Raw genomic sequence first — 72,089 nt, 5'->3', positions numbered from 1 at the left:
ATTTTAAGGCTTGAAATTTCAATTTGGGTGAGTTCTGGACGGTTTTGCACTGCTCTGGCACAAGCGCATTGCCTTGAATTTTTTGATAATTTTGCCTAAAACACGAGTTTTTTCTCACCAATGGAAGAAAGAGATTGATGCACAAAGGGGAATAAAAGGAAAATAAAGTGAGTTTGGGGATTTTTGAGTTTATATAGGCAAGTTAGTTTCCTTTTGAAAAGAAATGGGCCCCACAAATCTTTTACAAAACTGATTTTTCACCTTTAAGATTGATTCACCTTGGAGAGATGAAACCTGAGCTGCCTTTTCACTTTTTGAACACTGAAACTTCTTCTCTTGGAGCCTTTGAAACTGAAATCATGATGAACTTGTGAAAACTCATCAAGTTAATGTCAAAGAGCTGCTTGTCATGCTTTATTTAATGCTGGATTTGCACATGATGATGATGGACCTTGAAACCCTAATGACCTAATGAAAACCTGAAACTGAATGGAATGATGATGATGACTGATATAATGAAAACCTTATTTTTATTAAGACTCCTTCATTTGAATGAGGTAGGTGGCCAGCATGTGTGACTTTCCCAAAAGAATAAAATCATTTCTAGACCAACTAACCAGTGACCAAATTTTACTCTGTAAACCTAGTGACATGGTAAAATTTGACTTTGAGACTCCTAATAGACTTGGTAAAAGCATATTTGATCACTGGTAATAGGAAAACAAGACTGACACTAACATTGGCTCCAACTGGGGATGGCAGCTCCTTGGAGGTGTCAAGAACACTGTAGACCAAGTAGCCTTAATCATTGGGCAATGGATTCAACATGCAGAAAACCAAACTTTGACTTAAAATTGACTGAATTTTTCACATGAAAAGACTGCAAAAGTAAAATAAAAACAACAATTGACCAAAGAAGCCTTAGGGCCTTCTCTTCAGGCTTCAAACTCCTAGGATATCCACTTAGATACTGGAACATAAAAAACACGCCAACATATACAATGGTGATGAAATTTCAGAACTTTTTTCAATCATTGTAGTGCTTGAGAAGCCTACCATTCATCGCACATCCTGAATAATCTTCTCCATTCATTTTCTCCAATAGGAAAGCATTCTTCCCTTTGAAAGCATAAATTATGTAGGTTCCCTTCCACAAGTTTTCAATTTTCAACGTTTTCCTTTTTCTTCATTTCTAGCATCCCACCAAAAAACCACATCTCCTAAATTGAAATTGTCTTCCTTGGTTTTGCGATCATAGATATTTTTAATCCTCTCCTGAACTTTAGAGGTGTTTTGAAGAAATTCCTCTCTATTCTATTGTAGTTGAATCATCTAGTTTATCCTTCTTTGCATATCATTGGTTTCACTGTCCAATTCCTGCATAAGTTTCATCACCGGGACAACAAGAGATGAAGGAAAAATTGTGTCAATCCTATACACCAACTAAAAAGGAGACATACCTATTGATTTCTTAGTGATGACTCTGTTCGCCCTTAAAGCATTAATGAGATTTTTATGCTAGTTCTTCTTGTTCACTTCTAAAACCTTCTTGATGATGTTAACCAAAGATTTATTGGAAGATTCGGCCAGACCATTCCCTTGTGGATGATAAGCAATGGAATGTCCTAATACCATATGGTACTTAGCACAGAACTCCACCATCATTTCTGACTTGAAGGAAACAACATTATCAGTAATTATTTTCTGTGGGTAGCCAAATCTAGACAAGATATTAGATTCCATAAATTGAATGATAACAGAATCAATAGCTTGCCTGGTTGGGATTGCCTCAATCCACTTTGTGAAGTAGTTTGTAGCTGTCAAAATCCATTTATGTTGTGCTGATAATGAAGGATGGATCTCGCCAATGAAACTAGGACCCCACTGTTGAAAAGGAGCTGAAATTGAGATGGGCTACAAGGGTAATGGCAAAAGTTTTCTTTTTCCTTGGAAAATCTGACATTCATGACAACTCATCACTGTTTTATATACATCAGAAAAAAGAGTGGGCCAATAGAAGCCAACTCTCAATATCTTATTTGCTGTAGTATTCCAGAAGTGATGACCACCACAGTATCCTTTGTGAAAATATTTCATCACATCCTTAGCTTCATTTTCTACCAAAAAATTCAGTAGTACACCACCAGGATCTTTCCAATATAAAACACCATCAAGAATGCAATATTTTGAAGCTTTCAATTTTAAGGATCTAGCTTTACCTTTAGGAACTTCTGGTGGAGGATTTAAATGCCGCAATACATAAACAATGTCGGAATACCATGGAGAGTAAAGGAACATGTCAGACACCTGTAAGTATGGGTCTTCTTCTTCTTCTTCTTTGGAAAGTGCTGCAATCAAATTAATGTCTAGTGCATGTAGATTAGATTGAGCCATAAGCTTAACCAAACCTTGTCCCTTGATGAGCTTTGTAGGCTTTATCTCCAAATCATACTCTATCATGGTTGCAATCCATTTTCCCCTTCTGTCTTCAGGATCTGTTTGCACAAGAATTTCTTTCACCACTGCTGTAGGAACATAAGCAATGGTGTGAGAATGCAAAATATAAACTTGAAAATCCTTGATAGATTTCTTCAAAGCCAAGGCCTGCTTCTCAATGATGTTGTATTTTAGTGCTGAATCTCTTATGGTGCAGCTGAAGAATGCTATGGGCTACTCATTTTTCTGATCTTTCTTTTGCATTAGGACTGCTGCCAATGTATGCTCAAAGGAAAATGAAAAGATAATAAAATTTGAAGTATAATATGGACTAATAAAAATAGGAGCAGTAGATAATGTAAACTTTACTGCATGAAATGATTTCTTAGCCTCTAAAGACCACTTTACCTCACTGTCCTTCTTCAGCATGTCTGTCATCTCTTTCAGATGTTCAGCTAGATTGGGGATGAATCTTCTCAAAAAATTAATTTTCCCATTAAAATATTAAATCTCTTTCTTGTTCCTTGGGAAATATATTTGCTGAATGGTTTGCACTCTTATAGGATCAATGCAAATGCCATCCTTAGAGATGATGTGTCCCAACACCTTACCTTCTTCCATGGCGAATAGACTCTTCTTTGGGTTGAGTGAGATACTGAATTTTTTGCATTTCTGAAAAACAATTCTCAAATGATGTATATGATCCTCATCAGATTTGGAAAACACTATGGGATCATCTAAATATATAACCAGAAATACATCTTTTTCATTGGTGAAAGCTATGTCCATAGTCTGCTGAAAAGTCACTCCTGCATTCTTTAATCCAAATGGCATCTTGGTGTACATGAATGTACCCCATGGTGTTGTGAAGGTTGTTTTCAACTGATCATCTTTATGCACCAAAATTTGATTGTACTTGAAATATCCATCTAGCAATGACATCCTGGAAGACCCAACTACCCTATGAAGTATATGATCCATCTTTGGCAAGGGATAATTATCTTTTAGGGATACTTTGTTTAAATTTCTGAAATCAATGCAAAGACGAATCTCCCCGGTCTTCTTTCTTACGAGCACTAGATTAGACATCCATTCAGAAAATCAAATAGGAACTATGATACCAGACTTGTAAAGCCTATTTACCACTTTTTCAATTGATGGCAGCAACTTAGGATTGATCCTTCTCATTTTCTCGCGAAATGGATTTTGATCAGGCTTGATCGAAATGGTGTGCTGAATGATACTCTTGTCATAAAATTTCAAATTTGAATAGTCCCAAGAAAATACATAAGAAAATTCTTTTATTAAAGCTATGTACTTACTTTTCATTTCAGGAGATAAGGATTTTGACAGTTTAACCATCTTAGGCTTGTCAGCTGTGCTAATATTTACATCTTCAACACCTTTTTCTATGGGGACCAAGGTGGGATTTTTGGCAACATCGTCACGATCAAACAACTCTTCCAAAGGTATAAGGCCTCTTGGAATGTTGTTGTCCTTCAGCTGCAATATTTCAATCTCGGCTGATTGAATCTATAGATCATTCATATTGGATGTATCAACAATGCATGAATTCTAAAATTCTCCTTCCAATTGCAGAAAATTGTTGATCTGTTTTTCATCCCAAAATACTTGTCAAAATCTCATATTATCAAGGACAACTGGGCGGTTTTTGACATAGATAGAATAATTCTGATTAGAGTGAATAGGAATCTTCACCATACTGGCTGCATTAGCAAGAGAGTCAGCTATAACATTTTGAGTTCTAGGAATAAGAGACAAAGTATATTTTGTAAAAGTTTTGAGGATGTCAAGTACAACATTGTGATAAGCTCTCATTCTTGGATGCTTGGCCTGGTATTCCCCTTTCACTTGTTTGATTACCAACTCGGAGTCACCATAAACATAAATTTTCTTTGTTCCCAACTTCTTCAGAATTTTGAGGCCAAGAATCAATGCCTCATACTTCGCCTCATTATTTGAGCAGTCAAAAGCTAACTTGTAAGAACTCATTCTTACATTGCGAGGAATTTTACATGACTGATGTAATGGACCATGTATCCAAACACCAATCTTAGCTCCTTCTTTTCCCAATGCACCGTCAAAATCCATGGTCCAAAGACCATTTTCTTCATCTTGAAAAAGGATTTCTGAAGGCTGAACTGTCTAATCTTTTGGAGGATCGCTGACTGTCTAAAGACACTCTGTTTTCTGCACTATATCAGCAATCTCTTCAAGAGGGTTTACTGGCTGCAAACACGCTTTATTCATCTCTTTTCCTGAAACAATCATAACTTTTTGCACACAGGTTATAACATCTGGAACTTCTAAAATTTCTACAAGCTGACTTTCATCATCGACTAACTTCATATCACTAAACAAAATTAAGGAATCAAGATCAGTGTGCACAACATGTATAGGGTGATTTATTGGTTTTTCCTTACTACTGACCATGAATTTCATCTTCTTTTCCCGATAGAGTTTTCTGAGCTGCCCAAAGACTGGGATAGTAGCATATGAAAAGCCAAGTTGTAGAGTACCCTTTAGTTTTGCTCCCCAAGACCTTGAAAGCAACATACCAAACCGAGGAGAAATATCAGTGACCACTACATCCATAAGCACATTCTTGGCTGGAATTTGGTCCAAGGAAACTATTAAAGCTTTAACGAGGCCAAGACATTTCACTCTACCCGAATCAAAAGAGTAGAGGTGATGATAAGGTCAGGTGATACTCAGCCCTAGTTTGTCCATGATGACTTTGGGCATAAGATTATGTGAGGCACCAGAATATAGCATGGCGTTATGGAAGATAAAGTCATGAAGTTTGAGATTAAGATAAAAAGGTGGAATTTCACTATATTTAGGACTTCCTTCTAAGGTTGGACCAAAAAAGATTACTGGCTCATCATCAGCCACATTCACAATATCTGACATCTAGTCAACCTTAAGCATTTTTGCAATCTGAAACTTATATTTATCATTCTTCACTAATTCAGTGAGAGGAATTGAAACTTTCAACTTAGAAATTTCATTTTCTAAACTAAAAAATTTAGATTTCTTTTCTACCTCCTTTGTAGCAGTGTCTTTCTTTTCAATCTACCCTTTAGCTTGAGATTCTTTCTTATGACTTTCAGTTTGAAACTCCTTATCTTTTCTCACATTGTTGGTAGATGCCTCATTTGTTTTATCCCGGTCCAATATGACAACTTCTTTTTCTTAATTTTGATTTGGAGGAGCTGCATCTCTACTTAGTGTGTCTTTCTGTAGATTTTGCCTCTTCTGGTTCAATGTAATAGGTACATTTCTATTCCTCAAGTTGTACTGCTTTTGCAAATGACTAAGAGCATTCTGATATCCTCTTTGATATTCTTCAGTTTGTACAGCCCATAGATCATCACTTGCAAGTACAAGTTGTTGATCACTTGGTATGAAATATTCTTTAGAGAACTGATCTTCTTCTGTCAAAAAGGTAGGCAGCTCATCTTCTTCAAAGAAGTGTTTTTCTTCTACAATCTCTTCTTCATATTCTTCCTAGCCTTCTATATAATTTTGCTAAAATGGCGCTCTTACTTGTCCTTGAGGATCTTGATTTCACTGCTCTTTCTGTCTATTTCTAAACTGTTGTTGTTGTTGGCCATGAAAGTTCAGATTCCTCACTGAAGGCTCCGCTTGTCGATCAGTTATGGATATTCTATCCATCATTCTCTCCATGGTTTTGATCTAAGTGTCAAGCTTTACATCTGAAGATGATGAAGTTTCTTCTTTAAAGACAACTTTCTTGTTAGTCCTCTTAGGGTTTGATTTAGATTTCTTGATAAGAAGATTAGCTTCAAAACTTACTACATTTCACTGCATTTCTTCAAGAGTTGCAGGGTCTCTCTCTCGGATATGATATGCCGTGTCTGAGACAAAAGCATTGGGATAATGGAGAAGTGCTAGGCTAGGTGGAGGCTTCATATCACTAGGAATAGAATTGTATACCAAATTGAATCTTGTTGTGAACTCTTGGACTGTCTCATTTGAATTTCTTTTCATTGAGTTATACTCAGCCAATATCTGCAAAGGATTCTTCTTCTCTTGCCAATGAGCTAGGAACAAATTCAATCTCTGTGAGCTATTGACAGAATTAGTAGCTAGGTTGTGAAACCACTTCTTCACATCTCCTGAAAAGATCTGAGCTATGATTCTTATCTTAGCATCACCTTCATCAATTTCTTCCAGATCAATAAAATCTATCAATTTATCAACATGATGTTGGGTTGTGATTTTTAAACTGGCATCAAATAGAGGGAGTCTTTGACCATAGTTGAGCAGGTAGTATGAGAGGCGCAAAGCATGCCATGACTGCTGGAAGCGATGGTGTTACTACAATGGGTTGTGTATGTATAGATGATGACACTGATGGAGGTGGTGGAAGAAAGGATGAAGTGGTTGTGGTACTTGGAGATGTAGTGGATGTATTTGGAGGTGTAGTGGAGGATGAGACAATAGTTTAGTATTCAATCTCATACTGAATGCATCCTTTTTCAGTATTGACTTGGAGATGGTCAGCAAGACTTTGAAGTTTTTCAAAATTAAACCACAACTCGTGGTCAACTCTAGTAGATAGAGATTCTGAAGAATGAGAATGAGATTCAAAATGAAGAGGTTTAGATATTACTTCAGAAATGCAAGACTTAGATTTTGAGCTTGAAAGAGACAACTCTAACTGAGTATCAAAAGGAGGCTGCTCAAAATAAAATAGATTTCTAGGTAGAGAAGTTGTTCTTTTAATTTTTCGAACTGCACTTTTAGTGATAGGTAACTTAAGTTTTCTGAGCAGTTTTTCAAGATCTTCAATAATAAAAGGTGGATTTGGGTCAGGATTTGACCTAGTATATATTTTAGGAGCCAGAATTTTCTCTCACCTTAAGATTAAAGAAATTTGTAAAATCAGCCTATGTTTGGATACTGGAAACTGTCAACTACAGAACCAGTTCTCTTGAAATCTCTAAAATATTTCCCAGGAATGATTTATCAGTCATTTCCCCAGCAACGACGCCAAAAATGTTATCCCCTACAATTTCCTAGGCTGAGGAGGAGATCGAAAGAGGTAACCTCGAACCACTTTCAGCTCAATAGCTAGCCCTACTAAGCCAGAGAGGGATCTCTCAAAGGATTTTTCAATGAATATATGCAAAGAGACAGGTTTTAGGCTAGATATATAAGTTTGTTTTGAGTTCTTGTGAATTTAGGTTTTTAAGGTTTGCTAGACTAGGGTTTAGAACAAGTAATTAGATCTAGGCTTCAAGTATGCAGATACAAACATAAATAGGAGCTAGATATCATTGTGCTATGGTGCAATTGACGTGTTTGTCAAGGTAGTATAGACTAGAGAGTTTTCAAGATACTAATGAGCATGTAAAGACATGGATTCATTATCTTTAGAAGAAGGGAAACACAACTATGAATTTCACATAAACAGAGCTTAATTTCAAGATTCTTGTTTATATAACTGCAAAGAAACTCATAAGAATAACATAAAGCATGTAAAGAGTAATGAATTATCCACTAAAAACGATAGAAAGAAGAAACAAAAACCATAGACTCACTGAGCTAGAGTTCCTGAAATATAGCTGCAACTGGTCTTGTATTAGCTGAAGAAAACATAAGTGTACAAGCCTGCTCCACAAAAGTCCAACCCTTCTATTTGAAAGAGAAATGATACATATATACTCAATTAGACCACTTCCCCACCTTTTGGAGTTGAATTCCTAGGTGGTGGAACTGATTCCAAGATTCTCTCAACCAATAGGTGAGAGTGAGAAGGTTAAACACAAACACTTCTTGTAGACTTTGTTTTGGATTTTTCTTCCTTAATGAGACCTATTAAACATAAAAAAAAAACCTATCATGTCCATTTATTCATGCTTACATCATCTAACCTTGAACCAAGTTCAATTACATCAAGAGTTTTGACTTTGACCAACTCAAACTGAAAACCAGTTTACATAGTGAAATTTTAAATGAAAATCAGAGGAAATTGCATAAGCATAGTGCCGACTTTGAGCCCACTTTGAGGTGCCTTCCTGCAGTGCAAATGAAGATCTGAGAGAAAAGTCAACTATATTTTCAAGTATAGTTTCTAGAACACGTTGAATTTTTGAAAATGACCCATGGGAAGGTCTTCAAAAATCCAATCTCCCAAGGTCGCTCTAGAAGTGCAACGCCTGTCAAAAAGAGGTCTAGAAAGGTGAGTTTTTACCACATTTTCCCCTTTTTCTGAAAATTTGGGCCCTCTCTAGAAAATATGAAGAAATGGGTTTTGAGAGGATGCAAAGGGCTTTCCACAAATTCAAGCCACTTGTAATTTTAGTGCATGAGGAAAAATCACAGTGCCAAGGCGTTGTGCTTATGTGACTGTCCAAATTTCTAAATAGGGCACTAAAATATCCAAAATACAAAAAATGTTCATAATTCCATCAAAATTGGTCATGAGCTGTAAATGAAGTATGTTAAGCCCTCATGGATGCTTCAACAAGCATCTCTAAGTTACCCTTCTCATTTTGGTCCTTTAGGGTTTCTTTGAGCTTGTTTTGCAGTGTTTGACCTTGACAGTGCAAATCATATTCTTGGCCTGGTAGTGATGTGCCATGTGCCTTAGTAGCTAGTTGTCTCTATTGGCCTTGTCCAGAAGCTTCTCCAAGTGGTAATTTACCTTGTCTAAACAATACTCCCTGTCTTCATTGACCTCTAAGGCAATTCTGTCTTCTAACTCTAGTTCCTCATCTAGCAAGATGTGTTTTTTCTCCTCTTTCAATGCCTTCTTAAGCCCTTTGGTTCTTGGCCTCTTTTTCTTACCTTTTCCTTTAGTTCCTTCAAGCTCATTGATCTCCAAGACTGCTTTTCCCTTGCCTTCTTGCTGCAATAGTTTAGCTTGCTCCTTTTCCATGATAAGTTGTTTTGCCTTTAGTTGACTATTTTCTTGTTCTAGGAATGAGATGACAAACCTTTCCCTTGCCATGTTGTCCATGAGTTCTCTGATCTAAGAGTCTTTGTCTTTGATAATTTTCTGCATGCTTGAGGGCTCATTTTCTTCTTCTAAGTCTACTAACTCAAACTCATGCTCAACCAAATCTTTATTCTGCACTGATGACCCCTGTTTTGCTGATGTAGAAGGCTTAGCCCCTTTCTCACCATGAGAAGTGAACACAAGCCTTTTTCCTCTTTTGTACATCTTAGTCACCTCAGGTATAGGTGCTTTAGGAATATCCCCTGATTTTGTTGAGGACCTAACCTCCATTTGCTATGTTGGCATGCTTGACTGCTGAACTAAAACATTGGATTCATGCCATTTCAAAGTTGTCTCCAAGAAAGAATCCCATGTCATGTTCTTCTCTGCAAGTTGATGGAGCACTATAGTCTTGATCATACTATGATGAAAGAGACTAGGATAGTGTCCTTTGTTCTTCACTTGTACCTTCTTTGGCATCTTGGAAAGGTTCCTACATAGATAGTTCAACATGTTGAGAGGTTTCTGAGCTGTAAAGTGCATTAGAAGCCGGATGTGATAGGCATATAGTCTAGAAAAATTTCCTTTACATGTGAAAAATTTCATGACAACTTTCATCAAAGGAGCATACTTCTCCAACAGGTACCTAAAAGGTATGATATGTGTATGGGTTTACCCGTATGGTGTTTTCAAGAAGGACATGTAATGCACAAGATCTAAGTTCATGCCCTTAGGCCAATATTCTCCATGATTTGGTATCCCTGTAGCAAGTGAAATAGAAGACACTGAAAATGTGAACTCAACACCAACAATAATGGCACTTTCTCCTTTCAAATGAGTAGCAACCCAATCTGTCAATTGTTCTTGGAAACCTACTTCACACACCCTTTTGCAAAAATATAAACAATTCACATCTTTAAAGAACTGTTTGGTAAAGGGTGATGTATTGATCTCATTGCATTTGGTTGGTTCATATCTGAGAATTCTACCTCCCTTATGGCGTTTCTTCCTTTCTAGTGTAGAATCTCCTTCCATGATGACAAAAACCCTAGCAACAGGAAAATGAGAAAAAACAGTGAGGGGTGAGTGAAAAATGAAATGATGGGTAGGTGGAGTGGAAAAAATGGCAAGGGAAATTCTAGGAGGTGGATATGAGCTGTGAGAAACTTATGAAAATGAAATGAGGTGAAATGAATGAAAGGAGTGTTTGTGAAAAAGGAAAAATAGAGTTTCTAAGAAAACTATCCAAATTCCATAGTAATGAGCTAGGGTTTCATTTTTAGTGAAGCAATTTGGTGATTTGTAGTTGGTTCAGTGGTTCAAAATGTATTTCAAACATGTGTAGAGGTGTAGGATGAAATTTTTACATGTTTAACTTATGAAAACTAGATTGGCCATCATTAACCCTAGTTCGCTTCATGATAAATGCACTAAAAACCCTAAATGAATAAATCTTAAGCTTGAATCCATCTTGCTAAATAAAAAGGTAAGTGAGGTGTTGTACTTACTTGTAGAGGAGTTTAGGTTAGCAAGAAAACAATTTTCAAGCTTGAAATTTCAATTTGGGTGAGTTTTGGACAGTTTTGAGTTGCCCTGGCACAGGCGCATCGCCTTGAATTTTTTGCTAATTTTGCCTAAAACCCGAGTTTTTCTTGCCAATGGAAGAAAGATATTGATGCACAAAGGGGAATAAAAGGAAAATAAAGTGAGTTCTGGGATTTTTGAGTTTATATAGGCAAGTTAGTTTTCCTTTTGAAAAGAAATGGACACCACAAACCTTTTACAAAACTGATTTTTCACCTTTAAGATTGATTCACCTTGGAAAGATGAAACCTGAGCTGCATTTTCACTTTTTGAACACTGAAACTTCTTCTCTTGGAGCCTTTGAAACTGAAATCATGATGAACTTGTGAAAACTCATCAAGTTAATGTCAAAGAGCTGATTGTCATGCTTTATTTAATGCTGGATTTACACATGATGATGATGATGGACCTTGAAACCCTAATGACCTAATGAAAACCTGAAACTGAATGGAATGATGATGACGACTGATATAATGAAAACCTTCTTTTTATTAAGACACCTTCATCTGAATGAGGTAGGTGACTAGCATGTGTGACTTTCCCAAAAGAATAAAATCATTCCTAAACCAACTAACCAGCGACCAAATTTTACTCTGTAAACCTAGTGACATGGTAAAATTTGACTTTGAGACTCCTAACAGACTTGGTAAAAGCATATTTGATCACTGGTGACAGGAAAAAAAGACTGACACTAACATGATCAACCATGAGCAGTTTGAGTGGCCCTAGACTTGTGTGTGGCGAAGGACTTCCACAACAGATGATGGGCAGTTCTCCTAGCCTGTGTTCATTGTGGGAGATGGACATTTTTCAGTGATAGGTGGCATCCCTTCATGCCCTATGTTGGTCTTCATTGGAGCAACGTAGGAAGACCATGGTGGGTTGAAGTCCCTGAGTAGATGAGGAGAAGCAATGGGTATATTGATAGTTTTTCACAAATGGAGTTGTGAAAAACTCGTTAGGAGCCTCAATGTGTTGTTGCATTGATGGACGAACAATCAACTAGTGAGAATATTGGATAGATGAGGTTTAGTGGCCAGATGGAAATGGAGCATTGATAGAGGAAGGAGCTATAGATTGGGAGCCAAAGGATTGGGTAGGTAAAGGGTACGACCGAGAGGAGCTAAGAGAGCATGCGACAACCAGATTGTGAGAGTATCTTGTTGAGGGTAGATTGGTTGTAAATGTACTGACATTAGGCCCAAGTTTTGTATCTTGTACTAGTGGATGTATGAGGGCCATTATCCCTAGTATGGGAGCCCTAGAATGTTGTATTATATGTTGTTTAATATAACAAAGTTGGGTTGAAAATTGTAAAAATTTGTCCATATTTTGTGCACTAGTATATTTACTGTTGTTTATATTCCACTGTACAAAGTAGTTTTGTTGAGATTCTTGGTTTGGTAGCATCAAATATTATAAGATTTTGACCTAGACACAAGATCATGGAAATTCAATATGGTACCAGAGCATATATGAGCTACTTTTAGGGACAATGAATCATATTGTGCACAACGAAGTAACTCAGAGGGAGTTGTGGGTGTCTATATCATGTAGCAGAGGGTTCAGCTGAAGACATGGAGATGTGGTTTTGAGTGGCTTGTCAGTGAGATTAGCTGGGAGTTTTGGTGGATTGGTGGTGAGCCTACTCAACAACAGTTTGTTGTAGGGCATATTGTTGATCATGGACTTCGGTTGAGTTGTCATGGATGATTGGAACATCTCGAGGGTTTCTTTGGCTTGGACAAGATCAGGTTGATCAAGATGGATTCATGTGATGGACTTCAAATTGGTAAGATAGATTCTTCATCAGATCGTGATGTTGTATATTCGAGATTGGAGGGATTTGCATGAGTGGTACTTGATCCAGGAGGATATGTGATTATAGGACTGAGCCAATGGAGATCGTATAGGCTCAGAGAGAGTCTAACCTCAAAGGGAGTAGGTCTATGGAGGTTTGGGATCGTTCAGATGTGATGAGGCAGAGGCACTATTGAGATTGCTAGATTCATTCTACAGGGTATGCTATAGTGATGGATGCCATATGGGCTAGTGTGGTTGGAGATGATGATGGTTACTTCCTAGTCTTGGAAGTATCTCCCTCACTAAGAGGGAGTGTTGATTTTTGGTATCTTGGGAGGTACACCAAGCCTAGAGGATTGAGGGTTTGGAGGAAGGAGATCTACAATTGGCCTTGTGGGCTTGAAACCCAAACTTTGGGTTTTTCACCCATCATGATTTGGGAAAAAACCATGAGCACATTTAGACATGTGATGAATGAGGATAATAACTCTCAGTGAGATAAATCTAACGCAATGAAGATCATCCGATTCATAGTTGTAGAAATGGAGTTATGAATTTTTGAAGTTAATATATGTGGCTTTGGATTAATTTGGGAGAAAAGAGCAGGTCGACTTGTGTCCAAATTAGATTTGTTGACACCACATGTAGCCCTCATGTTTGTGTATAAATATGAGGTGAGTGAGAATCATTTCTATATATCCAAAATCGCAACAAAGGTATCTAAGAAGGAGTGGATTATCTCGATCAAGGAGAGAGAGACCTCTATTTTTGGGTTGCAAAAAGTATGGTATCTCAACGAGGAGAAGAGGTTGTGTAGGAGCCTTCTTGTGACTATTGAGGAAATATTTTATACTTGTAGGAAGGTTAAGTATGAGGAGGTGTGACACAGGTCTATTATGAGGGCGTTTTTTGGTGGAGAACCCTTGGAAGATGTATCCACAACCCTATAAGTCTACTATGGGTAGGCCGAAACACTTACCAACCTATAACAGAGGTGTGTAGGGTAGATTGAGGGCTAGTCTATGCCCAAAACTACAACAAAGGAGGTGAGGTTTCCTCCAAGGGAATGCCACACAAAATGAAGGGAATACACAACTGTTTAAGGGATGTTTGGGTGGTGTTATAAGGGTTGTTGCAACATGAAAATGCCCTAACCAGGAATAGTAAATGATAGTAGTAAGATAATAGAATTGGAGTGAAGTTTTCCTTGTGTTGGATCCCTGTTTCCGATCAGTTTCGATGGGATTTATATTGCAACCCATGGGATCCATGTGTTGGGGTTGTCTTGGGTGTTAAGAAACCCCAACTAGGAGAAGATATCACAGTGGAGTAATAGGTGTCCTAGGAGTGGACTATTGGTGAAGTTTTCTAGGAATCATGTGGAAGGGTTTCCTAGGTGTTGGATGCCCTAACTAGGAGCAGATGCTACAACAAACTTAGTCACTCGTGGACAGTTGGAGGTGTTATCACTCAGGTTGTCCTTAAGCTCCAGAAAAGGATACGGCCGAGGTAACCACAGACCAACTTTGGACTGCAGGTTCTAGCCAACCTGCAATCAGAGAGGGCTCTCTCTTTTAGGTTTAGCTTTGTTTGGAAAGGATTTTAGGCTAGGTCTTGAGTTCAGAGGGTTTTTTGTTTTGTTTTTGGTGGGAAGGAAGATATCTCGAGTAGAGAGGCAAAACATAGTCTGGTAAGCTTCAAACCATTGGGCATGGAGTCAAGGAGGGGGATTGCTGGTGCGTTTTCTTGGTCACAAGAGAAATAAGGAGCAAGGTAGCTGCTCATGAAACAACACTTAAAGCTTAAAAGGATGGAATGAGGGATAAGGAATGAGAGGCAACAAAGAATCTCTCACTCGGCTTAAAAGGGGGAAGGTGAATGAGCTCTGTCTAGGAGCAATTAAGAATTCCTAGACAACTGTCAAAGATGAATGGATTAGGGGAAACATGAGCCATAGGGAATTCATATTCATTACTAACCCAGATGAAAACATAAAGAAATAGCAGAAAATGAGCATAGAGGGCAGTTAAACCAATTCTAGACTATTCTTTCTTTCTACTATTTTAGACGGTATATCAATGGAAAAACAGAGGTAGGAAAACTTATTGAGTCATGTTGCAGCACAAGAATTCCAAATTCACTTCTTCAAAACCATTAGACACAGAGCAGACAGTCTTTCCTCCAAGCCTTTCAACAGTCTTTGATTATAGAAAACATATCAGGTATACAGTGCGAGTCTCCACTGAAAACTATCAACCAACCAACCCTTTAAACAATACAGAGGGTGGTATATATAGGGAAGATTTATCCAAATTTATCTATTACAGTCGACCTAACAGGTCTGACAGAAAACTGATTACTTTAACCTAATCTTATCCAGAAATAAATGCCAGAAAATATCTTTGAGCTATGCTGGGGGCAGCTGTATCAAAATGAGTTAATGCCTGTCCTGGTGGCTCTATGCTGTTCGTCTGTCATAACTGTGCATTGGTCTTTGCACCATTGCTGTTCGGCGGTATTGAATGTTTTTAACTGTGATTTGAGAGCTAGGATGGGCTTACTCCTCTTGATTTGACTTTCTGGGGGGCTCATCAATGTTCAGGTGCTTTGAGCCCCTAAAAAATCTTGACTGATACTCTTTGGCTCTTCTTCTTCCTTTGATACTCTTTGGCAATAAATTGATGTTGTTCTGACATGCTGTGGGTTAAATCATCATTTAATGGCCGTTGTTCGGCCTCTGGTTCCTTCAAAACTGTTTTCTGCTCCTTCCGGCAAGCTTCGTGAAGAAAAATGAGTCATTCGGCGCCTTTCAGGCTTGCTGGGGGCCGCAGAATGAAAAGATTCCCTGAAGATTCCCCATTCAGGCCCAAAAAATCTAGTGATGAGCGATTTGCGCAAATCGCTCATCAAAAACTGCCTCAGAATTTGATTCCGGGGCTCCGAAGTGCGATTTTTTGCCCTTCGCACCAAAAAGTTCTGATGATGTCAGCATGACGTGACGTTGTACAGTGGGTGACGTCAGCGATGACATGGCGGGATGACGTCAGCATGACATCATCATGTACGGATGGTGATGTGGCATGACACGTGGCAAGGGGCCACGCAGGCAGATGACTCAACATGTGACTGGGCAGAGGGGGGGTGACGTAAGCGGTGACTATGCAGGTGGGTGACGTAAGCGGTGACGTCACTGGGCAGGAGGCGGTAAGTGGTTTTGTGGCGCACCACCTTTGGGGGGGGAGCGGTTTTGTCAGAGGGGGTTCTGCCACAGCCCAGGAGCTGACGCGTGGCGGGAGGTACGGCGGTAATACCGCCCATCTCCCGGACGCTAACCTTCGGGCTGTTCGGAGATGGGACGGCCCGCCAACCGTCGATCTGGGCGCAGGACGATCGGACGGCTGGCAGCGAATGTGAAGCGGCGGGAAGTTAGGGCGGGGAATATTCAAGGAATATTCCGAATTTAATATGCGCGCGGTGGGTTTAAAACTTAGGTTTATGTGGGTTATGGGTGTTATATGGGTTTAATACGCGGGGTTAATGTATTTATGCAAAAACTTTGGGTTAGGGGCGGAAAAGGGGGTTTTTGAGGGTTTAGGGCTAGGGGAGAGGTTATTAATCTGGCCAGGTGTCAGATTAATCCCTTTTAAGACACGGACTGGCTAAAAACAGCTCCGGATGGACCGTTTTTTCCCGGACTTATAAAAATATGGCTATATTGCCAGGGAGGGGATATTCACATAGGGGAATTTTATATACAAATTTTTAGTAGGGGAAGGGGGAAAACTGATAGGGAGTTATATAATACTGTTAGTAGTTAATATGAAGGTGATCAACAAGCGCTAAAGTCAGGGACCTTAGGCTATTTTGGGGAAAAGACCTTGAAAAGAAATAAAAATCCTTGAGTGAAGCAGATCTTCACCAAGGCAAATGATATGGATGATGATGAAACTAAGAGGCTCAAGCAGATCTTGACCTCTTTGGGGAGTTAGTAAGTGACTTTGGGAATTTAGAAGAAGGGGGAGTTAGTGATGTTCACCTTTGAGCTCCTTTGCCTGAAAACTGCCTGCACTGTGATCTATAAAGATAAAGCACTTCGAAACACAAAATTGACCATCAATCATCATTCTGCAACCACAACTACCTACCCAGCCTATTCACCTAACATTTTTTCTTCTTCTTTGGGTGGGTGCACTTAGACTTGCAGACCCAAATTTACAATTTTCTTTTGAATTCTTCCTATCTAGATCTACACTTATTTCTGTCAGGGCCTAGATTAAACAGTTGGGTCCCTTTGATTCTCTACCTATCTACAAAATCTGCCAAGATTAAACTGTTTGGACAGATATATTTTCTATATTCTAAAACCGGAAATTGAAACCTAGGGAGGCCAAGATTTAGCTGTTTGGCCTTCCCTTAACTGAAAAACTCACCAAAAATGGAATACAGCAGTGGCATTTGGACCAGCACACTTTCATGGCTTCTTGTGGAAATATGGAACACTGCAGCTTGCAAAGTATGACATATTTGGCATGTAAAAATGTCAATCATGAAAGATGAATACCTGCTGTAGCAGGAGGCTAACAGGAAGGAAGCACGAGAGTGGACCAAGTGTGGACATGGATTGGGAATTTATGGCCTACTAGAGGACAATGCGATAGTGCCCAAGTTGGAGGCCAATATGCAACACTTTGATGGGAATAATTAGTTTCTAGCGTGGTAGTTTTTGGATCTCAAGGGTTTGATCAACGAGGAGCAGTTTGAGTGGCCCTAGACTTCTGTGTGAAGAAGGAATTCTACAATAGATGATGGGAAGTCCTCCTAACTCGTGTTCATTGTGGGAGATGGACATCTTGTAGTGATAGGTGGCAACCCTCCACGTTGTATGTTGGTATTAATTGGAGTAGCGCAGGAAGACCATAGTGGGTTGAAGTCCCTAAGTAGTTGAGGAGAAGAAGTGGGTAGAATGAGAGTTTTTCACAAATGGAGTTGTGAACAACTCGATAGGAGTCTCAATGTGTTGATGGACGAATGATAAACTAGTAAGCAGATTGGATAGCTAAGGTTTAGTGGCTAGATGAAAATGGAGCATTGATAGAGGCAAGAGCTACAGATCGGGAGCCGAAGGACTGAACAGGTACAAGGTATGACCAAGAGGAGCTGATAGAGCATGCGACAACCAGATGGTCAAAGTAACTTGTTGAGGGTAGATTGATTGTCGATGGAATGACACCAAGACGAAGTTTTGTATCTTGTACTAGTGGATGTATGAGGGCCATTATCCTTGGTACGAGAGCCCTAGACTGTTCTATTATATGTTGGTTAATATAAACTGTTATTTTTATTTTTATTTTTATTGACATTTTATTGTTAATTGAGTGATTGTTTAATTGAGAAAAAGATGTAGCAGCATTGGATTATTTGTTAACAAGATGATTGGAAGGAACACTTGACACATCATTATATATTTTTTTTCCTAACATTGATTTGAGCATTTTCTATATATTGTTACTATATCTGACATTCTTGACACTATTAATTTGCAAAAGCACATGAAAATGTGCATGTGATGTGGACACTGGTAGATGCATAAGGTAGAGGACTTTGGGTGAAGTGTTTGATGAATAGAAACTCAAAGAAATATCTCTGATTTGTGCACTCTAGATGTATATGTTAACATCAAGTATTTCACATATCCATTGGATCAAAAAATATTTTCCCTCTATATGTCCATTTGCATATGGCATTGATAAGTTAATAATATAACCTTGCCAATCTTTGATACATTGTTCTTGCTCAATGGTTTTGACATGAATGTTTTTTCCAAGCATCTTATAGCTCTAATTTCATTGCGAATGAAGTCGTTGTAAAAATTAAGTATGATTATTTTTCTCATAGCAAACATGTCAAACCATGGTGCCAGTGTAGAAATATATTTGAACAATGAGTCACGGTAGTCATTAACAATGTGAGCATTGATCAAGAAATCTTGTTCCAATAGGATTTTCTCAATGGACACCATGTCAACTTTTATGGATGGGTATTGGTATGGACAAATGCATGGAGCAATTGATCCGGGAATTGGAGCTAGAATGTATGTTTTATGATGCAACAAAAGTGGGTCAAAATGGCTAGATACAAGGTTCTAGTTATGAAGGAGAATATTATACTGATAGCCATGGATGTCTTGATTGAAGTGGAGATATGGTTTCCCATTTGTTAATATCCAAACATTGATCGGAACTAACAACCAATTAGAGAACCATTTGATGCAAAAAAAATCTCCCAACAAGCGAATTGTAGAGGAAGAAAAAAAATAAGAAGGTGTAGACAATCCTTGCAAGTACGTTTGGACATCAATAACTTGGTGAAGGTCCTCAAGATACTTAGAAGCTAGTTCAGTATGAAATGATTTCAAAGCAGCATCATGTTAACGAATTAAGCAATAATGGAAGTGATTTACAATTCCTTCTTGTATTTCAGCTGAGGTATAGAGAAACTGAATAAGAACAACATTGAGTCAAATAGGTAATCTCCTGGATAAGAGAATAAATGTTGCAGTCTATATAAATGAAATCTAGATATCTTGTGATCAATTTCTTTCACATTTGACTAGTTCAACACAAAATAAATTTTCATTGCCATGAATTCCAATGAACTAATATGGAAAATTGTCCAATGAAACACTACTTTACAATGCAAAAATCACAAAATATGTTGACTATTCAATCACTAAGTATGATTGAAGAAAATTATGAGATTTTCTATATAGCATGTAGTATCTTGTTTTATTTTTTTTCACAGGAGTGCCAGACTCCGTGACAATGAAGATGAATCAAATAATTGAGAACAAGCACCCGTTTCAATTAACCTATAAAACATCTAGTCTATGGAAAATAATAATTGCACAACAATTCTTCTAACAAACTCCAAACAAAAAAACAGTTTAAACAGTTTAGACACACATCTTATACTAATACCTATCGAAGTTCATCAGTGGTGTATTCTGCCAATATTTATCAAAGTTCAGTTAGAAACATCTTTTTGGCCATACCTATATATAAAAGTTTACTATTTGTTTGATTTACATCTGTGCTTGTTCTATCTAATTTAACTTGATTATAAATTGTCGAATCCAACATACAGGAACAATAGAGATTTTCTTATAACTTTATCACATTTCACATGTAATAATAAAATTAATAAATTGAATTATCTAAGTCACGGATCACATTTACATGAAACATGATCAAAGAATTGTGAAGGAGCACCAATTTAAGTTAATTTATAGAACCTCCAATCTATGGAAAATAATGGTTGCACAACGCTTCTCCTGACAAACTCCAAACTAACAATTAATTTAAACAATTCACTAAAACCAAAGAGTAAATAAACAATAACCCTGTGAAAATGGCAAGAGCCTCATCTCAACATTTATCGCAGTTATTATTTAGCACTACATGCAAGCGAAGGGAAATAGTCAGTGATGGTTCCTTGTGGATTTTTAGATGAGCTAAGAAATTTTTTTGTACATGTGAAATTAAGCAGTGAAATGACAATGGGGAATGACAATGATCCTTTGATGATCGTCCACATTAAAATTGACGAGTTCTTCATTTATTGAGAGATATTTCAAGTCTTTAAAAAAAAACTTATAAATTTCAAGCCTACTCGTGACTGTGAAAGATCCATGTGAACTAGGCCAAAACATTTGAATGGACAATCAATCACAGTGGGCCAAGGACTGGAATAAAAAGTTCCATGATGGGAGCAAGATACCCGTGGGACTGAATAAGAATATATTTTTTAAAATAAATAATACATTTTAAAAAATCAATAATAAAAATATCATTTTATACATATTTTTAAAACCCATGTATAATGATGTAAATGTTACCACAAATACAGATACATTATATTTTGTGCACTAGCTTGTAAATTTAATACCTCTGTAGACATTAAGATTTCACATCTTTTATTTGAAATTTACAAATTTTTCTCATGGCATGATCTCGTCTGATAAAGTCATTGGTTCACTTGAGATGACTCTTGAACACAAATCCCTAATGATTACGGGATATCTCGAAAGTCGTCGGTGAGAAAAAGTGTGAATAATAGGTACACCGACTAGGTAGGTTAAATAAACAACAAGTAAGCAATGTCTCTGTTTTTATTTGTTTGGCTAAATGTATAGTGCCATAAATCTTGAAATAATGTAACTTCACTATTTAACATCCCATAAATATTAAGGCTTTAAAAAGGGGAAATTGTGGGGGAGGACACATACTAGGAGTTCAAAAAATAAAATTTAAAAAATAGACGTGAAATTGAGATAAATACTCACTCATTTAAAACAACATTGTTCAAATTGTAAAAACACAAAAGTTCCAGGCCCTTCGAGATTTAGTTAAAAAATCCCATATCCACTTTCCCCTCACATTATTTATAAATTTGTAGACACTAGTTTCTTCCACATTTAAATTAAATCTCAACATCCATTTCACACACACAAATATGATGTGGAAAGACAAGACTAACATCATTGTCCTACCAATTTTAGATAGTTTTACCAAGTTCACAATTTTTCCCTTGTCCAATCAACAAAACACAAGGATGGGGAAGGATGAAATGCATATATGGTTTTGTATAAAATAACAAAGCATAGAGTATCGCCATATAATTGTTTTATCATGGTAGGAAAAATATGTAACTTTCATTGCAGTTACATATAAAAATAGGAGATTACTATTTAAAAATTCCCTTATATGGTCGTTTAAGCCCAACTTAATGCTATTTGCCACTATTAAAACTTAGAAAATCATGGACTGTATATGCCAGTTAAAATATCAATGTTATTGGTGGTTGAAGTGTAATGAAGACATCACAATCCTCAGTTAAAATTTATAGAATTCTCTTAAAATTTTATGAAGCAGGTGTGATTGAAGTAACCTTCTTGGGAATTTTGGGAGATGGTCAAAACCACTTTTCCAGGGCTCAAATTCCTCAAAATGGGATTTGAAACCATGATTTATGATGTGGAATTTACATTATCTATCAGAGCTATTGTTACAGGGAAAAGTGTCTACACAGAATTGCTTATCCCACTAAGGTGTGATAGCTACCTTAGAAACAAACAAAGTAAAGCTACTTTCGTTTTTCCTTTATGAAGTATAGATGAGAGAAGAACAAAGAAGACCAACCTCTGTCTTGCGCTAATCTCCTAGTTCGATTCCTCTCTCTCTTGATAGACTTTCGCTACTTGTTCCCTTGCACGCCCAGCTTCACAGAGTACCTGTAAGATCACAGTAGCATAGCACTATACAAGAACATGGATCTATAATCATAAACAATCTAGGATCAGATGTAAATTGACCATACAAATGTATAAAAAATAAATGACACAAGAGTATGGAGGAAAACTTGAATAACTTTTATTGATAAACAAGAAAGAGCCAAGAGGAGTTATAACCAGTTGTTCTGACCCAACATCATCCTCTTAGCAAGGAAGCCCCTCTTCACCTCATACAAAGCTTAGATCACCGAACAATCTGATGTTGTCTCAAGAAACCAACAGCAATTCCTTACAATATGAAAAATTCCAGCCCCTGGATCTCTGGGATGAGGGATCCATATATAGATATCTTTAAGGGAGATGAGTCAACTTGTGATTTGATTAGTGTCTTCCCTCTGATAGTTCTTGCTTCCACTTGGAGATTGATGATCTCTTACTATCCTTGGTCGAATTCAGAGAGGCAAGTGTCACAGGAGAAGTTTCTGGAAGTTTCCATGCCTCTCCACCTCGCGGAATGACACTGCCATTTGTCACTTCTCGCCCATCACACCCCATAGAAGGGATTTTTGAAATGCAAGGCACCCACACAGTGTGTTTAGGTGAGATGCAACGTGCTTTGCTTATGGAGCAGCTGAAATGATCCTGTTTTGACTAGTTCTGAGCAGTTTTTCATGGAGAACTTCTGGGAGAAGCTGTAATCAGTTGACCTTGTTCCTTTAGGGGTTAGAACAACACTTTTAGGGACTTAGGAGCCCTTGGTTTATGGACATTTCATGCTTGGGGTTGTAGTGCCCAAAAATGTCTATAACAGTTGCCCCCTAAAGCATGAGGTCGTTAATCTTTTGATGTCGGGTGAAATGCTTTATTATGAGGATCCGAAGTTCTTTCAAGCTGGGAGGAGACCTGTAATAAGATACAATACAATACATTATCTTCATAATATTTTCATGATCTAGCTGAGGTGGGCATTCCCATGCTCAACTTTATAAATTCATTTTCATGTACATAGGATAGACAATCGTCTGAGTGTAGACTGATGATTCTGGTAGAGCCATCATCCCTTTGATTGGATGATTATCTGTGCAACAATGATGTACATTTGATGTCTTTATTTCCCTGAATATATATCGCAGCCCGGATGGATGAGACTAGATCCGGGGTCTTCAATCTCGTTCGATCTTCACTCGAAGTACAAGTCTATCCATGTGAGAGATGTTCTGGAGTCGAACATAGAAAGACATCGCCTGATTACCAGCCAATGATGTAAGCTGTTAACAGGCGCGAGAGGAATCACCGATAATGATAATGACCCTCAAGGTACTGCAGTACAATTCACGTGGTGTGAATAAAGGACTTGGCGTCGAACACCACACAAAATCTTTCGGTCGAAGGCCATTAATGTAAACCTGTCGCCGGAAGTGAGAAACTTGCCATTGAGGCATGCAAGCTTCAAAGTACTGAACGGGGTGTTCCTATATCGACTTCTTGGATAATGAGCTGATGTCGACAAGAAGCGATCTGTCACAGGAGGGCCTTAATGAATCTCACATCAATGACATGGAACAGAGCAAATGATTTTAATGGAGGTGAAAACGATCTGATGACATACGGTTCAGGGTGGCAGTCATGAAAGAATGGAGTGTAAATGTATTGTAGCGGGTGAGACACAGGTGAATTCTCTGAATGACTTCTCTTGAACATATCGACGACACTGACATGATGGATTGGTAGCATTACCCCAAGTGTGGATGGTGTGATGGGACCATGGTGATGTGACCGGTGAATGAAAAAACCCAACCCGACTTGGATGCGGAGTGAAAGTGTTATGTTCAAGAGCGACTTGCTACCAACAAAGTTTCTTCAAGTTTTCTTCCCAATTTTCCCCAGTCATTGCTGACCAGTACCTCTTTATTTTTGTCAAGCTAGAGGAGGATAACATATGCTTGTTCTATAATTTTCCCTTCGGGCAAACCCATCGCTATGTTTTAACGAGCCTAGCGATAGTGAAACTCGTTCTTGTCTGCTATGGACAAGTTTGTCGCTATTAAGTTTTAATGACAAAGATAACTCGGTCCTTTTCAATTTTAGAGAGTCTCAAAAGGAACGTAAATGAAAATCCAAAATTCCTTTTTCGTCATCTAATACCTTAAGTCCGAAAAAGTATAAAACAATACAAAAGGGATGAATTTTCGATACTTTTAACGAGCCACACAAAACAAGCGCTCGATCTTTTTGTGTAATAATCCCTCAGGTCCAAAAAGATTAAAATTTAGAGGAGGGATAGCACTTCCGGTCCCTTTAACGAGCTGGAGAGGCCAATGGCTCGGTAATCTTTTCATATTTTACGAGTCAGTTGAAAAGAGCTTAAAGGAGACTCGTCTTTTGAGGAATGAGTGATAAAATTGGGTAGCAACTGATTCCAGGTAAGGTTTGAAATGTTCCAATCACGGCAGTGTTACAAGGATGGCTAGTGAGATCACTCTTTGCAGTTGTTCCTTAAAAGGGGCAAACAATCAAATGGAGGTGAATGATCGGCCAATACAGAGTGGAGGTGATGATGAGAACATGACCAAGGCTTTTAAAGGCTGAAGTACTACATTCACGATGGTTATTTACCGGGAAGTAGTTCATTTTTTAATGAGCTTAAACGCGGGGAGAAACATTTTCTCATGGCTTATGTTTATTTTTTAATGAGCTTGAACGATGCACTAAAACTGCTCGATGCGGGTTCATTTTTTAACGAGATTGAACCTTGCGGTAACACTGCTCGATTAATCCAGTCATATAATAAGAATGTCCCATTAAAAATGGCAATTTTTAGAGTTTTTCCCCACATCCTTTCTTTATGCAAGTTAGGAAACGACCAATCCTACGAGTTTAAAGGTTTAGAGGACCTACAAATTTAAAAAATAAATAGTCGCTCTTCACTTGCATGCCAAAAGGTTTGCATTCCCCCAGGTATAAAATAAAGATTCAAGGTCACCTTTTATTCAAACCGACAACACATTTGTTTTATCAGGAAAGGTATACCTCTTTCAGGTTAGCAAAGATTGTTCTATTCATAGCGCAAACAAAACACTTCTTCGGCGGTGTCTACCGAAATAGACAAAGGTGAGTGGAGGAGGCTACTCCACTCACGTAACTTTGACAAGAGAATATTGTTCCAGAATAACTCCCTCTTCCAATCACGGACGGGAGTACAGACCAGTCATATATCTCTCGCGGAAACCTACCCTATACCCGAAGTTTTCCTGCCGAAGCAGACCAAGGTGCATGCCCCCTGGGTTTCAGTCATGTCCCTCGAATCACTCGCGCTCATCAGGTGGACAGGCTGGGGATTGATGAGACATTCCTTGTGTGAAAAGACCATATAGGGATGGTATATGACTATTTGCTATGCGTGATCCGGGAAATGAAAGCTGGTCTACGAGCTTGACCACTCTTCCTTCGTGCGGAAAACACATTACTATAAAGAGTGAGGAGACAATGGCTCCCATGCAATAAATATAGTCTCGTCCAAGGAGTAGATTGTAATCTAGGGGTCCTTGAACTACCATTACGTTCATGTGAATGGTTTTCCCTCTCAATGTTATGGGCACATTGGGAAGGATCCCTAACGGTCCACTGGTTCCTTTGTCAAAGCCTGTTAGATTTCTCATCTCAGGCAAAAGCAATGGCGAACCAAGTGCTTTCCAAGCAGTCGAGGAAAGGATACTCACAGAAGCCCCTTCATCTATGATGGTACCAGCCATAACCATTCTATATACTTGAGCAATAATTCGGAATGGTACACTAGCTGGTAAACGGGGTTTGCCTAGTTGATTCCAGTCGAAGGAGACAACTAGGTTGCTCGGAGGTGGGACCGAATAGACGGCCGGGTACGACTCTGATGAACTTCCTTCCTGCGGTAAAGGAATGGGTAAATTGCCCCCATGTTCATCGGAGTCTGTTCTTACGGAAAGAATTTGGACGGTGTCATCCTTATTCTCTTCTTTGACTGTATCATCTGAAGATGGAACCTCTGAAGGCAAGACCGGGTCAACTACCGCCTCGACCTTTTGACTTTTTTCTGGTATGGGTTCAGATGGTTTGTCTTGAATGATAGATGCTTCGGCCGACCACCTAGGTGAGTCAGCTGGCTTTTCAACTAGTGACGGACTCGGCAAGAGTTTTTTATATCCAGGAGGAAGTCGTAACGGTGAAACTATATTATCGTCCAAAACTCTTTTAGCCTCCTCTAAGAAGGGACAACGGTGGACGGCATGGTCGCCTTCGCATAGTTTACAAGGAAATCTATATTTTCCTTTTTGTCCTAGGGCTTCACTTTCACTAGTCGACGGTGTGCTTTCAACATGATCATCAGAGGTTAACGACACCGGGTTGTGCAAATGAGGAGACCAGTCCCTTAAGATCCGAGGGATGCAAGGACAATCTCTATGATAATGGTCTCCTTTGCAAATGACACATGGCGATCTAGGCCTGGTCGGTGCAGTGTGTGGATTTTCGCTAGACGACGCTTGGTTGCCCCCTTTCGCTTTTGGCTCCTTCTTCTTCTTCTCTTTCTTCTTCTTTTCCTTCTTCTTCTCAGGTACTTGGTTTTTGGCTTTACCAACCCCATCAAGCGAAGAAGAAGGAGGAGAGGAAGAATTGGAGGAAGTAGAAGGTTGGTGGGTAACTCTGGATTCGTCTAGTTGCTGACTCGATTGCTCAGGAATTGCGGTGTTCTGAACTACAGAGGTTGAGAAGAGCCATATGGGCAAGCCGATTGTCAATCCTGGAAGCGACAATGTGGCCATATGGGGTGCACCAACATCTCCCCAAGAGGAGAAGGGACTAGGATTTCCTCCAAGGGGAATTCCTTGGTTGGTGGGTTCCATTTTCTCAACCCAAGATCAACGTAGGAAATGGTGATGATTATTCCATTTAAAATAAATTTTAGACGCTTTGACACAACTTGTTTTTTCAATTTTTAAGAGTCGAGAAAAAACAAAAGATGACTCTAGTCGCCTTCGATTTTTAATGAGCCTGAAGTGACAAGTGCTCAGATGGACCTTTTCCGTTAAGGAGTTTGAAAAGGAACGAAAGGGACTGCTCCGGAAATCTAGGTAGAGGGATTACCAAACCAATCGCAAAACTGCATAATACTTTTTACGGTACGACAGTCAATCTTCCTGAATGCTGTATTCAGTGCATTGTGATCAATAGGGCGGCAGACACGGCTTCCTATGGATAAAGGATTAAGCCTATTGTGGTCTCCCAAAATATACTCGACGGTACGTGGGAGCACAAGTCCGTACTGGCACTTATCATCTCAAAGTGGAGGAATCACCCAACCATCAGTGAGAACAACAGTTACCAGGCTTTACGACGCCGGAATACGTCTCTAGCCTAGACTTCTAAATGTTGTGCGTTAGGTTCCAAAGTGTTGTTAGATTCATTGAATTTATTTTATAGTTGATCTTGTTTATGAAGTTTGCCTTTCAGGTTCACCGCGAGATGTAGATGTGTAATTCCTAAAATGCAATCTAAGATGATAAACAGTCTTTTATCTTCTTTGTGCAATGAAAATCCTAGCTACTAAGGAAAGAGAGACAGTATTCTTTCACAAAGAGTAAAGAGAATACTCTAAATGCACTGTCCTAAATCAAACCAATCAAACAGTCTAAATGCAAATGCACATGCATGTATTTGTTTTCAGCTTTCTTAGTATGTGAATGGAAAAAGAAAGCTAATGCACAAATCTGAATTACTTTTCAAGCGACAATTGCCAACAAGTTTCTTTTCGAAATCAAAAATGGAGACAATCACAACACTTTACGATTTGGAAATGAATACTTGCTTTCGACACTAGAAAATTACAAATTCAGACCAAATACAATAGTAACAGGATAATCGACTATCTACAGCAACCAAACTCTTTCCTATGACTGAAAACGACACTTGCGACACTTTCAAATCAAAGGACGACAGTACGATTACATTACTTTTTGCAAAGGAGAACTGAAAATGACTCAACAAATACACAAAACATTTACAGTTCTTTTGTACAAAGGAGGCGGAATAACAGCAAGGAAAAGGGGTTTCAATCAGAGATATATTGATCATAGGCAGCAAAATTCATGAATAGAAATGGAAAGAATGAATCACAGAAACCAAAACTGAACAATGCCTAGTCTGATCAGCGCACCTGTAACACAGGGAATTTGAAATGCAGCGCACCTACTACACTCGGGAAGTGCGCTGAATTTCAGATTCACAGAACAGTACCTGCGCTGGGCCAGAGACGAGACTTTGCTTGGGTTTCGGGTCACAGTTTGCAGTTCAGTTCATGGGTTTTGGTCGAGCAAATGGTAATCAGTAATGCAACAATCAGGGGTAGATCTAAAGAGGATCTAAGAGCTATCACAAGGGCAATCAGAGAGTTTGTAAATCAGTTGTTTAATTTATAAACAAATCCCGGAGATTGACTGAAGCGACATTTATCTACTTTGCATTTGCATAGCAAATGCAGTTCGAAAGCTACCTGGCTCGACTTCAGGCTCCGTCTGTAAGTTTATAAAATAGACAACAAGGAAGATAAACAAACAAACTAATTCCTCCCCAGGGGAGTCGCCATTTTGTTACAGGGAAAGTGTCTACACAGAACTGCTTATCCCACTAAGGTGTGATAGCTACCTTAGAAACAAACAAAGTAAAGCTACTTTCGTTTTTCCTTTATGAAGTATAGATGAGAGAAGAACAAAGAAGACCAACCTTTGTCTTGCACTAATCTCCTAGTTCGATTCCTCTCTCTCTTGATAGACTTTCGCTACTTGTTCCCTTGCACGGCCAGCTTCACAGAGTACTTGTAAGATCACAGTAGCATAGCACTATACAAGAACATGGATCTATAATCATAAACAATCTAGGATCAGATGTAAATTGACCATACAAATGTATAAAAAATAAATGACACAAGAGTATGGAGGAAAACTTGAATAGCTTTTATTGATAAAAAAGAAAGAGCCAAGAGGAGTTACAACCCGTTGTTCTGACCCAGCATCATCCTCTCAGCAAGGAAGCCCCTCTTCACCTCATACAAAGCTTAGATCACCGAACAATCTGATGTTGTCTCAAGAAACCAACAACAATTCCTTACAATATGCAAAATTCCAGCCCCTGGATCTCTGGGATGAGGGATCCATATATAGATATCTGTAAGGGAGATGAGTCAACTTGTGATTTGATTAGTGTCTTCCCTCTGATAGTTCTTGCTTCCACTTGGAGATTGATGATCTCTTACTCATCCTTGGTCGAATTTAGAGAGGCAAGTGTCACAGTAGAAGTTTCTGGAAGTTTCCATGCCTCTCCACCTCGCGGAATGACACTGCCATTTGTCACTTCTCACCCATCGCACCCCATAGAAGGGATTTTTGAAATGAAACACACCCACACAGTTTGTTTAGGTGAGATGCAACGCACTTTGCCTATGGAGCAGCTGAAATGATCCTGTTTTGACCAGTTCTGAGCAGTTTTTCATGGAGAACTTCTGGGAGAAGCTGTAATCAGTTGACCTTGTTCCTTTAGGGGTTAGAACAACACTTTTAGGGACTTAGGAGCCCTTGGTTTATGGAAATTTCATGCTTGGGGTTGTAGTGCCCAAAAATGTCTATAACACCTATGCAACACTACACCCTCCAACACGACATCCACATTAGCGTACTTGGACCAGGAGCTTGCATCTCTCTCCAATCTCCAAACAAGATCGTGGGTTTAACTTCAGATTTTTTAATGGTGTGTCAAGGAAGAAAGGTATGATGCATCTCTTGGTGGCTTTGACCCTTGTTAGGTCCCTATACTACTAGTGTAACCCATTATTGTTATTAGTACAACCCCCTTAATATATTGTTGTGCCCATGTAGTCCCCATATTGTTATTATTGTGCCCCATAGAAGCCCACTATTGTTATTATTGTTCCCTTACATTATTACTGTTATGTCGGCTCTGATTATATTATGACCCCTTAAACTCATATATATAAAGGAGTTCTTGTCATTTGTATCATCAAAGAATTGTTCATTTGTGTAATGTAAAGGAGGTTTCCCCCTCGAAGAGGCTTATTTCTAAGGTGTTCATCTATATTTTCTATCTTTTTGTGAGTTGGTTTCATAACATTTGGTATTAGAGCTTTGGATTCTAGGGTTTTACTACTCCAAATAGGTCATCGTGGTAGTTTCGCTATAATTTTAATTTTAATTTTATTTTATTTTTTATTTTTTATTTTTATTTTATTTATTTATTTTTATTTTTCTGCGACATTTTAGAAGCTAAAAAAAAACCCATTTGAGAAGAAACCTTGCTGCATTATGCATCCAAATTTCAGATCCTGTATCACTATATTTTCGAAGATATGGTATGAGGAAGTTAGGGTTTTTGCAAGATCCAGAATTTCATCTAAAACAAGTCATTGTGGTATTTTCCCTATAACCTTTGTGCTACAAAGTTTTAGAAGCTAAAGAAAAAACCCATTGAGAATAAATCGTTCTGAATCTCGAGTCCAAATTTCAGATGTTGTATCACTATATTTTCGGATATATGATCTGAGGAAGTTAGGGTTTTGGAGACTCTCGAATTACATCCTAAGCATATGACCTTGGGAAAATCATCATAACTTTCTCTGTGAGCAACAAATTGAAATGTCGTAAGAAGTTATAGAGAGAGGACAGGCTGTAGTTTTCTGTGCATAGTTTTCAGATTCGAAGGTCCAAATAGTGACACTGGCACATCGTACAACTTCTCTCTTCTGAAACATTATATAATCAGGTCATCTTAGGAGATTGGGCATAACTATTTCTTGGAGAATCAAATTCTGATAAGACTTGTGGGGTTAGAAAGAGGACTCAGAGCGCTACTGCAGGAGACAATTTTAGAACTTTGAGATCTGAAAGTATAGAGTTACAGCCATTTCAAGATCGAGCTCCTGAAATCAAGAAAAGGCGATATGAGGAAGTTTGATGGAAATGATCCAGTAAATTGGATACTACAGATGGAGAAATATTTTGATCTACATGGTGTACCACTGTTACAAAAGGTACGTATTGCATATTCATATTTAGAACTGGATGAATTTTTATGGTATAAAGGGCTTTTTTCTCATAAACAACTTGTTACGTGGTCAATTTTCACAGAGGAAATGATAGCACATTATGATGATACAAAGAGCAACACCTTCTTTAGAGCAACACCACAAAAATTGGAAGAAAAAAGAGAAAAAGGGCTTTGTTACAAAATGGAAAGAAAAATTATGGCAACAAGGAAGTCTACCCCTCACAACTATAAAGATGGAAGTGTTGTTTCTCCTAGCCTTCCACAACCTACAAGGGTTACACCTCAACAATTGGAAGAAAAAAGAGAAAAAGGGCTTTGTTATAATTGTGATAAAAAATACATTAAAGGTCATAAGTGTGATGAGAAGAAATTATTTTACATTGATTGTGGAGAGGAGGAAGAAAAGGATCAAGAAATGTCAAAATAAGAGTATATACACCAGGAACCAACCCCAGAGAAAGAAGAAATGAATCCGACCATATCTTGTAAAGCATTGGAAAGAATTACCACTCCTAAAACTCTCAAGATAGAAGGACATATCAAGAAGAAAAAGGTTCAAGAAGTGAAAGATCACATCGAGAAAGAAGAAATGAATCTGATCATATCTTGTAATGCATTGGACAGAATTAACACTCCTCAAACTGTCAATGTAGAAGGACATATCAAGAAAAAAAATGTTCAAGAATTGAAAGATCACATCGAGTCTCAAGAAATCAATCCGACCATATCTTGTAATGCCTTAGAAGAAATTACCACTCCTCAAACTATCAAGATGGAAGGACATATCAAGAAGAAAAAGGTAAGAGTGTTGATTGATTGGGGTAGTACCCATAATTTTATTGATTGTAAGATAGCCAAGGAATTGAATTGCTTCCTATATCCAGCACCGAAGTGTCAAGTGATGGTTGCAAGTGGAGGAACCATAAATTGCTCTAGAAAGTGCCATAATATCAAGCTATCCATGGGAGAATATGTATTGAATAACCCAATGCTTTTCGTTCCAATGGGTGGTGCTGATGTTTTACTAGGAGTCCAATGGCTACAATCTTTGGGTACGATAGCTTTTAACTTTCAAGAACTTTTCTTGAATTTTTTTTGGGAAGGAAAGGAAGTTGAATTGAGGGGTATCGAAGGAAAACCTGGAAAGATAATCAACTCTAACAGCATGACAAAAATTCTAAATAAAGAACAACGGGGTGTAATTGCACAATTAGGTTCACTGGAGGATCCCACATTGAAATCATGTATTTCTCTAGATCTCCAAAACGTTTTGGGCAATCATTCCAAGGTATTTGAGACTCCTAAAGGCCTCCCACCTATTTGTGATCATGATCATGCTATTCATTTGATTCCACGAAGTGTTCCTCCAAACATTAGGCCTTACATATATCCATATGTCCAAAGGAGTGGGAACTCATTCAGAAGTGGCAGAAGATCTTAGTTCAAACAGTGTTGCGAGAACTTGACAAAGAAGGAAAAATCATATTGGAACTTGAAGCAGTTACAGAACCGAGAAATCGAAAGCTACGAAATATATCAATTTCAGAGTATCTCATCACGTGGAAGAACTTACCCGCTGAAGATTCCACATGGGAGGACAAGAATTTATACAGAAGCATCAATAACTACTCAAGCATTGAGGACAACACTTTTTGAAGGAGAGGGGCATGTTAGGTCCCTATACTACTAGTGTAAGCCCTTATTGTTATTAGTACAACCCCCTTATTATATTGTTGTGCCCATGTAGTCCCCATATTGTTATTATTGCGCCCCATAGAAGCCCACTATTGTTATTATTGTGCCCTTACATTATTACTGCTATGTTGGCTCTGATTATATTATGACCCCTTAGACTCCTATATAGAAAGGAGTTCTTGTCGTTTGTATCATCAAAGTATTATTCATTTGTGTAATGTAAAGGAGGTTGCCCCTCGAAGAGGCTTATTTCTAAGGTGCTCATCTATATTTTCTATCTTTTTGTGAGTTGGTTTCAGAACAACCCTCCCATGCCTCAATGCAATATTGTATACTTAATTACAAAGACAGTGAGGTTCTTTCAAAAAGACTATGACCTATACAAGGCTTGCACCCAACCAAACACAAAACTAGTATTGTGCTTGTGCTTAGGTAAATACACAACAAGTCAATTGATGTTTAGTGGTTGTTGGAAAACAAATGTGCTCACATGTTTGTGCTAGTGGTTTCATGTATGAAATAGAGTCTATCATCATCTGACAACCCACACAATGCCATGTTGGCATCATGCCCACGTATTTAGATTCTCACACACATTCATATATTTTAACAAATCAATTTCTTTACAATTCAATTACACGACAACCTTTGGGGGCCTTTAGGGTGAGATGCATTTATGGTTTTGCGTAAAATAACAAAACCCCTATTTATAGGGAATCCAATAGGAACGAGGAACCCAAATTTCCCTTAGTTTAGTAAATTGGAATAGATAGGTATGTATAGTATGAAAAGTAGGAATCTCAAAGAATAGTAGGAATTCCTGGGGATATAGTTGTTATGCACTTGAGATTTCTCTATTGTTGTGATAAGGGATATGCTTCTCCTACATCCATCTAGGGTAGAATTCTCCTAAAATGTTATAAAGTAGGTGCGATTGAAGTACCTAATATTTCAATGAAATTATGATATCTAGAGAAGATAACCAAGTTGACACCATCCAAATGAACTCTCAAGGTGTAGAAATTATGGTGTAGATTTGCAACTACTCATGAAGTTTTAATGAAAATCACAAGACACAAACCTACTCTACTGCTTTGCGGAAAGTAATTCACAATTTAGAAAAAAAAGATTCAAACATGCAATAAGAAATAACACACATGCACGCATTATTTTTCCCAAGGAAAGTAATTTATTAAAAACCCTAATGCCTTCTTGCATTAATCTGATGAGTAAAGATTTATTACAATTTCTTTTCTCGATTGAGCACAACCTGCAAGTGCATAAACTATCTCCTTGCTCACTGAGAAACTCTGACACAAACTTAGTCAATTTCTGCCTCTACTTGAGCCCCTATTTCTTTACATAATTTATGAGGAAATAGGCCCCTATTAATTAGAAATTTCCTTCGAAATTATTGCACAATTCCTCAGGGTTGATCACCTAACCTCATGCAACACTTGTACACTCAACTAGTTTACCACTGCTGGTTAACTACATTGGAAACTCCACCACAACTAGGAAATTCGTATTTTTAGCATGGATGAGCTAATTATTAGTTGATTGATCAGTTAGCTAGATGATATCTGAATTATACTAATGTCCACTACTTAACTAACCACCAACTAGTTCTAATAACAATTAGAACTAGTTTAACTTATTACAAATGAAATTAACTCAACCTACGCTCCTAAAATTTAGCAATCACCACATACAACTGAACTTCATACCCATAACAATAATTAACTGAGCTAACTGAATGAAAAGAGCCATGTCACCATAGTTAACTCCTCCAAGTTGTTTGATGATGTGGAATTTCGAATTTCCTCAATTTAATCAAGGCAAAATCAAATTGAGAATTTCTTATTGCATCTTTCAACACTCCCTCTCAACAAGAAAGGGATTATCAACCACCCTTATTTTGCACATGTGGAATGTGCTACATGCAACACCTCTCACTTGTAACAACCCTTGTCAAAAATCCATGTAATAAAAGTTAATAAAGGTAAAATAATAACCATGGTCATGGGACTTGTATTCCAAGCTGAATGCTGGGCAAAACGTCCTAGTGTGGGTGTTCATTTCGTTTATTATGGCTATGGAAACTGACAAAGGCAATGGCTAAGCCTTTGGAAAGGCAAATTGGCATTTATTTATGAAAATAATGGAAATTAGGAGAAAATTAAGGTGAAATGTCATAGGTTGAATGTGAGGAGGAAAATGAAGGAAAATAATGGAAAATTGAAGAAAATAGAGGCCTCATTAATAAAAAAAGATTCTGAGGACCAGTTCATGGCTTTTGTCAGTTCAAACTCTTTTCAGCTTAGTTTTGGAGCTCTCATTCTATTCTCTCTCTCTCTCTCTCTCTCTCTCTCTCTCTCTCTCTCTCTCTCTCATACTCTTGAATACTTAGAGTTTTCTCAGAGCACTCTTGGAGGAGTGTGGCATACTTGGGATTTGTAGCAAGAAGGCGAAGGAAGAGAAGAAAATTGCAAGAGGACATCGGGATCAACGATTAGAGCGGGTGTTTTTCTTGTAGGTATCAAGTTGCATGTATGATTTCATCACTAATTTTGGCATGCATTTCATATGCATGTGGTTTCTTGGTCAGGCTCTGTCATTAGCATGGAGGATCTCCTAGATTGATAGTGGTTTTGTCTAGCCTATCCATTTCCTGGATAGCCATGGAGTTTTGGGAGTCTTTCCCTTTTGCTTTCTGGTTGGTTTTCATGTTCCTTTGGTTATGGGTTGATTCATTAGTTCCTGGAGCCTTGTTTGGACAAATGCTCTAGAGCCCTGTAGCAACTTGGGTTGAGTTATTAGTCCTGGAGCCTTGGCTAGAAAAATGCTCTCGAGCCCTCGGTGGGTTGAGTTACTAGTCCTGGAGCCTTCGTTAGACAAATGCTCTGGAGGTTGGAAACAACTGTGGGTTGAGTTACTAGTCATGGAGCCTTGGTTGGAACAAACACTCTGAAGCCCTAGACAACTTGGGTAGAGACCAAACTGGTGATGCATAGTGATATCTGACTGAGTGGTGGAATCAATGGTTAAGGGTTGAGGTGGTTTGATCTCTGGAAGCCTTGGTTTGATTTTGATGGATTTTCTCTATGAGATACCACATTCATGCTTGGAATAGGACACAAGGGTGATTGGATAAAGAGAGATTTGGTTCAGCCAATCTATGGTTGGGTGGAATGTGGAAGTCCCAAACTTGGTTGGCATTTGCATTCATCAATAAGAGCTTTCTTTCTCCCTAGTATTTTATGGGTAAATATACTTGTTTGTGGATTATATGAAAATTATATCCTTGATATTTCTCTTGGTTATATGGTGCTTATGAATGAGTTTTATGACAGTGAAAATGTATGGTTATCATCATGTTTTGGCTAGCACTGAATGTATAATGAATATATGGCTTAATAGATGTTAATGTAGTTACTGTGATGAGTAATCAATGTTTCTTAGAGATTCTAAAATAAGTATGAGACCCCTATGCTCAGATATGTTGTTTAAACCTGTAGAATGCATATTTGTGACATGTTTGACAAAATGCTTGTCATGGCTAGTAGGGGTCCATTCATGTCCTTGTTCAAGTATTTGCATTTGTATCATTGTTTTGATGTCAATTTTCATTTCTGGAAGTTTTATGGAGTTCTTGGCAATGGCCTATTTTCTCGCCCTTAAAAAGTGGCACAAAATCTGGAGTCACTAGCACATAACTACCTAGAAAAGTCCCTAGACGCATGCATGCCTTGCTATGGGAGAAACTGGAGGGTCCCAGTTGCATGCATGCCCATGTCAAGGGAGTGATTGAGGCTTTAATGCAACAAAATGTCAACTTGTCTCAAGGTCTAGTCACCTTGATGGGATGGATGGATCCTGGGGGTTCTGTTGCAGGTACAAAATGTCAGGTTGTCTATGTTTCATCAGTTCCACTTCCTTAACTAACACATAGGGAGTTGAATCATATCATAATAAATTTTCGTCACATGTTTACCCCAGTTGGCCAGTTAGTTGGGTAGATGTGGGAGGAGGTGTTATAGAGTGGTTAGAGCATGGTTCCATTCTCCGTGGGTGATGTATGATTTTCGTTTCCCTTGGATGAAGGTGTTGTTGTATGTACATGTTAGTTGCATATGTGTTCCTTATGCTTGTGGTATATGTGCTTGTTCCGTACGCATGGTGTTGTTCATGATGGCAGTGGTGTCGACATATGCAAGTTGATGCTGTTGTGGTTGTATGTGGTTTTCATGAGCGTATGTTGGTTATGCATTCATTATGCATGTCAGTGCTCATATATCATTATGCACACATTGATGTGGTTGTATTTTTCATGCATGAGGTCATAACATGTGGTTGGTATGGTCATGCATTGTGATGAGCCCCAAAAATGGATAATTATATGGGCTCATTCAGCCTCCTAATTCGACTTAATCCACCATTCTCATTAGTTTATTGCATGTTTTTTATTATATTTATGCTAATAGAGTGAATTGGGTTAGTCATTATGCCAACAAGTCTAATGTGTGCTTTATGCAGTCTTTTTGGTCAATTTGGATACAAAATCAAAGGTTTAAATGAGCACTTGGCAGCCAAATTCGTGGAGAGGATTTTTAGGAAGGTGTCCCCTTCATTTATGGGCCCTTACCTCGAATTCTCCACCATCAGCTCGGAGTTCAAGGGCCACAAAATCGATTATCACAAGGGTAGCCGAGCAAGTGCTAGTAAAAGTGTTGTTAACTACAAGTTTTGGCAGCCGAGTTCCTAAAGTTTAGGAGGGTTGTTGGGGTCCTCAATTTGTATAAATAAGAGGGCTTAGGGCCTCATTTCAGTTAGTCACTTTGTAGGCAGAAGTTAGCTAGTTTGTAGTTCGATTTTAGTCATTCTTTTAGTCATTTTTTAGGCAGTAAGTTAGCTCTGCATTTCAACACATTTTCAAGTTTTCCTTGTGGACAATTTTTGGAATGTAAATATTCTTTTGATCAATAAAGATGAATCCAGCTTTGCACCAGCTCTAAATCTCTCTTAGGAGGCTGCAGCTCTTTGGGTTGGGCCCATCTCAAGTGCCCAGTACCTCCTTTGTTTACTTTTATGTGTTTTTGCTGCATTCTTAGAATAAAATCTGCTATTTAGATTTAAATCTTGCTTTGTTATTTAGATTGCTTTTGATGATTAAAAAAGATTTTTATGTTCAGATTGAGTTGATAGGTTATTAACAGGGAATATCTTCATAAAAAGGCCATCAAGCACCTCTGATTTCACCTCTCCCTCAGTTGGATCAGGAGCTGGGATCAAGGTGACCTTGCTGCCAACAAAAACATTGTCTTTGCTTCACCATGAAATCATTAGTGTTAGATTTTCATTTGCAGAGTTTGATACCAGCTGTGGTTACATGTTGCTCATAGTTATTTCACGTGTTTCATTGCAAATAAACTTCTGTTCCATTTCTTTGCTGTTATCTAGGTCAGATTAGGTCAAAGTAATTAGCTTCTTGATTTTCCAAGTCTTCATTTGTCTAATTCGAAAGATAACTTGCAGAGCGCCTGTAATACCTCTCCATCTACCTGTACTCCATCAATCCCACCTGCTTCATCCTCTACTTAGAATCCTTGCCTTACGTTTGCCATTTTCTCACTCTACCCTAAATTCCCATATTGTTGTGCAACATTGCTCTACCTCTCCTTGAACAAATCCAACCATCCTCGCCACTTCTCAGCTCCATTCCCCAAGTCTTGGACCTCCTCACACCCTTATCTCACCTCCATACCCACTCCTTCATCTTTCTTCCTCCATTGATCCTCCAAAATCCCATTTCTGAACATCCTGTAGAAAAATTACAGACATCCTGTAGAAAATCACAGACATCCTGTAGAACCCCTGCAGACTTCCTATAAAAGCTCACGAATGAGGTTTCTTGATAACCAAACTCTGTGAAACTCTCTAGAAGGGTGTTAGGGACCCCTTAGTTCCTCTCTGAACCTTCCTGACCTCCTCCAAGCATTTCCTCTCGCCAATCCACCTCTGCACAGTCAAAACAGTCAAATCGCATGCATGATAATTCTGGCAACTTATTCAAAAATACAAAAAGATGTTTTTTTTTTTTTCAGATGTTACTGTAGAAGTAGCTTAGATACATGTATTTACCTTTCTAGAAGTCAATGGAATTTCTTTCAGTAGCTTGCATCCTCTTTCTTGCATCGGTAGGGATAGCTGGTAAAATTAGGGTTTGCTAGGGTTTACGTTTCCTTTCAGCTTTCTAGTTTCTTTTTGCAAGTAGATCAACCTTCTTTGAGTTAGCTTTCATCCATCAGTCAAAAAGCTTCTTCTCAGAGCTCAAATAAGTTGGCTTAAGCTCCTAGCGGACTTGTGCCAGCTGACCAGGTGACAGTTGCGGCAAGAGCTAGTACTTTTGCATACAGCACCGTCGCTTCCAAGTTTGTTACGAACTACTGGGTTGATAAAATTAAAGAAGGGAGTCCCAGGAGTTGTAGCATTATTGCCGCAATACTGGGGCCCACCACTCTTTTTGGCGCCGTTGCCGGGGAAGCGTCAGAGTATTGGTGATTGCTGCTTTTTCTTCTATTTTCCACTACAACCTTCTGCTAAGTAGTTTATTTCATTTCATTTCTGCAAAAGTAGAGTAGATATTTCCTGCTTTCATAGATTAGCATTTCAATTCCGCAATTTCAATTCTACAAGCGTAGATTAGCATTTCAATTCCGCAAGCATAGCCTAGCATTTCATTCCTGCAATTTCATTTGAGCAAAATAGATTAGTCCTTTCCTTCTTTCATTTCAATTCTGCATTTTCATTTCAGCAAGATAGGTAGTTGCAGTTTAATCTATTTTAGTTTTTGCAGGTACAAGAAGAAAAAAGAAACAAAAATCAACCAAAAAGATTTCATTTTATGCCTGGTAGGAGTAGAGATAAGTTAGAAAAATGTTTGCACAACACCCCCCACTGCTTCACACAACCAACCTTCTCTCTTCTTCAATGGCTGTGATTAAGAAGAACCCCTAGGTGGAAAACAAGACATATTTGAAGAACCTCGAGGGAAGAAGAAGAAGAAAACATTCCTCTGGAGAAAATGGCTACAAATAGAAATGTTGGGAGCAGTACCTTGTCCAAAAATAAATTTTCAAATCAAATGGAAGATTTCAAGAGCGATATGAGGCAGTTTCTTACCCTGCAACTAGATACCTTACAGATCCAAAGGAAGCAAGGGGAAGCCAAGAGGGCTTTGGTCATCTTTTGTCCTAGGTGCACTAGAAAGCATCCTAGGAACGAATGTCCAATGCACTCCCTAGAAGTGTGTTTCGTCTGTGAAGAATACCATCCTACGAATCAGTGCCCTTCCTTGCCTGGACTTAAAGCTGCATATCAGAGAGCCAAAGGAGCCACTGAACCACCCTATTTCATGAACCAAAGGAGGCCACATGGACCTAGAACTTACCAGGAGGGAATGCAAGAGACATCCCAGACCTATTATAACCCCTATCAAGCCACTTCCATGCCTTCTTGGGGTCCCCCTACTCATCCTTCCTGGTCCACACCCCCTCCTTGGTCGTATCCTTCGCAATACCATGCTCCTCCAGTTGCTCATTCGTTTCACTCTTATGCTCAGCCACAACCTCAGTGGAATGCACTTCATCAGGGGTGGAGGCCCCAGTACAACTCTCATCCTGCTTATTTGCCTCTAGCACCTGCCCAACCACAACCCCATCCACATCCATATCAAATATATCCCCCCACTCAGCTACCCGTACCACCATTTCCAAACCCGCACATTGGAATAGCTCAACCCAATTGCAAAGCTGAGGCACAACATGTTCAAACGACTCCTCTTGAGCTCAATGATATTCACCATAGCGTAGGAAGAGTATTACAAAAAAGAGATTATCTTGAAGGAATTGAAGAACCACATCCAGCAAAAGAATATTCAAAAGAGGAGATCAAAGAACCATGGGCTGCACTTGATGAAGAGAAGACATCAGAAGCAGAGATCAAGAAAGCTCCCTCATGGTTACCATCAAATCTTCCATATATTCAAGAGAAAGATCACCAAAAAGAGGAAGATGAGAAAGTCATGGTAGAAGGTGACATGAAACATGATCTAGATTAGCAAAAGGACCAAGGATATCAGAGCTATATTGAGATATGGTTTCAGACGGTCACTAAGTTGCAGCGGTACTCTCTTCCTCAGCTATGTTTGATCCCTTCAAATTCAGATCATTTGGTCTCTGAAATCCAGATAGCTGTCAAAGCATGCATCTCATGCCGCCACATCATTTTGTCTCTAATCTCGACGTGCACATGGCTCCATTGGAAGTATTCTTATACTTGAAAATAATTTTGTTTTTCAAGTAGGGTAGGGTAGAAAAAAAAAAAGAAAAAATAAAAAAATGAAAATAAGAGGAAAAAATCTAAGGTGAAAACCTCCTCGGAGGCACCTCAGATTGTCTCATTGATTGAAAACCTCCATGAGGCGGTCAATGGGTTGGAAAGAAGAGGAAATAAAAAGGGAATAAGATCCCTGGGTGAAAACCTCCCTTGGAGGCGCCCAGGGCAGGCAATTAGGGTGAAAACCTCCATGAGGCGCCCTAGTTGTTTTTCAAAAAAAAAGAGAAAAAGAAAAAGAAAATTAAACATAATTTCCATTGAATAATTGCAGGTTGCAGCAAGGACATTGCAGGTCAAGAGGATTGCTCAAAACAAAGACAGAGGAAGTTCTGTGCCTTCTACAGGAAGTTTTGTGTTTTCTACAGGAAGTTCTGTGTCCTTTACAGGAAGCCTACAAATAAGACAAAATCGATCTCTGAAGAGGACCAGAAGGCTAGGAATCTGTCCATGAGGCCTGCAAGCATCCATGTTTCCATCCCTCACCCTTCTCCATCATTTTTTCCATCTCATTATACTTCTTTCCTCAAGACTGCGTGTTCTACAAGAAGTTCCTGCAGAAATTACAGGATTTCTATAGGAAGCTAGAAATGGATTTCAAAAAGGTAGTTTGGTGAACATGATAGCTTACTCAAGGGTTCAGAAGTCCTCCTGCAATCTTCAAACTCCTTCTCCATCATCTCCATGCCTGCATCACAACCCAAGATCATTTTTTTTACCATGCAAAAACTTGCAGAATGCTTTGAAGAAAAAATACATAGAACAGAATTTGTTTTTTCCCTAGCTTGAAAACCATGCATCCATTTGCAAAACTGTTACAGGGGGAGTTGTTGTATAGGGACGATGGCAACATGCCCGAGAAATTTCAGCCAATTCCGGTACAAGGTTTCCAGGAAATCTGCCTCCATCACCTTCAGCCAATTTTGCATTTTCTCCATATCCGTGCATCCGTTTCAAAACTTGTCTCATGGGGAGATGCACATGGGTGATAGTAGCCTACCCAAGAAGTTTCAACCGATTCTGATGCACGGTTTTCGAGAAATTGATATATGAAATCTTCAACCATTTTTTATTTTTCTTGAAATCTGTGCATCCATTGATCGCAATTTTGCTATGGGAAGTGCATAATGATGATACGAACATGCTCAGCAAGTTTCATATCGATCTGGTCTATCATTCGGGAGCAATGGAAAAAACACGTTTCTGTCCTGTGAAAATTCAACATCAGCAGCTTGAGGGTGCAGATCTGAACGTGGAAGCCAGCTCCTGCAGTGTGGATTCGACCAGAGGATACCTGCACAAGAAAATAGCCATGAATCAGCAGCCAAGCCATCATGCAACCACAGAAACCAGTGCATGCAGCAAATGAAAGGCCACAACACCTCACAGCAACCATTCGACCTCCAGGTATGTGACTAAAACTCATTCCTCTATTGCATAAATCTAATTTAAGAAATGCATGAACAAATGGAATGGTGGGATTAAGCCACGAATCTAGCAAGGTTAACCCGACATTGCCTTCTCTAGCGCTCAACCAGAAGTCATGCAGTACACGTGGACAGTTGACTCACGTGAAAACTAAAACAACCGGGAGTGTTGCCCATTCAAACCTCAGTACAATTGATGGCTGTGATTACAGGGGGAAAACATACAGTTCATGAACAACACTACCGTCTGCATGTGGTCACGTACACCTGGCCACTTCACTCCCTCACCACAAATAACGCAACAATTACAAAAATGCTCGGCTGACTCTCGCCACCCTCTGTTCAACTGCGGTCACAACTGGAGCACGCGTCTACCACGTCCAGATTAGTTAACCAATGGTCCTCTGCAATATTCCTGCCTGATTTCTCAAGATTTCTGCCATTTTTAAAAAAAATTCCTGCCTCTCGGGCTCTACAGGAAGCGCAGTTTCGTTCTATAGGAAGTTTTCTACAGGAAACACAGAAAACAACCATGCAGAAAGAAAACCTGGGATTTTCAGTGAATTTCAAGCTCCAAACGAGGTAGGATCAGGGAAAATTCATTGCGCATGATTTGTTGGTGCAAAATGGTGAATTGAACACGGAATTAAATTTTAAAAATGAGAGGAAAAGTCCGCCTGCACATTGAAAAAGGGTGAAAAGTCTGCTTGCATATTTTCTGAGTTCTACACAGTTCTTTTTTCCCTCTGCATTCGAAGTCTGGCTTCTTCTTTCTCACCTTCTTCTGAAAAGAGAGATGCAACTATAGGAACTAAGCCTGTGTGAAAGAATGATTTTTCAAGACTATCCACTTTCTAGAAGAAAAAAACTATGTTATTTGTTCTTTGATCCGTCAAAAAAATTGAATTCTTTTCAAAAACTAAGAAGCAAATTAAAGTTGGAAAAGTTTGAAGAGAGAAAAAATTGGAAGTTGTTGTTGTGAAAAACACGAAAATTCCAGGAGCAATAAAAAGTTTACAAGAGGGGCAATGAGCTGTCTTTTTAGAAGAAAACATGGGTTTTTGCAAAATTTCTGGCTTCAAGAGAAGAAGAAAACAAACAGTTTTATTTGTTGCATGTTTATGCAAAAGAAGCGATGCAATTCTAGGAAAGAATCAAGCCTGAAGAATGTGAAAAAACCAATGATGAGGGAGCACAAGTCATTCAAGCAGGGGGCAAAACAAAGGAAGAACATAAAAGAAAAAGACTACAGTAGAGAAGGCGGAAGCTAAACAAGATGAGAAGAAAGCCAAAACAGAGCGTGAGGAAGCAAGCTAACAGAGGCAGAGAAGACAAAATAAGAGGGAAAAAAGGAGGAAGAGCCACATCCAGCCAAGCAAACCAAAACAGTTGAAACAGTTTCTACAGGAAGCATGAAAACCGTTTCTAGAGGAAGCCAGAAAACAGTCAGCACAGGACTTTCTACAGGAAGTCTAGAAACAGGGCAACAAAGGAGAAATCACCTGATATTTTAGCCAGGGAGGTAGCAGTTGTGCTGGCTACCCTAAGCACATCTCCAAATCAGAAAGGGAAGCGAAAGAGGGAGCTTCCCATGTATTTTAAGGCAAGAAGGAGCATGCGGGTAAAAACTGGCAGACCCCAACCACAGTCAATTACAATTGTAGACACCTCAGCTACACAAAAGGAAAAGTCTCCCTCAAAGGCATCCATCACCTATGAATGGGGAAGCCCGAAGACATCCACCTGGAGAGAAAGAATGAAAATGTTGGACCCAAAGGCCTCTCTACAGCACGCTGAGACAGTTCTACAGGAAGCTGAGAATTCTCTAGGAAAAGGAGCACAGGCAGTGGGAAGAAGCAGAGAGAAAAGCATGGTTTCATGACCAAGAAGAAGACATCACTTCAGAAGCTTGGCATGACAGGGAGGCCACCAAGGCCATCAAAGAGGAGGAGATAGATTAGTTGCTCAGAGGATGAGCAACACTTTCAGTAGGTGGTGATGATGAGCCCCAAAAATGGATAATTATATGGGCTCATTCAGCCTCCTAATTCAACTTAATCCACCATTCCCATTAGTTTATTGCATGTTTTTGATTATATTTATGCTAATAGAGTGAATTGGGTTAGTCATTATGCCAACAAGTCTAATGTGTGCTTTATGTAGTCTTTTTGGTCAATTTGGAGACAAAATCAAAGGTTTAAATGAGCACTTGGCAACCAAATTCGTGGAGAGGATTTTTAGAAAGGTGTCCCCTTCATTTATGGGCCCTTACCTCGAATTCTCCACCATCAGCTCGGAGTTCAAGGGCCATGAAATCGATTATCACAAGGGCAGCCGAGCAAGTGCTAGTAAAAGTGTTGTTAACTACAAGTTTTGGCAGCCGAGTTCCTAAAGTTTAGGAGGGCTGTTGGGGTCCTCAATTTGTATAAATAAGAGGGCTTAGGGCCTCATTTCAGTTAGTCACTTTGTAGGCAGAAGTTAGCTAGTTTGTAGTTCGATTTTAGTCATTCTTTTAGTCATTTTTTAGGAAGTAAGTTAGCTCTGCATTTCAGTGCATTTTCAAGTTTTCCTTGTGGACAGTTTTTGGAATGTAACTATTATTTTGATCAATAAAGATGAATCCAGCTTTGCACCAGCCCTAAATCTCTCTTAGGAGGCTGTAGCTCTTGGGGTTGGGCCCATCTCAAGTGCCCAGTACCTCCTTTGTTTACTTTTATGTGTTTTTGCCGCATTCTTAGAATAAAATCTGCTATTTAGATTTAAATCTTGCTTTGTTATTTAGATTGCTTTTGATGATTAAAAATGATTTTTATGTTCAGATTGAGTTGATAGGTTATTAACAAGGAAGATCTTCAGAAAAAGGCCATCAAGCACCTCTGATTTCACCTCTCCCTAAGTGGGATCAGGAGCTGGGATCAAGGTGACCTTGCTGCCAACAAAAACACTGTCTTTGCTTCACCATGCAATCATTAGTGTTAGATTTCATTTCCAGAGATTGATACCAGCTATGCTTACATGTTTCTCATAGATATTTCATGTGTTTCATTGCAAATAAACTTCTGTTCCATTTCTTTGCTGTTATCTAGGTCAGATTAGGTCAAATTAATTAGCTTCTTGATTTTCCAAGTCTTCATTTGTCTAATTCTAAAGATAACTTGCAGAGTGCCTGTAATACCTCTCCATCTACCTGTACTACATCAATCCCACCTGCTTCATCCTCTACTTAGAATCCTTGCCTTACGTTTGCCATTTGCTCACTCTGCCCTAAATTCCCATATTGTTGTGCAACATTTCTCTACCTCTCCTTGAACAAATCCAACCATCCTCGCCACTTCTCAGCTCCATTCCCCAAGTCCTAAACCTCCTCACACCCTTATCTCACCTCCATACCCAATCCTTCATCTTTCTTCCTCCATCCATCCTCCAAAATCCCATTTCTGAACATCCCGTAGAAAAATTATAGACATCCTGTAGAAAATCACAGACATCTTGTAGAACCCCTGTAAACTTCTTGTAGAAGCTCACGAATGAGGTTTCTTGATAGCCAAACTCTATGAAACTCTCTGGAAGGGTGTTAGAGACCCCTTAGGCCCTCTCTGAATCTTCCTAACTTCCTCTAAGCATTTCCTCTCGCCAATCCACCTCTGCACAGTCAAAATAGTCAAATTGCATGCATGATAATTCTGGTAACTTATTCAAAAATACAAAAAGATGTTTTTTTCAGATGTTACTGTAGAAGTAGCTTAGATACATGTATTTGCCTTTCTAGAAGTCAATGGCATTTCTTTCAGTAGCTTGCATCCTCTTTCTTGCATCGGTAGGGATAGCTGGTAAAATTAGGGTTTGCTAGGGTTTACGTTTCCTTTCAGCTTTCCAGTTTCTTTTTGCAAGTAGATCAACCTTCTTTGAGTTAGCTTTCGTCCATCAGTCAAAAAGCTTCTTCTCAGAGCTCATAGAAGTTGGCTTAAGCTCCTAGCAGACTTATGCCAGCTGACCAGGTGACAACTGCGGCAAGAGCTAGTACTTGTGCATACATCACCGTCGCTTCCAAGTTTGTTACGAACTACCGGGTTGATAAAATTAAAGAAGGGAGTCCCACACTACAACAAAACCAGCAATTAGCGTCCCTTTTTACTTCTTTTTTTGCATCTAAAGCCCATTTTTGGTGCTATTTGCATCCATTTATCAAATATGGTGCAAAACTTGACACAAAATTTGCATCAAGTTTTGCACCAAATCTTACACCAAGTTTAGCACCAGGTATTGCAATAGGTTTTGCACCACGTTTTGCACCAAATTCTATGCCAAGTTTTGTGTCATCCTTTGCACCAGGTTTTGCATCAATTTTGGCATCTATTTTTGTTTGACATACTTTTGCATCCTCATTTGCATCCACTTTTTGCACCTACACTTGCATCAACTTTTGCATCCTTTAATGCATCATTTTTTAAATCATTTTTTGCATCCATTTTTTCATCCATTTGTGCATCACTTTTGCGCCACGTTTTACATCGAGTTTTGTGTCTAGTTTTGCATATAATTTTGCATCTACTTTTGTTGCATCCACTTTTCCATCTTGTTTGGCATCCATATTTACATCCTCTTTTGCATCTATTATTGTACCCACTATTGCATCTAATATTTTTGTGCCACAATTGGCACCTAGTTTGGCACCTCCTTTTGCACCCACTTTTGATTATAATTTTGCATCCACGTTTGCATCCTCATTTGCATCTAGTTTTTCATCAACTACTACATCTATTTTTGCATCCCTTTTTGTATCCAATTTTGGACCAGGATTTGCATCGGGTTTTGTGTCTCGTTTTGCATCTACTTTTGCATCGACTTCTATTGCATCCATTTTTGCATACAATTTTGCATCCACTGTTACACCCATTTTAAATTTCACTTTTTGCATCCCTTTTTACATCTTCATTTGCATCATACTTTGATTTTTTTTTTTCGTCTATCATTACATCCACTTTTGTTATGCCATAATTTGCACCATGTTTTGCACTCACTATTGTATCCACGTTTGCTTCCAATTTTGCATCCATGTTCACATCCTCTTTTGCATCAAATATTGCATCTATTTTTGCATCCACTTTTGTGTCAGGTTTATGCATTGGGTTTTGCATCTCGTTTTGTATCTACTTTTGCATCTACTTCCATTGTATCCATTTTTTTCATCCAATTTTGTTTTGCCTGTTGCATCAATGTTTGCTTCCACTTTTACATCCATTTTTGCATCTTATTTTGCATATTTTTTGTCTATTGTTACATCCACTTTTGTTGCACCATATCTTGCGCCTACCATTGCAACCACATTTGCTTCCACGTTTGCATCCACATTTGCATCCTCTTTTGTGTTCAAGTTTGCATCAGATATTGTGTATGTTTTTGCATCCCCTATTGTATCCACTTTTGTTTCATCCATTTTTGCATCTACTTTTGTGTCCATTGTTGCATCCACATCTGTTTCACCACAGTTTGTGCCAAGTTTTACACCTACCATTGGACCCAAGTTTGCTTCCACTTTTGCCTTCATGTTTGCATCCAAGTTTGCATTGACAACTGCATCTACTTTTGCATCCACTTTTGTGTTAGGTTTTTCATGTTGTTGTGCATCTACTTATGTTGTATCCACTTTTCATCCAATTTTACTTCTATTGTTGCCCCCATTTCTATGTTCGCTTTTGCATCCCTTTTCCAACACTCATCATATTTTCTGCATTGATGATATTCCTTATGGCATTGACAATTATGAACAATTGATGACAATGTCAATAATATTGACAATGATGAAAATGAAGATGATGGCGATGACATGAATTGTGATTATGATGATAAAGACGATAGTGGTTACAATGAAATTAATGATGATGATGGCAATGATTATGATGATGACGACGCTAATGACCTTGGCGAATCTTCCCAATTTTAGATGTTGTCATTGTCATAATCATAAGCATTATCTTTGGTGTCTTCATCATCATTTTCATCTAGGTCATCATCAAAAACAATAATGGCATGAATGATGATGATGATTACAACAATGTTGATAGAAATTACATTAATGATGATGATGGGGATGATAAAAATGACAATGACGATGATAATGGTGGTGATGATGATGATCATCGATCATCTCTCAAAAATAGAGTTTTTATTTCTCTTACGTATATCAATGTGTCCTAAACAACCCTTTTCTAGCACTGATCACATTTTTTGGGTTGATGATATTTCTTACAATGTCTATAATTATAAACAATTGCAAACAATGTCCATAATGATGATGATGATGATGGAGCTGATGATGATGGCATGAATGGTGATTATGATGATAATGTAATGATGGCAATAACGATGACAAGGATGATGGTGATGATGATGACAATGATTATGATAATGAGAATGAACAATTACTAGTTTCACTACCATCTTCTGGATACATATTACTATCATACTTTTTAAATTTTCTGTCTCTCTTGAGGTATCTTACTATAATGGTGTTGTCAACACTAGAAAGATATCTTGTTGTAATGGTGGTTCTAATGTTAGCACTAGCAAAGTTTTTGTTAAATTTTGGTTAAAAAAAATCGATTTATGCAATTATTTTGACAATCTATGTAAAAAAGTAAATAACATCCAATTATTTTGACTGTAGTCCCATTGATTATCATGAATTCACCAGTCTGAAGACCATCTTCTACATACATATTATTATTAAACTTTTTGCATTATATCCCTCTTATATCTTGTTGTAATGGCAGTATTAGCACTAAAAAAATATCTTGTTGTAATGGTGATGTTAGTATTAGCACTAAAAAAATCACTAAATTTTGGTAAAAAAAAGTTTATCATTTATTTATTTTTAATTTGGGAAATTTTTGTTTTTATTTTTTTTGTTTTTAATTCTATTTTTATGCAGTAATATTTTTTTTGGTTGAATTTTGGTAGTAACTAGTTTCTGGTCGAATCATATGTATTAACCATGTTCTTTATGCTACAAGTCTAATTGTTGGGACAAAATTGCTCTTTCAAATAAGTTGCAAAAGCTATTTTACATCCATTGTTGCACCCATGTTTACACCCACTTTTACATCCCTTTTTGCATCCTATTTTTCATCTTCATTTGCTTCTTTTTTTGCATCTATCATTACATCTACTTTTGTTGTGAAAAAATTTGTTCCATGTTTTGCACATACTGTTGTACCCACGTTTGCTTCCAATTTTGCATCCATCTTCACATCCTCTTTTGCATAAAATATTTCATCTATTTTTGCATCCACTTTTGTGTTGGGTTTTGCATCTCATTTTGTATCTTCTTTTGCATGTACTTCCATTTCATCCATATTTTGCATCCAATTTTGTTTCTCATGTTGCACCCGTGTTTGCATCCACTTTTACATCCCTTATAACATCTTGTCTTGCATCTAAGTTTGCATATTTTTTTGTGTCTATTATTACATCCACCTTTTTTGTGCTATTATTTGTGCCATATCTTATGCCTATCATTGCAACCCACATTTTCTTCCACTATTGCATCCATATTTGCATCCTCTTTTGTGTCCAAGTTTGCATCAAATATTGTTTATGTTTTTTGCATCCCATTTCGAATTTACTTTTACATCCACTTTTGATTTGTCTAGTTTTGCAACTAATTTTATGTTCACTATTGCACCCATGTTTGGCCCATGTTTACATCCCTTTTTTCATCCAAGTTTTCCTCCTTTTTGCATTCAAGTTTGTGTCCCTTTTTTTTTACATTCATTGGAGTATCCACATTTGTTTCACCACAATTCATGCTAAGTTTTATGCCTACTATTGTGCCCATGTTTTCTTCCACTTTTTCATCCATGTTTGAGTCCTATTTTGTGTTCAAGTTTGTATGAACTATTGCATCTACTTTTTCATCCACTTTTGTTCAATTTTTCTGTCTTGTTCTGCATCTACTTATGTTGTGTCCACTCTTCATCCAAATTTACGTCTATTTTTACCCCCATTTTTTTGTTTACTTTTGCATCCATTTTCCAACACACATCATATCTTTTGCATTGATTATATTTCTTATGACATTGAAAATTATGAACAACTGATGACAATGTCAATAATTATAACGACGATGATAATGAAGATGATGACGATGACATGAATTGCGATTTTTATGATAATGACAATGATGATAAAGACGATGGGAGTTACAATGACAATGATGATGATGCTAATGACCTTGGCCATTCCTCCCAATTTTTAAATGTTATCATGGTAAAAATCATAATAATTATCTTTGGCGTCATCTTCCAAGTCATCATCATCTGATCATCATTATCATTATTTTCATCCTGGTCATAATCAAGAACAATAATGGCATGAATGATGATTATGATGTTCATGATGAAGATGACAAAAATTATGATAAAACTTATATTAGTTATGATGATGGGGATGATGACAATTATAATGACGATGATAATGGTAGTGATGTTGATGATCATCAATCATTTCTAAAAAATAAAGTGGTTATTTTTCTTTCATATATCATGTGTCCTAAGGTTGGTGATATTTCTTATGATACCTATAATTATGAACAATTGACGACAATATACAAAATCATGATGATGATGATGATGATCATGAAGAAGACATGAATGGTGATTATGATGATAATGAAATGATGACAATAATGATCACATTGATGGTGGTGATGATGGAAATAATGAAGATGATGACCCTCCCTCTAAACTAGCGAGGTACTCATAATGAGACAAAAAAGTACTCTCAAGTTGAAATATTCATATAAGAAGGGATCTAGATTGATAAGCATCAATGATGATTTACATCATCATAGCCAACATTTTCAAAATAGTAAGGCCTTGACTAACAAGTTTATCTCTCCATTAGATCAGAGCACAATGTTGGGAGGCATAAATTTGGACACCACTGCCTTTCAAGGCACTTACCCCACCAAGATGTTTACCAGGTATGTCCTCACATGATCATTTCCTAATCCACTATCATAATATTTGACACCAGAAAATGTCAATCCTCATGACTATTCTTATCTTGGATTAATGTACTTGACTTATGGCGATTAGTCCTAGTCAATGTCCAAATTCTCAAAGAATATTGGTCCCAGATGTTTATCCAATCCACCATTATCCCTACTAGTGCCTTTACTAGGCTTACGATTGTTAATCCTAGCCATAGTACATGACACATGGATAACATGGTGTCTACCCTCACTCCCTCTCAACCAGGGAGGAAACATCCACAAGCATAAGATTTTCTCAAGAATACCCATCATTTTCGTAGAGAATAACATCATTAATTTGTTTTCATCACATGACAACTTTATGATTAAGCATTCATAGATTTGTGGCAAAATATTTCCCCTTTTGTATTTGTGATGAAATACAATAAAAAAGTGAAAGCCAAAATCATTAAACATACACTATATTGATTTATCTAAGTCTAAACTCTAAGGTTGAAGTGAAAATTCATGTAAATCTTATATCTATGAGTTGTGCCAAACTTATGAAAACCTTATTCCCTAAGTCCTATATATAAGAAAATGAAAAAGAAAGAAAAATAAGGGCCAATAAATGGTAACTCATGTATTCACTCCCTCTTTGGAAAATATATGAATATATACACTCCTAGTCACACTTGATCACATGTATGTGATGGTTAAATCATGAATTCTTCTTTTCTCCTTGCATTTTCTCTTCATCATTTAAGCACCTAATTGAGGATCTAAGGAATGTTTGTTTCCTAAGGCTTTCATGTCTACTCTTGGTTTACTTATGTCACACTACTGTCAATTTATGTGACAGAGTGAAATACATAAGTTTGTGGAGTTATTATAGAGGTGTATTGAGTTCGTAACCACACACACATGTATTACATCTCATTGATCCACATGTGTGGGTTGGAGACTCATTTCTTGACAACTTTAATGGAGACTACTTTGTGGCTTTAATGGTATAGCTTACAAAATATCTTGTTAAACATTTCGATTCATTCTTTCTTTTCCTCGAGACACTTATAATATTGAAGTCACTCCCAACAATCCATGGAGATGGGGAGTATAAATTACTTGTGCTAGAAATAGAATTGAGAAATAGAGGTTTTCCATTTGCGATATTGGAGTCATAGACATTGGATACATGGTAGTAGTCCTCAATGTCAATTAACTAAAATTGTATTGTCATAATGCGAAAAGAGGTAAACATATTGGTAACCTTGATGTCTTAATCATTTCAAATAATAACCATTCCACCCAAGTATCTCTAAGCATCAATCACTACTACTTGGAAATTCCTCCCCCATTTTCTAATTATATGAGGTTGAACCTCACTTAATATTTTTGCTTCTTATATCAACATTATTTATGGGTGCTTTGCATACCATTTTTCTTTTAGGAGTTTGTTTTCGCTTACTATTGACGCCCCTCATGTTCCAAGACTATTTTCATCAAAAATTTACACAGAAAGAAAGTATAAAGTGACTAAAAAGAAACATGTCTCAAGATTTAAGTGCTTGGACAATTCCACTTCATGACTCCTATATTTCCTTAACCTGGGACCAAATGGTGAACTTGATGGCCTTAAGGGAAATTGATCAATGAAAATCTAAAAAAGAGGTGATTTTTGACTTTATCACATACAATTTAATATACTAAAAAAAATATCCATAACAATTTCATCAATCAATGAATCATTAAAAAAATATCCAAAACAATTTCATCAAGCAAAGAATCATTGCATTATAAAATACAATCTATAAACATTTTGGGAAAGTTTTGCTAAAACATGCTTAAAAATCAGCATATTTAATATTAATATTTAACAATAATATGGACAATAACACATTTTGATAAATTAAATAACATATTATCAAGGCTAAAAAATTTCACTAACTGAAAACTACAAAGCATGCAACTAATGGAAGTGACCACTCAAGGCCACCACAAGACAATTAATCTATTAAGACCAAGATTAATGGGGACAAAAATCTATAAAGGACAAAGGAAAACCTATTTTAACTTTATTGTTTTATTAGCCTGGTTCAAGATGAACATTTCAAGATATCATGAAGAACATAATTAGTTTTATTGCATTAAGAAAACCCAAGAACATTCTATAACTTAGCAAGAAAGAGATGTATAACACCCATCTCAGCAACACGACACATGACATTAAGTTACTTTACTATATATAATTTAAACTCCTACCATAAATCACAAATTTAGCATGAATGGAATGTTTAAAATCCAATTTTATAAAAACAAAATATAATTTTTCTTATAGAAAAATATACCAAAAACTAAATATATTTTTCTAGAAAAAAAAAAATACTAAAACTAAATATATATTTAAAAAAAAACTAAAACATAAGCAAACTAGAATTTGAATTTGACATTCTTGGTCACTTTCGGAAACATATGGTGGAATGTAATCTCTTTATCCTCATCTTTAGCTTTTTCCTAAAAAATAAAAGCATACAAAAGTGGGAAAGAGCCATAAAGCATGGGGAAGCTTTTTCCTAAGCACAAAAGCATCTAAAAAGTGGAGAATTCCTTTTTTATATGAGGAAACATTATTCACCCAAAAGATTTTTCCCAAATTGAACTAATGAGGAATTTTGGAAATCTTCATAGCCTCCACTTTCCTATATATTATAGGCTTGGCCATTGAAAAAATGATGGGAATTTTGTATTGTCACGCTCTTGAGATCTGTCTTGAGAGGGAGAGTTTTGGAGCTATGAGTTGGGGGAGGTGATGTTGCAACTATATCTGATTGTTGTAACTTTCCTCCAACTCCTTTATTCATATAGATCAGTTGTTCTTCCTTCCATATGTTTCTATTCATTCTTTACTTCTTCTATTTAACTAATGTATGCATGGGTTTTTGGTTTATATTTATTTATTCAATAATATTTATATGTTTTTTTATAGTTTTGATTATTAAGATATTATGTTGTGAAGGTTGCTTTATTCTCTCTCTTATGTGTAGGACCAAGCTTTGGAGCTAGCTAGGAGTGCTTCTTGGCTATACGAAAAGCTCCAAGAAGACCTGCATGCAAGGACTCACAAGAATTCATTTTCTTTTTCTTAATCTATACTCTACATCTTGATCTACTAAGAATCCTAAGCCTTAGAACAACCTTTCTCTTAATTGGTTTGTCCTAGGTTTCTGAGATAAACTGAGAGGGTTTTGTTTTCATCTAACCATGCATTAAATCCTACAGCAAAATGATATTTAGAAAATTTAATATATTTCACTATGTAAATTAACTTAGTAAAATGAACCCATAGAGGTGGTCATAAATGGAAATAAAAGTAAAACTCTAAACAAGAAGCCAAAAGTGGATTTAACCATGGATGAAAAATTGGGAGTAGAATTGGATGCTAAACTAGCCATCAAAACAATATGCAAACAATGACACAAAAAGGTTTTTAAAGTAAAATTAAAAAAGGGTGCAACACTAGACACAAAGAAGGGAACAAAATAGGGCATATGAAAGGATACCGAATTGGGTGCAAACAAGGATGCAAAAATGGACACCAAAATGAGGATGCAAAGAATGGTGTAAAATTAGGATGCAAAAAGGATGTAAGAAAAGACACAAAACAAAATGCAAAATGGGACTAAAAAATGGTGAAACCAAGGATGTCAAAGATGATGCATAACTAGATGAAAATTCCAACTAAAATCTAGGTGCAAAATGAGATGCAAATGTGGACACAAAATGTGGCAGAAAAAAGGATGCAAATTTGGAAGCCAAAAAGGATGAAAAACTAGATACCAAAAAGGATGCAAATTTGGACATAAAAAATGGTGCAAAATTGGACACAAAAGAAGAAAAAATGGTGCAAAAATGGGGATAAAAATGGCTCAATTTTGGATGCAAATTGAGATGCAACATTGGATGTAAAATGATGCAACAAATCATTCAAAACTTGGTGCAAAAACAAATGCAAAAGTAGACGAAAAAATGGCTCAAAAGTGAACGTAACAATAGACACAAAATGAGATGCAAAGGTGGATGCAATATATGGTTCAACATAGGATGCAAATTTAGATGCTCAAAAGGATGAAAAATTGGATGCAAGAAATGGTGTTAAAAATGATGCTAAATTGGATGCAACAAATGATGCAAAATTAAATGCAAAATATGGTGCAAAATAGGATGCAAAAAAGGGAGATAAATAAAATGCAAAAGTGGATGCAAAAAATGGTGCAAAAATGCATGCAAAATTTGGCACTAAATCAGATTCAACATATGGTGCAAAATTGGATGGAAAAGATGGTGTAAAAAAAGGCAGAAAAATTGGCACAAAAATAGATGTAAAAATAAGTACAAAATTAGAAGCAAAAGATGGCATAAGACCAGATGCAAAAATTGGCACAAATTGGATGTAAAAAAAGGCGCTAAATAAGATGTCAAAGATGGTGTAAAAATCGATGCAAATTATGACACAAAAATAGAAGCAAAGAATTCCACAAAAGAGGAAGCAAAAAATGATGCAAAAATAGATGCAAAAAAAGGCACAAAACTAGAAGCAAAACCTGTTGTAAAACCAAATGAAAATCTTGGTGCAAAATATGATGCAGAAAATGATGGAAAATTTGGCGTAAAAAAGATGCAAAATTTGGTGCAAAAAAAGGACGCTTTAAAAATTGTACAATAGAGCCAGATTTAGCGCCAGGTTGCTCATCCCAATTGAGAAAAAAATGCACTAGAATCTGGTGCTAAATCTGGCGCAAATTCATGTTTTGTTGTAGTGCCAGGAGTTGCAGCATTATCGCTGCAATACTGGGGCCCACCACATTGATGACTGGATAATGATTGAAACGATGAATAAATGTTGATGTGATTATATATATATATATATATGTATGTATGTATGTATGTATATTGCGCTAATCTGGTTGGTCTTGCATATGAGATATCCTCCCCGAGCTATACTAAGGCACATTCGTTTGTTTATGATTTGGTTTAGTTGACATAATATATGTTGTAGGAAGAAGAGATCAAAGATGACTAGCAAGATGGTAGATTACAAAGATTATCCCTACGAATCAGATGAGCAATGTTGCGTTGGGTACTCTTCTGACTTAGTAGAGACATTGAGGAGTTTGAAGGAAGAAATAAGGAGTTGCAAAACAGATAATGACAAAATCATGCAGGCACAGGAGAAACAAGCAAAAGTCAATGTAGTAATTCTTCAAAGTTTGTCAGAATTGCAGAGGTAGGGACCACTTTGATGTTGTGTGTGGAGCCTGATTATCTTCTGTATTCAAAGGTTTCAGTCGGATGTATACCCCAGGAATACTATACACCCCTCCACGCGGGGGGGGGTAAATCCCCCCCAGCTGGGGGGTCCGGGGGCTAGCGGTCCCCCGGCGGGGGTTCGGGGGCAGCGTCCTCAAAGCTAAAAATAGATGTAAACTTACCTTGTAAAAGTCTAGTAATTTCTATTCAATCTGGGTTGTTCATTAGGCAAATGATCTGACGGTAGAAGTTATGTTTAATTTAGGGTTTTTTTTTCCCTAGAAGGCAACCCCTCACTATATATGAGGGAATTGTATTACATCTATGTATATCTGGATTCTGAGTGAGGAAGAGAGAGGAGATTGAGAGCGAAGAGGGTGTTACAGTGGATCTGCTATAGGTTGTATCTCTTCAGTTTGCTGGATAATGTAAAAGGAAGCACTGGTTGTTTCTCCGTAGACGTAGCCCAAACTGGGTGAACCACGTATATCTGTGTCTCTCTTGTTTTATGCATTTTCTGTGTTTATATTTCTGCAATATTTTATGTGTTCTATTGCTCTATAATATATATAATTTTCTAACAACTGGTATCAGAGCTGAAGGTCTATTTGGCTGATAAACTCACAGGAGAGAAGGGTTCCTGGTTTGAGTGGGAGTAATGGCAGAAGATGGTAGGTTGAGGGTCGAAAAATTCAACGGCCAAAAATACCAGCTGTGGAAGATGCAGATGGAAGATTATCTGTATTAGAGAGATCTGTACCTACCATTGAGCGGAAAGACAAAGAAGCCAACGAGTATGATAGACATAGAATGGGATATTCTTGATAGAAAGGTACTTGTAACAATACGGCTGTGCCTAGCGACGTCAGTAGCATTTAATATTTCAAAGGAAATGACAACACATGGTTTAATGTCAGCATTGGCCAAACTATATGAAAAACCCTCGGCCTCAAATAAGGTATTTCTTATGAAGCATTTATTTAATATGAAGATGTCAGAAGGTGGATCTATTGCAGATCATTTAAATGATTTTAATACAGTTACAAGTCAGCTAAGTTCTGTAGGGGTAAATTTTGATGATGAAGTTAGGGTCTGTTATTTATGTGCTCATTGCCAGAAAGTTGGAATGGTTTAGTTATGGCCATTAGTAACTCTGTCTCTGGATCTAGTACTTTAAAGTTTGATGATGTTGTCGGTGAAATCCTTAGTGAGGAAATGTGATGGAAAAGCTTCGGTGAGACATTAGGTAATGCTTTGACTGCAGAGACTAGGGGAAGAAAAATGGAAAGAGGAAAGAGCCCAGGATATCGCAGTAAGTCAAGAAAAGGCAGATCCAAGTCTAGATTAGGGATAGTGTGCTGGAAATGCGGGAAGAAAGGACACTTGAAGAAATACTGCAAGTCTCGGAAGGGAAAAGAAGGAGATGTGCAGTAAGAAACTAATTATGAAGCGAATGTAACAGGTGATTTGTTGCAAGATGCTTTGATTCTTTCATTAGAAAATATTATTGATGCCTGGGTGGTAGATTCAGGGGCCTCATTCCATGCCACACCTGATAAGAAACATTTTCATGATTATGTTCAAGGAGATTTTGGACAAGTTTGATTGGGTGATGATAAATCCTGTAAAATCGTTGGAATGAGTACAGTTTTCATAAAACAAAAAAATGGAAACCAGTGGCTATTGAAGGAGGTAAGGCATGTTCCAGATCTGAAGAAGAGTATGATTTCAATAGGGAAATTAGGTGGTGAAGGTTGTGTGACAACTTTCACAGATAAAGCTTGGAAGGTCACCAAAGGAGCCCTGGTAATAGCAAAAGGCGAAAAGGTTGGTACATTGTATTTATGCAATGGTATTTCTAACTCTGTTAATGCTTTAACTTCCAAAGGAGCAGATGCAGCATTATGGAATCATAGGCTCGGACACATGAGTGAGAATGGGATGAAGATTCTTCACTCAAGGAATTTGTTGTTGGGTTTGAAAAATGTTGATTTGGACTTCTGTGAGAATTGTGTTTATGGAAAACAGAAGAGAGTTAGATTCCTTAGAGTTGGGAAAGAAAAGAAGATTGAAAAATTAGAGTTTGTGCATACAGATGTATGGGGACCTACTCAGGTATCATCTCTTGGTGGCTCTCGTTATTATGTTAAAAGTTATTATGTTACTTTTATTGATAATGCAACCAGAAAAACCTGGATTTATTGTATTCGAAATAAATCTGATGTATTTGATACTTTCAAGAAATGGAAAGCTTTGGTTGAAAATGAGACAGGAAAAGGGTTGAAGTGTCTCAGATCAGACAATGGAGGTGAATATTGCAGCAAAGAGTTTGATAGGTACTGTTCAGAGAATGGAATTCGTAGAGAGAAGACAGTTCCAGGAACACCACAAGAAAATGGCATGTCAGAAAGGATGAATAGGACAATCATGGAGCATGCAAGGTGCATGAGATTGCATGCAGGATTGCCTTTACAATTTTGGGCAGATATTGTAGATACTGTTGTTTATCTAATAAACAGAAGGCCTTCAAATTCCTTGGATACTGGTATTCCAGAGGAGGCATGGACAAGTAAAAAGGTAAACTACTCATTTTTAAAGACTTTTGGTTGTGAAGCTTTTGTCCACATTAACAAAGAAAATAGAACAAAGCTTGAGGCAAAATCAAATAAATGTACCTTTATTGGATATGGTGTTAATGATTTTAGTTATCGCTTATATGATTATGAAAATCACAAAATCATTAGGAACAGAGATGTAATATTCAATGAAAAGGTCTTGTATAAGAATCAATTGCAGGAAAAGAAACAGGAAAAAGAAAACAGAGAATACACAGTGTTTGACGATATCACAGGAAAAGTGATGGTGCCTGAAAATCATAATGATCAATAGCCAGAACAACAACCACAATAGCGACAAGCACTTCAAACACCTGAAAGTGGTGTTAGAAGATCTACCAGAATAAGTAGACCCCCTGAATGATACTCTCCTTCATTATATTATGTATTGTTGACTGATTCTGGTGAACCAGAATGTTATGAAGAAGCAGTGCAGGTAGAAACCAGGAAGAAGTGGGAGCAAGCCATGAAAGAAGAGATGGACTCATTAGCACATAACCAGACTTGGGACTTAGTCAGGTTGCCTGCAGGTAAAATAGCATTGCAGAATAAATGGGTTTACAGGCTAAAGGAAGAAGATGGAGGAAAACAGAGGTACAAAGCTAGACTTGTAGTAAAGGGGTTTGCACAGAAGAAAGGTATTGATTTTGATGAAATATTTTCTCCTGTTGTTAAAATGACTTCAATCAGAACTATTTTAAGTCTAGTAGTAGTTGAAGATTTGCATCTTGAACAGTTAGATGTAAAGACAACCTTTCTCCATGGGGATTTGGAGGAAGAGATATATATGCAGCAGCCAAAAGGATATAAGGTAAAAGGGAAGGAGAAACTAGTGTGCAGGTTGAAGAAGAGCTTGTATGTATTAAAACAGGCTCCAAGGTAGTGGTATCTAAAATTTGACAGGTTTATGTCTGAACAAGGTTATACTAGATGTCACTCTGATCATTGTGTTTATCTCAAAAGGGAAAATGATGGCAGCTATATTATATTGTTATTATATGTAGATGACATGCTTGTTGCAGGTTCTAACATGTAGGAAATAAATGTGTTCAAAATAAAATTGGCAAACTCATTTGAAATGAAGGATTTGGGTGCTGCAAAACAAATCCTTGGTATGAGAAGAACTAGAGACAGGAAGAATCGCAAATTAACATTGTCTCAAAGTGAGTACATAGAAAAGGTGTTGAAAAGGTTTAATATGCAGAATGCAAAACCAGTTAGTATACCTTTGGCTAGCCATTTTAAATTAAGTAAGGAGGCCTGTCCCAAGACTTAGGAAGAAAAGGCTCATATGTCTAAAGTTCCATATGCATCAACAGTTGGAAGCTTAATGTATGCAATGGTCTGCACAAGGCCTGATATTGCACATGCAGTGGGAGTTGCAAGCAACTACATGAACAATCCAGGAAAAGAACATTGGATGGCAGTGAAGTGGATTCTTAGGTATTTGAGAGGTACCACAAATCAAGCATTATGCTTTGGTGGTTCAAACATTGCTCTACAGGGATATGTTGATGCAGATAGGGCAGGTGATAGAGATAATAGGAGGAGCATGACAGGGTATGTGTTTACTGTAGGTGGAACAACTATCAGTTGGGTTTCAAAAATCCAAAGCGTTGTTGCACTTTCAACAACAGAAGCAGAGTATGTTGCTGCTACAGAGGCTAGTAAAGAAATGATTTCATTACAAAGGTTTCTGGATGAATTGGGCAAGAAGCAGGAGTTGGGCAGGTTATACAATGATAGCCAGAGTGCCATACATCTTGCAAAGAACTCTGCATTTCATTCCAAGACTAAACATATACAACTCACGTACCATTTCATATGGTCAGCATTAGAAGATGGACAGTTGAAGCTGGAAAAGATACACACTAGCCAAAATCCTACAGATATGTTAGCAAAAGTTGTAAATAGGGAGAAATTGAGAATCTGCTCAGTTTCAATTGGTCTTCAAGTATGATGAAGAAGATGAGAAATAGCCAGGTCCAAAGTGGAGTCATTGTCTAGAAAATGAAGCAGCGGTGGAGTTGCTATAATTAGTCTCCAAGTGGGAGATTGTTGGGTGTGGAGCCTGATTATCTTCTGTATTCAAAGGTTTCAGCCAGATGTATACCCCAGGAAGACTGTACACCGCTCCACGTGGGGGGTGCAGGGGCGACTTGCCCCCCCTGTGGGGGTCCGGGGGCCAACGGTCCCCCAGCGGCAGTTCGGGGGCAACGCCCCCGAAGCTAAAAATAGATGTAAAATTACCTTGTAAAAGTCTAATAATTTTTAGTCAATCTGGGCCATTCATTAGGTGGATGATCTGACGGTAGAAGTTATGTTTAATTTATGGTTTTTTTCTATGGAAGGCAACCCCTCACTATATATGAGGGAATTGTATTGCATCTATGTATATCTGGATTTTGAGTGAGGAAGAGAGATGAGATTGAGAGAAAAGAGGGTGTTACAGTGAATCTGCTGTAGGTTGTATCTCTTCAATTTGCTGGATAATATAAAAGGAAGGACTGGTTGTTTCTTTGTGGACGTAGCCCAAACTGGGTGAACCACGTATGTTTGTGTCTCTCTTGTTTTATGCGTTTTCTGTGTTTATATTTCTGCAATATTTTATGTGTTCCATTGCTCTGTAATATATATAATTTTCTAACATTTGAATCAGCTATGGATAGGAGGATAGGACTAATGGGGCATATGGTAGGAGATATCGCAGTGGGAATAGGTCAAATAGAGATGACACGATCAGGGATGGATGGTTTGTGGATACTCCGGACCACAGGGGTGATGGACACATGTACTATTCTAGTTTTGGTTCTGACAGGTATCATGGTCATCATCTTTATCATCCTTAGAGGAGGAATGATAGGGGGTATTTACCCAATGAGTTCAATAAATAAAAACCACCTACATTCGATCAGGAAATTAATAAATCACAAGATGCAGAAGCATGGTTGCTTGGAATGAATAAGTTCTTTAGGATACATGATTACTCAGAGAACATGAAGGATAGAATAGCTAGATGAAGTCTTAGGGAATATGTTAAGAATATAAGAGATATTTATGAGGAGGAGTTGACTTGGAGTGAATTCAAGAGACTATTTAGAATTACCTATCAGAGAGATACTATGGTGACAAGGAAAAATAGTTTTATGAGCTAAAGATGGGATCTATGACTGATGAGGAGTACACTAGAAAATTTATGGTGTTGTTGAGGTAAGTTCCTTACCTCAAGGAGGAGAAGGCCAAGATTCAAAGATTCATCAGTGGGTTTCTAATAAAATTTAAGGAAAAGATTGAGTTTGATGATCCTAGATCATTGTAGGAGGTCATCAGGAAGCTAAAGCATTGTTACGAGCAATCAAAGTGAAAATATGAGACTAAACCAGACTAGAAAGGTAATAATAAGAATAAAGGGAAATGGGACAAGAAATAGGCAAGTTCAATGCATTTGACAGAGGACAAGAATTTCGGTTCAATGCATTTGACAGAGGACAAGAATTTCGGTATGAGTAGAAAAAGGGTGATGGTAGGAAGCCCATATGGTGTTGGACTTGTGGCAAAGATCATTGTCAGAGAGATTGTCCACAACATTTGGGTAGTAGACCATAGATTTATAGTAACCAGGAGGCATAGACAGTTGGGGATGTTGGACAAAGTGTTCCTAGGATCTATGTAACATTGGATAATAGGCAGACATATCACCAGATGTCTATTGTCGAGATGGATGGTAAGATTTGTGATCAAGTTGTTTCTATTTTGATTGACCCTAGATCTATTTATAGTTATGTTAATCCTGACCTTGTGCATAAGTGTGGTTTGAATAAAGAAGTGCATGCAAAATCTTGGTTAGTACATTTGGGTACAGGTACAAAGAATTGAGTTCATCATTGGGTAAGATCTTGTGCAATGAGTTGAATGGTATGCCTACATCAACACATTTGAATGTATTTTCATTAGGATCATATAATATGATTTTGGGGATGGACTGGTTGTATATCCATAGGACCAAGGTGGATTCTTATGATAAATCTATTGAGTGTTTGGATGATAATGGAGAACAAAGAATCTTGCAGGGTAAGAAGAAAGCAACATCAATTAGGTTGGTGAAAACTTTGCAGGCAAAACATAGTTGCAGAAAACGGTGTGTTATTTGTAGTGCATATTTCTAGTGAAAAAGGTAAGGAAGTTGAGGATGTGGATGTCTTGAGAAGGTACTTAGTTTTACAACATTTTCAAGATGTGTTTCTAGCAGATATTTTAGAATTATCACCTCATAGGGAAGTAGATTTTTCTATTGAGTTGGTACCAGGGGCAACACCAACATCAAAATAAACATATAGGATGAGCACTCCAGAGTTGGTAGAGATGAAGTTGTAGTTGAAGAAAATGCTTGAAAAGAGATACATTAGGCCAAGTGTATCACCATGGGGCACACCGATATTTTTTGTGAAGAAGAAAGATGGTACTCTTAGGTTGTGCATTGATTACAGGTAGTTGAACAAGGCGACCATCAAAAATAGGTAACCATTTTTTAGGATTGATGATTTGTTTGATTAGTTGAAGGGAGCAGCAATGCTCTCGAAGATTGATCTAAGATCTAGATATAATCTGGTACACATGAAGGAATATGACATTTACAAGACAACTTTATGGACTAGGTATGGGCATTATGAGTTTTTTGTAGTTGTTTGACTAATGAAAGAGATACTTTTATATGCTTAATGAATAATGTGTTGCGTCCTTATCTGGACAAGATTGTTATTGTATTCATTGATGATATACTGGTATATTTTAAAAATGAATAAGAGTGTGCTAAACACTTAGCGATAGTATTGGGATTGCTAAGAGAGAATCAGTTGTATGCTGAGCTTAACAAACACAGTTTTTTCCAAACGGAAGTACATTACTTGGGACATGTGGTTTCCAAGGAAGGCATAGTAGTATATCCAAATAAGATAAGGGATACCATGGACTGGGAAGCTCCTAGGAATGTGGATGAGGTAAGATCATTTATGGGGTTAGAAGGTTATTACATGAGGTTCTTCAAGAATTTCTCATAGATCGCATATCCCATCATATCATTACAAGGGAAAGGTAAGAAGTTTTAATGGGCAGAAGAATGTGCAACAAGTTTTGAGCAACTGAAAGAATTGTTGACACATGATCTAGTGCTAAAGATTGTAGATTCGGACAGAGAATTTGTGGTATGCACATATGCTTGCAAGAGAGGACTTGGTGGAGTTATTATGCGGGAGGGACAGGTAGTATGCTATGAATCACATATAATGAATGAGCACAAGTAGAATTATCTGACACATGATCTTGATTTGGCAGTGATAATCCATGCATTGAAGATGTCGAGGCACTATCTTCTTGGCAGGAGGTTTGCACTAATGAGCAATCACAGTGGATTGATGTACCTATTTGACCAACCGAATCTGAATATCAAGCAAGCTAGATGGATGGCCACGATCAATGAGTTCGACTTTGAGATCAGGTACATTAAAGGTAAAGAGAACAAGGTTGTAGATGATCTTAGCAGACGGAAATAAGTGAACCACATAAAAGCTACGAGTTCGTATGGGACATATTTACAAGCTCAGATCTTACAGGAAAGTTAGTAGGATAACAAGTACATGGATCTCAAGCACAAGTTACAACATAGTATAGGTATAGGCATAGGTACATGTACAGGTACAAGTGAAGGTATAGGTGCACATGATGTGGACTATCGTTTAACTGTAGATGGCTTGATCAGATTTAGGGACAAGATATATGTGTGTTATGAGGAATTTTACATCTACGGATAAATACTAATTCCCTAGGTAGGTAGCTATACCCAAAACAATAGATTTAAAGCTCTTATCCTTTTTCTATAGATGATAAATAAGACAAAGGGAATCAAATGATGTACTTGTTCTTTCGCTATCCTTTTTTCCCCTTTGCATGACTCCCGTCGCTCCTTCTTGAACTTAACTCGCTCAACAAGTACCTACAGGCATAAACAGAAGACAAAGAACCAATCAAAGCAAGAGATCTATTGACTATAAATAAATGGAATTAGATACATTCATACATATAAACATCATATATCAAGATAAGCATATGGAAAAAGGTGTAAACACCTTTATTAAGTATAAGGAATAATTACAACCATGAAGTCTGATCCATTGTCACTCTTCCAGCTTGGGTTCCATCCAACATCACATCAATAGCACAACACTCCGACAACATGACAACACTTGCCTATACTCTCAATTCTCACACCAACAATATCTCCTTACAAATTCTCAAAGTCCAGCCCTTGATCACTTAGATGGGTGCTCAATTTATAGGAAGATGGAGGAGGTTTTGTCATAAATGAGGGTATTGAATGGACTTCCAAACTTAGAGTTAGTTTCCATGGAGGAAGGGATGAGAGGATAGGAGGTTACTTAACTCATTCCTCATCCATTTTCGAGCTCATAGGAGATGATAAGTGTGGGAATCCTCTAGAAGGACACAAAAGATAAGAATATTCCCAGAACCCTATGTGGATTTCGCTCAATTTCACCCAGCGCAAGTCAAAGTGGGCCTAATTGCTCTGCAGGGCACCCTTACACTGGCCTACCTACGCTGGTCCTTCTAGGAGTCATTTCAGGATGTCTTCAAGCCATGAAACTATTAGGGAAGGAGGCATTCAAAGTGTTGACTTTTCTAGGGCATGTAGCAACTGAATTAAGGTTTGATGAGCTCTAATAGGACTGATCTGGATGATGGGAGTGATGTGCCCAAATGGATCTGTAAAAATGTGTCAGATGACAGTGAGGTCAAGAAGCTTATCTTGAGAGATATCTTGAGAGAGTTTAATGTGAAACCGTATTTAGGTCACTTGACATATCATAAGACATTGACAACAGTGAAGAAGTTCTACTACTAGCCGGACTTGAAGAAACAAGTGGCAGAGTTTGTGGCGAGATGCTTGGATTATCAACATTTAAAGGCAGAGTGTAAGCATCAAGGTGGGTTACTACAACTGATCTCGATTCTGTAGTGGAAATGGGATGTCATTTCCATGAACTTCATTACAGGTACCGAAATCATCTAAACAACATGATTCCATCATGGTTGTGGTGGACAGGTTCACTAAGGTAGCACACTTCATTCTAGTGAAATCTAGTTATTCAACTAGTGATGTGGCACAAGTGTCCATCAGGGATGTTGTCAGATTGCGTGGTGTTTTGAAGAATATTGTGTCAGACAGGGATGCAAAGTTCACTTCCAAGTTTTGGAAGGAGTTTTTTGCATATTTAGGAACAAAGTTGGCCTTTAGCACAACTTATCATCCACAAAAATATGGACAGACAGAGAGGGTCGACATGATATTGGAGGATATGTTGAGGATGTATGTGATGCATCAGTAAAAAAAGCGGGAAGAGTATCTTCCACTGGTAGATTTTTCTAATGGGTATCAAGAGTCACTAAGGATGATTTTGTTTGAGGCACTCTATGGGTGGAGTTGTAATACTCCTATTAGTTGGAGTGATCCAGTGAACAAGGTACTGATTAGACCAGACATGTTAGCAGAAATGGAACAAGAAATGAAAGTAATCAAGAAGAATTTGAGGGCAACACATGATAGGAATAAAACTTATGCAGATCAGAACATATTTTTTAAGGAGTTTTAGGTTGGGGAATAGGTGTACTTGCACATCAAGCCCAAGAAGAGCTCCTTGGGGATTGGATCATGTGCGAAGCTAGCACCTTGATTTTGTGGACCTTTCAAGATTCTTGAAAGGATTGGACGAGTAGCCTATCGACTTGCACTCCCTCCGATAGTGAAAGTCCATGAATTTTTCCATGTGTCATTGCTTAAAAAGTATGTTAAATATGTTGATCATGTGATTGACTGGTCTGTATTGCAGGTGGATCCAGAAGGAGAATTCCAGTAGAACCTCGGTGTATATTATAGAGAAAGATGCTCATGCTCAGGAACTAAGAAATCAAGCATGGTAAAGTTCCGTGGAAGCACTTCCGTCTCGATGAATCTACATGGGAGATGGAAAATAAGATGTGGGCTAGGTATCCTTCTCTATTTGCTGGTTGAGTGAATGTTTTGGTATATATTTTGGTAAATGTGTTGGCGGGATGTTTTGGTTTATGTACATATGGATGTAAATACCTCCATGAGCTATGTTATAAAGCTCCAATAAGTGGTATGGGTGTCATGTCATTATGTTTGTCATGTTGTTATGTTATCATGTTGGTTTTCTTCTCAGCAGGTTGATTATTGTAAATACTGGAATGAGCTAAGTTATAAAGCTCCATGGGTAGTATATTTTTCTTTTAGAAGTCTTGTTGGTTGTAGTGTCATTGAACATTGAGGACGATGTTTCCCCAAGGGGGAGAGATCTATAACATCCCTGGTTAAAAAACCATGTAATAAAAATTAATAAAGGTAAAATAATAACCATGGTCACGGGACACGTATTTCAAGATGAATGTTGGGAAAAATATCCTAGTGTGGGTGTTCATTTGGTTTATTATGGCTATGGAAATTGGCAAAGGAAATGGCTAAGGCTTTGGAAAGGCAAAGTGGCATTTATTTATGGAAATAATGGAAATTAGGAGAAAAGGAAGGTGAAAGGTCAAAAGTTGCATTTGAGGAGGAAAATGAAGGAAAATAACAAAAAATTAAAGAAAATAGAGGCCTTATTAATAAAAATGATTCTGAGGATCAGTTCATGGCTTTTGTTAGTTCAAACTTTTTTAAATTCAATTTTGGATCTCTCATTCTATTCTCTCTCTCTATCTCATACTCTTGGATACTTAGAGTTTTCTTGGAGCACTCTTGGAGGAGTGTGGCATACTTGGGATTCGGAGCAATAAGGCAAAGGAAGAGTAGGAAAGAGAAAGAGTACATTGGGATCAATGACTACAATGGGTTTTGCTTGCAGGTACTGAATTGCATGTATGATTTCCTCACTAGTTTTGGCATGCATGTCATATGCATGTGGTTTCTTGGTCATGATCTATCATTGGCATGGAGGATTTCCTAGATTGACAGTGGTTTTTCCTAGCCTTGCCATTTCCTAGATAGCCATGGAGTTGTGGGAGTCTTTTCATTTTTCTTTCTAGTTGGTTCTCATGTTCATTTGACTGTGGGTTGAGTTATTAGTTCCTGGAACCTTGTTTGGACAAACGATTTGGAGCCGTATAACAATTTGGGTTGAGTTATTATTCATGGAGCCTTGGTTGGAAAAATTCTCTGGAAACCTTGGTGGTTTGAGTTACTAGTCTTGGAGCCTTGGTTTGAAAAAACACTCTGGAGTCCTAGGCAACTTAGGTAGAGACCAATATGGTGATGGATAGTGATGTATGACTGAGACGTGGAATGAATGGTTGAGGGTTGAGGTGGTTTGGTCTCTAGAAGCCTTGGTTTGATTTTGATGGATTTGTTCCATGAGATCCCACATTCATGCTTGGAATATGGCACGAGGGTGATTGGCTGAAGTGAGATTTGGTTCAGCCAATATATGGTTGGGTGGAACATGGAAATATCAAACCTGGTTGGTTGTTGCATTCATCAATAACAACTCTCTTTCTCCTTGGTATTTTATGGGTAAATATATTTGTTTATATGTGGCTTATATGGTTGTTATATCCTTGATATTTCTGTTGGTTATATGCTAGTTATGAATAAGTTTTATGACAATGAAAATGTATAGATCTCATCATGTTTTGGCTAATAAATGAATGTACAATGGATATATGGCTTAACATATGGTAATGTAGCTATTGTGAGGATGTATAAATTCTTCTTATATATTCTCAAATAAGTATGAGACCTTGTTGATGGTGATGGAAATCCATTAACCAAGGGGATCTCCCAGATATGAATTCCCAACTAGACCTCACACCGTTTGGTGTAGGACCCCCATTCGGTATAAAGGCTCAGTTTCCATATACGTAGATATCTACCTTCGTTTTGGATATCAGCACATGAGAGTGTTACACTGGTACCTTCAAACAACAAGGTAAGTGTGCCTGGTGAGTGTGTAATGCAACTCATGTCTAGGTTCTCTTATTGCAAAGGGGAAGAGTAAAGTGAGGCTCTAAGTGAGAGGTAATAGTACCACCCAAGAAGAGACACACGCAAACCAAAAAGGTCTATCCAACACCTAGTGGAATATTCCACAATAGATCAGTAGCCATTAAAATCAAAGAACAAAAATGGTTTATCGAGTATCCTACAGAGTAGTCCACTAGGATGAGACAACAATGATAACCAATACAACACATTCCCAAAAATGTAAGTACTAAAACAACTGAATTAGTTGAACTATCTTAGTAAAGGTGAAACAAACATGCATTACAAATGCCTAAATAATAGTCTTACAAAAATCTGCAAAACATTCATGAAAATGTGTTGGCCTTAACAGGCTTCTGAATTAATAAAAAGTCCCAAGACACATCTGTACATCATAAATCACTAGTCCCAGTAGTGGGACATTGGAGCCACTTCCCTCCCCTCAAAGAACTGACTGCCTGCTCTCAAGGCTATGTGGGAGGAGCCAAGGTGAAAAGTCCTTGCTAATACAATGGGAGGGGTATATATAGCCAAGGGTGATGCTTGATCCTTCTGACTCTTGGACTACCCTCATAACTGTTGAACTTCATGTGACTTTTCAACTAACATGAATCTTCAACTTCTTGTGTGTGTCCATTGGAATTTCACTTTACACTACATTCAGTTACAATAATTTTGGCCCATAGTGGTGATGTGGCCTTGACAAATCATGACACAACTTGACATGACACTGCTGATATGTACTGGCTGGCTGTGGTGTCCATGTCAAGATGTTGTGTTTCTAAGTGATGGATGTACTCTCGGGTGTGCTTTATCTTCTCCTCTGTATGGCTTGATGTTGTGGGGTATTCGATGGTCATGGTCTTACACGATGGTTCAGTGCATGTGTTCCTTTCACCTGCTAGTTCTTTCATCCATCCAGTTGCAGATAAGTCTTCTAGAATGTGTGCTCCTTCTTCATACGATTCATCGTCTTGCCATGATCTATCAATGTACCTGTTCTTACAATTCACTCATGATGGGATGACATTAAATCCAAACCTCCTAGTCTAACATGATGCATTTTTTTCTGTGTTTTGGGCCTGGGACCGATGACAGGTTGGGAAGTGGGCCCAATAACTGCGCACTGCATAATTCCTTGTGGCAAGGAGGGGGGACTAGTCAATGAGACTGCGCAGAGTGGAGCTTAGGATTGGAAAAGGAACTAAGGGGCACCGTCTTTATTTTCCGGTAAAACTGCACAAAGGCCACTGGGAGGAAGAAGTAAAAAGTTAAGGATACCAGTGGTAGCTACAAGGTGGGAACCTGAGGGACACCTCTGCATAGTTTCCAAAGGAAAGACAAGGCAGGATAACAGAGGGACCAGAAGACAGTTCTGCGTAGTTCTTGAGAGTAGTAAGTCCTGGCTAAGGGAAGTCATTGGGAGGACATCTCTGCACAATTTCTAGGAGCAGTGTAGGCTCAGGTCTCTGCGTAATGTGGGGTTCAAACAAGAAGGAAGGAGGCTCTGTGAATTGTTTTGTGAAGTGCATAGTTCAGATATGCAGTGAGACAATTTTTTCATAGTTCTGGGAAGGAAGACAACGTGCTCACCTCTGGGATTGCGTAGTACAACTGACCGGGAGGACAAACTTAAGCACTGCGTAGTTCTAGATAATAGAGCAGCACCATTGAGGGCTGAGACTACACAATGCAACTCAGTAGGGGTCCGGGGAAGTGAATTTTTTCCATCTAGATATGTTTAGGAAAATGGCTAAGTGTGAGAGGAAAGTGAACTTGTGATGACTCGACCTTGTGATCACACACTTAGCGTACTTCGACAACATGAAAACACTGACCACTGTGACAACATAATAAAGCATGATCCTCTGTGGGATTGTCTAGAGTTGAAAGCAACAAGTGCGACACTTGGGATAGAGCTTTGGACGACCATGATGACGCTTGTGCGAAAGTGCTTACCACTTTGTGTGTGAGCGTGAAGGTTGTTCACATAGCTAACACAACCCAAACACACAAAGAAAAACCTTATAAATCACCAGAACAACATCACAAGCATGGAAAAGAAATCAACATGCCAAAAGATGACAGTTGGTTAAGCAAGAAAAAGGGAGCAAGACATGTAGAGGAAACACATGGAATAACTTTCAACGCTTGCAACTATGAACTTCATTGTATACAGAATGATATGGAAATGATAAGTAGTCCTTCAAGCTACACTAAGAGGTGTATTTCAAAAGATGTGCTTTGTTTTTCATACCTACCCTCAAGGGTTGTGCATCAAATGGAGTCTTCATGCAGTCCCGATCTTCTATCATACCTTGGGTTCCTTGGTCCAATTATCTTCTTCCTTAGCTCCTTGAGAGTCCTCTATCATACCATCCTTCTTTTTATCATCGATAGAGATTCCTACATAGTTTTAGT

Source organism: Pinus tabuliformis, chromosome J, assembly GCF_031772625.1.
Source record: "Pinus tabuliformis cultivar Carrire ecotype Pingquan chromosome J, CPIR1, whole genome shotgun sequence".
Taxonomy (NCBI): Eukaryota; Viridiplantae; Streptophyta; class Pinopsida; order Pinales; family Pinaceae; genus Pinus; species Pinus tabuliformis.
The sequence above is the reverse complement of the archived record's forward strand: the minus strand, read 5'-3'. Positions refer to the sequence as shown.